Here is a 68,574-nt window from a genome sequence, read left to right as displayed (position 1 = left end):
ACCTTGTTTGTGAAGTGTGATAAAAAGAGCATTTTATAAGTTAAAACTGATAAAGTCCCTTAGAGATTTCCTCTCACAAGAAACTTTCTGAACGGCGGACAAGCCCTGGTATTCTCACAAATTGATTTTTGTAATAGTTTCCTGATGGGATTACCCAACATATATGTTCGGGCATTGCAACTGCTTCAAATTTTTCCTTCTAGTGTGCTGCTCAAAATTCCTGCTTTTGAGCATACGACGCCGGTTTTGGTCTCGCTGCACTGGTTACCAGTTAAATGGAGAGCACGCTTTAAACTATTAGTTATAATTCCTAAATTGTTGAATGGAGAAACACAGCGTGTTTTCCCAAATAATCTTATCCTTTAATGTTCCTAATAGAGCATTGTGCTCGGTAGGGAAAGGCTGGGCAGCAGTGCCTTCTGTGCGCATTGCAAGATTACAGTCAACTCGTGAGCGTATGTTTTCATATGCAGCCCCTAAATTATGGAACAGTTTGCCTGCAGATGTATGACAGGAAAGAGTTAAAGGCTATGTTTTTTAGAGAAGCATTTTTTATGAAATATGTTAATTTTGACTGTAATTTGTTTACATATGTATGTAATATATTTTTTAATTATGCATGCTTTAACATTGTAATCCGCTCTGAACAAAGTTTTGGAGATGTGGAAAATAATAAAAGCCTTGTATCAATAAATAAATAAATACTGGACATGGGAAATACAGGTGCACAGATACGCCCAGGTAAGACCAGGCCTGCTTCAGCCTAGCTCCTGTGATCCAGAGCTATGAGCACAACAAGGAAGCTACACTCACACTAGTCCCATTCACGCCTCAAGTTAAACTCATATGCCCCTCGCGTTAGAAAGCACGGAGGATTAGTATGCAAACTAGAATGGGTTTTTAATTTCTTCTCTGATTTCAAGCTGATAAAAAAAAAAACAAAAAAAAACAAGCCAATAAGCACTCTGGCATACATGCCTACTCTGTGCCCCCCCCCCCCCCCCAGCCGAACTCCATGTCACGGCCCCTGGGCACGATCCACAAACACCGTGTACTCTCTGCGACTTCCCGGTCGCTGCTTTTAGAGTTGGAGAGATCGTTCTGGCAGCCAGCCCATGTGCTTCTGAACTTTATGCTTCAGCCCTCATAAATAATTCTCTTTTGAGTTTCCTCAAGAGCCAAAACTACCTAGTCATTCCTAGAGCGGAAACTGGCACTGAAGCCTGGCGGGGATGATTCTTAGTGACCTGCCAAGCCAAGGCTACGAGAGGCAGCGAGATGCCCCTCCCAGTGCCAAGCAACCAGAATGTGCTGGGATACTGGAATGGTAGGACATCCCAACTCCCTGCCCCCGTGGCAGGCTTCCCAAGTACAGGAACCTGTGCTGGCTCGCCCGTCCCAGAATACAGTTACGACGCCGAGGGAGTATTCGCAAGCCACGGGCTGCGCTTATTTATTTAGATTCAGCTCACTCCTTTTTCATTGATACGCCGAAGGCGAGTTACATTCAGGCACTGTAGGTATTTCCTGTCCCCAGAGGGCTTACATTTAAGACCCTGATTTACAAAGGTTTTTCTCCCATTCTGTGCCTATGGGAAAAATGCTTAGTAAATGAGGCCCTGAGTTTGTAACTAAGGCAACGGAGGGTGAAGTGACTTCCCCAAGGCCGCAAGGAGCACCAGCGGGATTTGAACCATGGCTTCTCTGGTTCTCAGCCCACTTCTCTAACTGCTGGGCTACTCCTCCAGAAAGCACCAGAGACAAAGGGAGACAGAGCAGAAACCTGCAGTCCACAAAGGCTCTCTAATATAAATGCTAACCCAATGAATGCCAGAAGATAGGGATTATTTGGCCCACCACTCTGCCCAGTTACCTTTAACTACATTATTCTAGCACTGGTTGTCACCCTTCCATGCCCTCACCATTGCCCTCTATGTTAAAGGAGATCTCCTAGCAGTCATAAGAACATAAGAAATACCATACCAAGTCAGACTAAGGGTCCATCAAGCCCAGTATCCTGTTCCAACAGTGACCAATCCAAGTCACAAGTACCTGGCAAGTGCCAAACATTAGATAAATCACAAGCATCTATTGCTTATTAACTACCGTCAGAGCAGTTTATGGATTTAACCTCTAGGAACTTATCCAAACCTTTACACTAACTGCTGTAACCACATCCTCTGACAATGAATTCCAGAGCTTAGCTATGCGCTGAGTGAGAAAGAATTTTCTTTGATTTGTTTTAAATGAGCCCGAGGTCTTGCAGGAGGTCACTGCCTGGTCCTGTGCTAGCAGCTGGGGAGCACAGCCAGGTCATCCTGCTGCCCACACTAGGTAAACTTGCCACCTCCCCCAATTATACCTATGACCATGTGAAAGTCCTACCACCACTCCATGCTGGTCATGTCTTCCGGAGAGAATGCCGCAGGCTGACTGCTGCTCTGGGATCTCCCTTTCGGCTATCGTTCCAGTTAGACGAGCACATACTGAAATAATAAAGTGTTTCCATTATTAAGCCAAGACCCAAAGCCGTATCCCCATCCTTACAGCCAAGTCTGCTTAGATTCAGTCAGGATTCGGTTGCTGCTGCCCTCTGCTGGTGGCAATTCCCCAGGCACCTATCACCCTCTGAGCTTCCCTCCTTCCAACTTCATAGCATGACCTCTTGTATTGGAGTTTCTTTTTCTATAGGACACGCCACCTTCTTATACTTTATTGATGCCTGCTCATTATTTGAAGGTTTCTATCGTACGCCCTCTCTTCTTGCTCTCTTCCCGCCAGTACCTTTTGAGTTCCTTAGGCCTCTCTTCATGGGATTTGTCTTGCAGGGCCCTGACCCATTGTAGTAGCCCTTCTCTGACCTGCGTCCATCCTCTCAATGTACTTATGAGGGTGCAGCCTCCAGAACTAAACACAGTACTCATATATGCTAGTGACCCCTATACAAGGAAAATATCATCCCCTTATTCCTACTGATGATACCTCTGCCTATGCAGCAGAGTACACTGTTTGCTTTTCTTGTCATTTTAGTAATCTGACTCCTGCGCCCCTTCCTGTTTGGCAGTTGGCAGTTCTTCTGCCTCTGATAAGTGGTTAATGGATTTTTGTACCTCAGATGATCGATTTTACACTTTTTAGTACTGAAGAATAATTTCCAAACCCATGGTCATTCATTCGGATTTTCCACCCCCTTTTCAGTCTGCCTACCTCGTTACAAATTTTGTGCCATGTAGTAGTTTGTGGGACCTTTTACAGCACCCTTATAGCTGTAGTACCTGAGCTTTTGAGACCTTACTGGTCTCTTTTTTTCAGATGTACTATCTATCTACAAATAAGCATATTTTCCCCTCAAGTGCCTCTGCAACGTTGCTAATAAAGACAGTGCAGTCCTAGCACTGAATCCAGCATATTCCACTGGCCATCATTTCCTGGGTTCTGCCACTCAATGAGCTCTTCACACACTTAACAACTTTCTGGCTTACTCCCACACCATCCTGCTTGCTTGAGTCTTCTGTGCAAAACAGTGTCAGAAGCCTTCCTGAAGTCCAGGCAGGCAACATCTCCTGTCCCTCCCTGCGCCACCATTTTAGTTACCTCATTAAAGATCTGTCAGGTTGGCCTGACAAGATGTTCCCTCTGTGAATCCATGTTGTCTAGGGTCCTGTAATTTTTACTCCTTTAAAAGGTGCTGTGCTACAAACAAGCCAAGGCTGAGAATTTTTGACTGTGCTGAGGGGCTAAGGATGTCTGGGGGGAGATCCATGAGAAGTCACACGGTGAGACAATGCAGCCTTTATGCTTGGCAGCATCTCCTCTACAGTCTGTGTCCCAAAACAAATGTGCTATAACAGTGCAAGCAAGGACAAGAACCCTGAAAGTGTGTATGTGTGAGAAAGAGAGCTAGACAGACAGATCAAAACAGGCGGTGCAATTCAGTCTTATAAACCAGCACAGCCTGAGGCTGTCATTTGTTTTGGCCGCACCATTTCCTCCCACTCAAATCAGAGCTGGCCTCTCTATTGGGCTACACTGGAACCATGAGCCTTCATTCATAACTATCCAGGGATTTTCCCCCATCTCTTTTCTTACCCCTTCACAGTGTGCTTAGCCTGGTCATTGAAGCGGCAGTCCTCAGCTGGAGGTCACAGACTGTGGTCTGTAACCATAGGCACTAATTCTGAGCACTAGGTGTCGCTGTTGTGCAATGATGAGAGCTTCCCTGTCTCCCTTCCCCCTCCCTCCCACAAGGAGCCTCTGCAGCACCTCCAGCCTGGGCTGGCCCTGGGAGAGCGGGGGTGAAAGCAGAGTCCTAGCCTGGGAACCAAACTAGATCCTTCTGCATGACGCCTGACGCTGAGGCACCTGACCGACCCCCTCCCTTTTATTAATGTAATTCAGCAGGCACCCTCTTAACATGAGAGGTGGCTGGCATGGTCTGCAAGCACGGGCACGAGAGCTCTTCAATAAAAAAAAACAAAAACAAAAACAAGGGAGATCATCTTTTGGAACGACGGTATATAAAAAGCCTAGATAAATAAATAAATAAATTCTTAATTAATTTTTTTTTTAAAGCCCTTCACAGAGCACAAGTAAAATACCATGGAGAATAATATTTGAAAATTCTGCCATTTCTCACAGCTGCTGCTTCCCCCTGGGCAGCTGCGACATTGGTGAGCTGCATGCGTCAGCCTTTGACTGATCCAAGAGGTTTTGCCTCATCACCCAGTCAGTGTTGCAGAATGCACTTTCCACTATAAATTAGAAAAACAAGTCACCGGGGCCTGTGCACCATTCTGCCAACATTTACAAAATGCCCTAAACCAGGCAATTTGCAATAAATTAGAGATACAAGGAGAGAGACTCCACCCAAAGGAGCTAACACTGAGTGAATACCTGAGGGGGTGGGGGCGAGGGGGAGGGGAGTGACTCAGCCAAGTTCACATTGAGTAGCAGAAGTACACTTTGAATCCAGATCTCCTGGGCCCCAGTTAATATCTCTATGCGATAGGCAAGGGGCAGCCCTTTAATAATTTAAAAACAAAAAAAAAAAAATGGGTGACCACTTGGACATTTTTTTCCCCTCCCTTTGTGCCTGCCACTCCTTCCCTTTTCCATTCTTTCTCTGACCCAACATCCCCTCACACTTCATCCCTTTCTCCTTCCTCCTGTCATTCCTCCCCTTGCTGCCTTTTCTCATAACCACACTCCTCCTCCTCTCCACTTCCCTTCACTCTGACCTCTCCACTTGCACCTCTGACCCTTCCCCCTCCACTTGCTCTTTTCTCTCTCCCCTTGCCAGGATAGGATAGTAACATAGTAGATGAGTGCAGATCCCCTCTCTCTCTTTCTCCTTTCATTGACAGCTGACAGTGCAGCAGGGTTTTCCCCCAATTTGCTCCTCACGGTTTGGCACTATTCTGCCACATACCACCTGAATCCTCGAACAAACTATAGCGGAGACTGCAGAAAAATGTGGCGGTGGCCACTTTTGAGTCCGGCTGCATAAGGCCATTTGCTTCTCCCCATAGGTGAGAGTGGAGCCGGCGCAAGCTGGCCTTTCTGCTTTAGGTCAGAAGAGATTCCCTGTCCTGTCCTACTCTCCACAGGCAAATTCAAGAGCAGCCAGGCTGCCTGAGATATGAGCTGACTGTGCCACCTGGTGGCTCTTTGTGGCACTGACCAGAAAGGATAGGGTGGAGAGGATAAAAACAGGGGCAGAACACAAAGACGACCACAATTTACAAGGTGTACACAGCGCTGTACAAACACAGGACAGTGATTATTTATACAGTGTCCACAGCACTTTAGTCACAGAGCAGTAATTATGATTTATAATGTACCCTGAGTCTACACAGCACTGTACAGTCAAAGCAGTGATTTATGAAATACTATCAGTGTACACAATGCTGTACAGTTACAGAGCAGTAATTATTTACAAAGCTCCATCAGGATACACAGCACTGTACAGTCACAGAGCAGTGGTTATTATTTATAAAGTGCCAGCAGTGTACACATTGCCTACGGTTCAGTCACCAAGCAGTGATTATTGATAAAGCACTATTAGCATATACGGTTCGACTTCTTCCTGTGGATGGGTCTGTTGATTCTCATTTTGGGGTGCAGCTGGGGCCTGTACCTGAACCTGCTCCCCTCTTGTTGTGTCTGTTCCGAAAGGACTGAGCCCTGCCTACGGGGCGAGGTGCTTGGTAGTGTGTGTTCTTGTACGGTCTAAAGCATTCAGTTCCTCTGCCCTTGGTTCTTCGGGGGGAGGGGCACTGGTTTCTTTTGTTCCTGTCCTCCGGCAGACGAAGTACTGGAGATTCGCCCCATTTGTCGGCTAGCTTCTCTAATTCACTTCTGAACAAGAGAGATCCTTTGAAAGGCATCCTCGTGAGGTTCGCTTTGGATGTCATGTCGGCTGACCAGTTTCGGAGCCATAGATGTCTTCTGGCTGCCATTGCCGAAGCGACGTTCTTGGCTGAGGTGGGCACTAGGTCTGAGGTCACATCCATGAGGAAGGATACCGCAGGTTCCATCGTCTCAACAGGCGTGGTTGCGTCTCTGAAGAGGAGCAAGCAAGAACGTGCCACCAGGGCGCAGCAGGAAGCGATCTGGAGCATCATTGCTGCTACGTCGAAGGACTGTTTAAGGATGGATTCTAGTCGTCTGTCCTGGGCATCTTTTAGTGCCACTCCTCCCTCGACAGGAATGGTCGTGCGCTTGAAGGTCAGGCAGACCATGGTGTCCACCTTTGGGAACCGCAGGAGTTCCTTAGCCGTGGGTTCCAAGCGATATAGGACTTCTAGGGCCCATCCTCCTTTGAAGCTGGCCTCTGGGGCATTCCATTCCAGGTCAATCAATTGCCGTACAGCTTGCAACATTGGAAAATAACATGAGGCCTGACAGAGGGAGACCAAGATGGAGTTTATCTTTGGTTCCACTGTGGTGTCCGTGCCTGGAATGTCCAGCGTCTTCAGGGTCTGAGACACGAGAACTGGTAACTCATCTTTGAAGAAGAATCGCAGCATGGTTCGGTATAGTTCCATCCCTGGGGGGATTTCTCCTTCCTCCAGGTAGTCAGCCTCGTCCTCCGAGGTGTCTGTATCTCCGGTAGGGAGGCTCTTGCTTAGGAAGGGCACATCTCAAAGGGCCCGAGAGGTGCTTGGAAGGTCTTGCACTTCTGGTGGTGACTGGGACAGAGTTGCAGCCGGTACTGAGTGCGCTTGGACAAAGATCTGCAGCCCTTTGAAGAATTCCACCTAGGAAAAGGCCCCTGGGTCCATGTTGATTCATGGTGGCGCTATAATGGAGGTCCCGGAGGTGCCTTCCTGTGTAGGTGCCGAGTTGGAGATAGAGAGGTCCAGGGTACTATCATTAGTGGATCCAGATCCCTCTACTGGCTGTGAGGGACCTTGCTTTGGTTCCCCCGAGCCTCTTCGCACTGCTGGCATAGGAAGAAGGCCACTTCAGGTTGTGCAGCTCAGGTGGCAGGCTGGGCAGAGGCTTGTCCCTTGGCCTTCTTGGCAGGCAGTGCCATGGTTTGTGCTCTTGGGGAGCTTCAAAACTCGTCTGTGCGCGTAGGTGTGCACGCCGGCTTAGTTGTGCGCGTAGGGGTGCGCCGAAGATGTGCGTGTGGAATGCGTACAGATGTGCGCACAGGCTACTACTTATGCGCCTGGCTGAGATGTGCGCACAGCAATATTTGTGCGCTTGGCCGTTTAAGCAGGCCGCTATGTGCCCGGCACCGTTATGCGCATCGCTGTGCGCATGGCACAGATGTGCGTGCTGCTGTGCGCACAAGTCGGTTGTGCGCACGGCTGTTGAGTGGACAATATGGCGGTCAAGGGGGGAAATAGCGCAGACGACCACGCAGACAAGATGGCGACCCCCCGGAGGGTCTCCACATGTGTGGACCCTCGCACCGGATCGGAGTCTAGCACAGACGGGACTGCTCAACCCAATTTAACAGACGCTGGAAGGGACGATATGTGCAGCTATTCGAGTCTCGGAGCCCGGAGACTTAAGAGAGATTTCTACCTTACCTGGTCTCGGCGTTTCTCGGTCTCGTGCTGGGTGGTCTCTGGCTGTGGGGGGAGAGGGAATTACCTTCACTGCTGCGCTCGATTCTACACCAGCTGCCTCTCAGCCACCCTGGGGCTAGGTCCCCACCGGGAGCCGGCTACCGGACTGAGGCTTGCTTCTGAGGGATCTCGGAAATCACCTCAGGAATTCTCGACAGGGGGAGTAACCCTTAGGTATCACCGCAGGAGAGCGGGGTTCATCTTCTAGAGGTCAATTTTCTTTCTTCTTTAGTTTAAAATTGCTAAAACTATTCTAGTGTGTGTAGTGTCCCTATCTGCTTAGAGAAATCTGAAGAGCTGAGCTTCCTGCACAGGTATATGTAGTGCTGACGTCAGCTTTGAAATCTGACTCCATCTCCCATCTGCTATCAGGAATACACTATACCTATTGGTCCTGAGTCCATCTGGCTACACGCTAGAAAATTAATTTTGTATAAAGCAGGTTCACTGTAGAAAGAACAAGTCAAAACTGATTAATATTGTGATTTCTCTACCCAGTTAGGAAAATCTTTTGAGTCTATGAATGTGTGCACGACTGTGAATGTGTGACAGTTAGACTACAGCCAGCCTTTCGCTGCTGCACAGGTATGGTTTTAGCTCCGATATAGTACACCAAGTCTGAAAACAACAAATACCAGGCCATATCAGGCAGGACTGGCTCCAGGCTAACTGGCACCCCTTCCCCCCACCCCAGGTGGCAGCTTTGGTACAAGACTCCCTCCTTCAGCACAATATAGCCATCTCTCCCCTCCCTCCCCCCCTCTGTCCCGCACCTGCGTTTCCTCCGCCTTGCTCTCTAACCCTGCCCAGTGTCCAGAATTCCACTCTCACCCCCTGGCATTCTTTTCTCCCTCCTTTCCTGCCTAGACGCATCCTCCTCTTTTTCTCACTTCCCCTCCTCCTCCTTCCTGTAGGCTGATCCTTCACTTAGCAGCACAGATAGAAGCCTCCTTCCTGTCTGAATCTCCTGCTTGCAGAGATGATAAGGAAGGGTGCAGGAGAGAGGAGGCAGCAGCACCCCCACTGAGCATGTTGCCCTGTGCAGCCACACAGGCTGCACACCCCATAAGCCGGTCCTGACACCTGGACACATCATTACCATGGTTTAGACTTGTGGTTTGGGTTTAGGAGCACTCATTTGCATGTTGACCAGACAAGAAATGCAACTTCCAGAGATCTGCATCAGATTAAGATTTCATTTCTAGCCTCCTCCTCTCCTGAAATAACAGCAGGGATTAACAGTGCTATCATTAATTCTGCACCTACACTATGACGAATTACGCTCAGAGTTCCAGATCAGTGCCGCTCTATGGACTGATACCCCTGTCCCTACGTCACCTGCACTGTCCTCCTCTCAGACCTGATGCCTCTGCTCCCAGGTTAATGTCCCTTTCTAGACTAATCTCACTGTGCCTTGCTCAACTACACCATCCTCTGCTCACACCTGATGTTCCTGCTCTCAAGGACAGAAGCGTTGCCCTGGCCAGGTAATGGAGGGCAAGTGTGCCTGAGCAGGTAAGATACGATCAGCAACTATGGCTGGAAGCGCCCCTTTAGGATGGGGATTGAAATAAACAGTTTGAGTACGGGATGGAAACAGGGTGTTTATTTGTCTTGAAGATCAGGGGTGGAGAAAGGGGATTTTTCTGGACCAATACTTCAAACACACCAGCACAATCCAAGCTTCTTTTCCATCATGGTTACTCAGTGCTCCATGGAAGAGGCAATAACTTGGGCAAGACACAGCAAGTGGAATCGCCAAGAATGTTTCCACTGGACAGAAGGCAAATAAAAGCCAGGAGCTGGAAAACCAGCCTGATTTGAAGATCAAAGTGGCATCAATCATGTAAAGGTGACAGAAATTACAGACAGAGGTCCAGCTTCCCTCAGCGGATCTGTGAGACAGAGAAGTAGGAAGGAATAGTTAGAAATCTGCCTTAACAGTGGAATAACTAAGAAGCAGAGAACTGCTAACGCTGGGACATGAGTTAATGGTGACATCCTTTGAAAGCTCACCTTCCTTGCAGATGCGGAGGGACACTTACTAGTTTGAGCCGATCTGCGACAGTTATCAGGGATAAAGAAATGGAAGCATACTGGCACACGTTACCACCCTGTAAAATCAAAGAGAGCCCCAATATTCAATGCACATCCTTACCGTGTATTTGTCCCACTTCTTCTCTGGATCGTAAGGCTCCCAACGGCTGGCTGGGAAGATGTGCTTGTTTTTCTCATACCAGCTACGCAGGACTACTTTCCCAGCATGTGACTGAAACAAGAGAAAAAGGTGAGGGACAGGAAACCCAGTTCAGCGTTGGTATGTACCGGTGGGGTGCCACTCGTGTCCTGAAAGCAGTGCTGACCACTCCGTGACAGGCTTCCCCAGGCTTATAAAATGTGATGACATGCAGGTCACTCAGTCATGCTTGGGTCTGGCCAGGAACCATAATCTCTCTTGGGAAGAGATGCTGCAGCCATGCGCTTTCCACCATGCAGAAGCAGATCACTACTACAACTCCAGAGGCATATTGGGTGACAGATTCCCTATGGCCTCCCCCAAGACACTAGGGCTTGCAAACCAGCACTGTGTAAGCCCCACCACCCAAGAGGTGTGGTTCGGCACTGCGGCTTCTCTCACCTCATCCTTTTCCACGGTGGCATCACTCAGTAGCCGAACATCTTCGTGGACATCAAAGTTGAAAAGCGGTCCTGAAAGGGAACGGGGAGAGGAAGCATGAGAAGCTGGGGTGCTACCTGTTAAACTCACACAGCAGTCCTCTGTGGGCATGGCGATCGCAATCAGCCATTTCATGACCTCTACTTAAGAAACCTAATCTGGACATTGGAAATTACTGCAATTACAGAACTGGGGCTAACTTGCCATTCCTTGGAAAAACAACAGAAAAGGTAGTAGTGACTTAGTTGTTAGATTTTTTTTTTTTTAATTAAGGATTTGATCCCTATCTCCGACTATTCTCTTGGCCCTGGCTGATGACCTGTGCCTGGAGAGGTATAAAGGTAAGGACAGCATGTTGAGCCTTCTGGATCTTACATGTGCCTTTGATACAATCGAACACTCTGTTCTGCTTGCCCATTTAATTCCATTAGATGAAGCAGAGAAAGTCTTAGAAACTCTATTCTGTTGGATAGCAATGACATGAACCATTCTAACGATGAAACATTTCTGTTCACAATTTCTTCCCAAAGTCTCTGGTACTCTTCAAAGTTCAATTACGTTTCCATTCTTTCTCAATTTGTATTTATTACTGTTACCTCAGGTAATCAGAGAATTCCATATTCAATATTTATTGTATGCAGGTGACCTTCAACTTACCTTCCCCTGAGACATGACTGAGAATTTGAGTACAAGAATTAGAATGCTTAACTGCAATCTAAAGCTGGCCGAACAGGAATACGTACGGATTAACATGAATAATACTGAAATCCTACGGTTGGGTGAGGATGGCCCTCACCATAGAAGCCAGCTTTTGAAAATGGATTGGGGTGAACTCAACACAGATTACAGCTCCCCCAGTGAAAAACAGAACATAGTAGGTTGTGAGTGTGACGTCCAGAGAGGAGCAGGTAATATGGATGTGGGGAAGATCAATGTGGCCAAGACAAAACTAGGGAAGGCTCAAAGTCCCACCAGTCATTCTCCAGCTGATCCTCACCAGTCCCCTCCCAGCAGCCCATCCAAACCACCATCTCTTCCCCCACCCTCACCTGTCACCATCATTTTTCTAATCCCATTTTCTCTCATTCGCATCTCTTCTTCCTTCTCTCCCCATCTTTTCCATCTGCACTCTTAATAATTCTCATCCTGCTGCATGGGCCTACTTTGAATTTTATATTTGGGGGAAGGGGTTTAACACCTCTCTTCCAGCTCCCCATTTCCCGCAGACCTGTCCTCCTCTGTTCCCTGCTCCTGCAGCGCTTTCCCTGGCACTCAGATTCCAGGCCAGAGCCAGGCCCATGCCGTCAGAGTCCATGGCAGGCACGCACCACATGCATGTCCTGAGCCCTGGCAGATCAGCTGTTAGTTTCCCCAGCTCCATGTGGTGCTTCCAGCCCTCAATTTGGAAACTGCTGCCTGCTGGGAATTATCAAGGGAATGTTTTATTTATTTTTGTGAACAAGGGGAACAATGTTCACCTAAATCCCCCCTCCATTATAAGCCCTGACCACAGTCTCTCACAATACTGGAGCTGCCAGTTTTTAAGAGAGAGATTTTGAGCTTAGAACAACCTCCTCCTCCCTTCCCCATCCTTTCAGTAAAATACCTTATTTACCTTGGTGATTTACAGGGCTGGAAGAAAAGGGCAGATATTACCTGCCCCCCTCCCTTGTCCCTGCCCAGCTAGCGCAGAAATCACCAAGCTGTGAATAAACTATTTCCCAACCTTTGTGGATGTAGTTTAAATCTATCCTCTGAGCAAAACCAATCTAGGATCACCCCTCCTATTCCAATTTCGGTTAGGTGCTGTAACAATCAGAAGATGGTTTCAAAGTGGGTACTGGCTGGGAGAGAGAATACTGCTGTGAGGATCTGGGAGAGGAACTGAAAGAAGGAATTCTGGCTGGGAGAAGAGGAGGTAAGGAACTGTGAGGGGAAGAGGGTCTGGGGGAGCAGTAGACACAGGCTGTGAGGCCAGAGAGTGCTGAGAGGCCTGAGAGAAGGAGAACATTTATCTGCGAGAAGGGGATAGTAGCTGAGAGAAGGGAAAAAGAGGATACAAGCTGGAAGAGAGGACATGGGCTGTGATGAGAAGAGGAGCAGGGATGAGTGGTTGGGTGAAGGGACCTTAAGAAGAAGAGAGACTGGAGAAGGTGACTGGAAAAGGAGCTGTGTGGATAGAGAGGAGGGGGCTGATAGTGGAGGTAAATCAAGAGAGAGGTTGTAAGAAGAGAGGGGATCATGGTTGAGGGAAGAGGTGAGGAGAGAGATGGAAATGGCAGGAGAGGGGAGACTAGGGGGAGATGGGAGAAGATAATGAGCTGTGGAGAAACAACTGGGGGCTGATATTCAGCCACTGAATATATCCGGCTATCTTAAGTTAGCTGGATAGGTATATCCGGCTAACTTTAGACCTATCCTACAGCCAAGCCAGAGTTTACCTAACTGGCTAACTCTGCTCTTCCCCAAAATACTTTTACCCCCCACCCCAAATATGCTCCGACCTGTCCCTCTAAATTCTAGCCAGATAGTTATTTGGTTTGAATTTAGCCAGATAAATCATCTAAAATAGCGGCTAAGCCATTTAGATGGATACATTGTCAGTTATCTGTCTAAATAGCTTTTAAATATCAGCCCCCTAGTGGATAGAAAGAGAAATACACATGAAGGAAAAATAATATGATAAAGAAATGAAAGGAAGAGCAAAAACTAAGCTTTAAAAGAAAAAAGGAATGAAAAGGCAGAAAGGAAACTAAGAAAAATGTAAGAGGAGCCAATAGCTTCCTTAAGCCATCCGAAGAAGGGGTCTCAAGCTTCCAAAACTACCATTGCCAGATGGCTTAAGGAAGCTATTGGCTCCTCTTACATTCTCAAGGGTAAGCCAGTGCCGGAAGGCTTGAGGGCTCATGCTACCCAATCTCAGGCAACCTCTTGGGCAGAGGCTGACTTGGTATTGCCACAAGAGATTTGTAGAACCGCAACTTGGAAGTCTCTGCATACTTTTGCAAGGCATTATCGGCTGGATGTGGCGGATCGGGAGTCTCAGTCTTTTGGCGAAAGTGTGTTACGAGCGGGACTCTCCAGGTCCCACCCTGAATGGTAGTTTTGGAAGCTTGAGACCCCTTCTTCGGACCGCTCCACAAAACAAAAAGATGATCAGACCATCTAAAACCATTTGTGACTGTAAGACAGCAAAGTAAAGCTCTACGAACGTCCAATAGCTCACGAGCATTAGACTCAGAAACTGCTAAATCCGGAAAAGCCGGCAGCTCAACAGACTGATTAACGTGGAAGGAGGACACCACTTTCGGGAGAAAAGATAGTACCGTCCGTAAAGATAAACCCCCATCCGATATTTTAAGAAAAGGATCTCGACATGACAAAGCTTGTAACTCCGAAATTCTCCTCGCAGAGCAAATGACTACCAAGAAAACAACCTTTAAAGTTAAATCTTTAAGAGTAGCCCTGCGGACAGGTGCAAACAGAGCCTCACACAATCCCCAAAGTACCAGATTGAGGTTCCAAGGAGGACAAACTCTCCTCACCGGTGGACGTAAGTTCTTGATTCCTCGAATAAAATGGATCACATCAGGATGAGAGGACAAGCGGTAACCATCCAGCTTTCCCCTCAAACAAGCCAAAGTTGGTACGTGAACTCTAAGAGAGTTGAAAGCAAGGCCCTTGACCAGACCGTCGTGCAGGAAAAATAAAACGCGTGACACTGAAACTCGCAAAGTCTGAACCCCCTTAGCCACACACCAGGACTCAAATACTTTCCAGACTCGGACGTAAGACAACGAGGTGGACTTCCATCTAGATTGGAGGAGGGTAGTAACCACTGGTTCCAGGTATTCTCTCGACCTTAAATGCCTCCTCTCAAAAGCCAAGCCGCTAGACAAAAGCGATCTGCCTGGTCGGAAAATACAGGGCCCTGTTGCAGGAGGCAAGGGAGATGACTGAGTTGCAACAGGCCCTCGACCGCAAGGTTTATCAGATCGGCGAACCATGGATGGCGCGGCCACTCCGGGGCCACTAGCACCACCTCCCCTGGATGCCTCTCTTTCTGGCGCAAAATCTTTCCCACTAGTGGCCAAGGAGGGAAAACATATGGAAGAACTCCCCGCGGCCAGGGAAGGACCAGAGAATTTACGCCCTCCGCACCGTATTTCCTGCGTCTGCTGAAAAACCGAGGAGCCTTCGCATTGTGCGTCGCCATCAGATCAACTTGAGGGCAGCCCCATTTCACGCAAATGAGTTGCATCGCCCCGTCCGACAACTCCCATTCTCCTGGATTGAGTAGCATGGACTGAGATAATCTGCTTGTACATTCTAGACTCCGGCAATATGAGATGCTGATATTTGGACTAAGTGCTGTTCTGCCCAAAGGATCAACTCCTGAACTTCCAGAGACACCACACGGCTCTTGGTGCCTCCTTGTCTGTTGATGTAAGCTACCGCCGTCGCATTGTCTGAGAGAACTCGCACCGAACGCCCCTGAACTAAAGGCTGAAAGGCAAGCAAAGCCAAACGCACTTCCTTGGCTTCCAAGCGATTGATAGACCAAGATGCCTCTACGGTTGACTAGGTGCCCTGAGTCGCTTGACTCTGACAAACTGCCCTCCAGCCAGAGACTTGCATCCGTAGTCAGAATCACCCAATCCGGAACCTCCATGGCTACCCCCCACATGAGGTTGGGTGTGTGCAGCCACCAAGACAAACTGTTCCTGGTCGAAGGGGGAGAGGAATAGGCTGGTGATACTTCTCAGACAATGGACTCCACTGGGCCAGAAGAGCCCTCTGAAGGGGACGCATATGAGCAAAGGCCCACGGCACCAGATCCAATGTGGAAGTCATGGAACTAAGGACCTGCAACACATCCCAAGCTCTGGGGACTCGCAACTGCACCAAGCGCTGAATCTGAGATTGTAGCTTACGCACTCTCTCGTCCGTTAGAAAGACTCTGCCTTGGCTTATGTCGAAAAACACTCCCAGATACTCCAGAGTTTGGGACGGAACTAGGTGGCTCTTGGCCAAATTCACCACCCAGCCTAATGACCACAAAGTCCGAAGTACCGCTTGCACTGCTGTACAACAACTGGTCTCAGACTTCGCCCGAATGAGCCAATCGTCTAGATAAGGATGGACGAGGACACCCTGCTGCCATAACGCCGCTGCAACAACCACCATAGCCTTAGTAAAGGTACGAGGCTCCGTCGCCAATCCGAACGGGAGCACTTGAAACTGGAAATGCTGCCCCAAGACCATAAACCTCACTTCAAATCGAGAATGGGGCGAAAGGCTCCTCCCTTCTTCGGAACCACAAAGTAAATCGAATACCGACCTGTTTAAAGTTCGTCCGGAGGCACCAGAACCACGGCCCCCAAGTGCTGCAACCTGTGCAAAGTCTCCCGCACCGCCCTGCATTTCTGTAGCAAGCCGCAGGGGGAGATTAGGAACAGGTTGCAGATGGGCCAAGCAAATTCTAAAGTGTAACCATCCCTTATCACACTGAGTACCCACTGATCCTGGGTGATTTTGGTCTATTCCTCGTAAAACCACGCCAGCCGACCTCCTATAAAAGGAATGGTGGAGTGGGCTGGCCTCCCTTCATTGTGCCGATTTTGGACTGGAGGAGCCGGTATTGCTGGGGACTCTGAAGGGCCGACGTCCTCCTCAAAAGGACTGCCCCTAGGACTGACCTCGAGACGAAAAGGACTGTGTCGCCGACGCGCTGTGCAGTTGCCGAACCTCCGAGTGTCCCGAAAACACAGCCGTGGGGGAAAACTCCGTTGGCCCCGAGGCTTGTCCTCCAGTAAGCGAAGCACCTTAGTGTCTCCTAATTGCTTCACGAACTTATCCAACTCCTTGCCAAATAAGAGCCAACCCTTGAACGGTAAAGACGCCAGCTGGGCCTTAGATGAAACGTCTGCGGACCAGTTACGAAGAAAGAAGAGACGCCTTGTGGAAACCGCAGCCCCCCTAATGCGGGAAGATGTCCGCACCACATCATACAATGCATCTGCCACAAACGCAATGGCTGCTTCCAACCGGTCTGCCTGAGCCCCTTGCGAACCCCCAAGCATCGAACCCTCCTGGGAACGCTGTACCCAGCGTAAGCATGCCCGCTGCATGAGGCTAGAACAAATAGCCGCACGGAGACTCAAAGCCGAGACCTCAAAAATCCTTTTGAGATGAATCTCCAGCTTGCGATCCTGAACATCCTTCAGAGCTGTCGCCCCCACAACCGGAATGATAGTCTTCTTTGTGACGGCAGATACTGTGGCGTCCACCTTAGGGAATGCAAATAATTCCAGGGCCTGCTCCGGCAAGGTATAAAGCTTGGCCACGGCCCTACCGACTTTCAAGCCCACGTCCTGATTATGCCCCTTCTTATCCACCAAACTTTTAATGGACTCATGATATGGGAACCCGGAAGGGGGGCACCGCGTGCCCTCCAAAACTGGATCCGCACCGTCCTTGCAAAGGTCATCAGGTGGAGGCTGGAGACCCAGCTCCTCCAGAACTTGGGGAATGAGAGGCGCCAATTCCTCCCTGCGGAACAACCGTAGGATTTTGGGGTCATCCCCCTCCACCGCAGGCCCAGGATCGAGATCATCACTTTGTCTGGTGGCCGCCGCATCCGGATCTGCCGTCCGATTACCGGAAAGCGATGCCCCTAGGCTGGAAGCATTTTCCTGTGGCACCGCAGTATGCAAGCGCAGTACTCTAGCGGTCGCAGTAGCTACTTGCGAGGCCCCCTGCCTGCCCTGACCTGAGCCAGAGTCAGGCAGCGACCTGCCCGGAGATACACCAGCCTCCGGGAGCAAAGAAGGGGAGTGCTGCCCCCCCCCCCCCCCCCCGGGGTACAACACCCTCATGCTGTGCCAAAAAAGCCTTGTGCATAAGAAGCACAAATTCTGGTGAGAATGGAGCCGGGGCCTGCACACTGTCGCATTCGCTGAAAAGGGGCCCTCCGGGAGCCTGCTGAGTCCCCCTGTCCCCCAATCAGACCTGGATGAACAGGGGAAAGAACCGGAGGAAATCCCCCTCAGACCCCAAAAATGTGAGCCCAACCACCGGGGGATCCAAAATGTCCGCCGTTCCCGCGGTTCCCATGCCGGGCAGTTGCACGCGGACTGAACCGCTCAAAGCTGCAGGAGGAGAGAAAACAACTTTCCTCAGTTTGGCAGGCATAGGGAGCTCCGAGGGACCCTCCCTCTCCCCCCCCTCCCGAAACGAAGGCTGAACACAGACTGCGACGATTCAGCTGTGCGGGAGTCGCTCCACACGCACGGCAAGCCACCCCCCTCACCATCTTGTCGGCGATGGCCCGATCAAGCAGGGAAAGCAAAAAATAGAAACTTAAAAAAAAAATGACGAAAAGACCTCTGAAACCGTGCACGGGGGTGGGGGGTGCCGACCTAGGTTGTCGTTCCTACCTGCTCCTGCCGGGTTTTTTTTTTTTGTTTGTTTTTTTTTAACTTTACTGCTCTAAAAGCAGCCTCACTGCAAATTCCTACTCCTAGCACTGAAAAGAGCTGTCCAGCTCAATTCAAGCAGTGAATTAAAATTAGAGAGGAAAGCGAGGAAACAAAATAAGGAGCCAACACGGGAAAGGGAGGGACCTGGACCACCAGATGTGCACCTCACGGTTACCTGAGGAGCGGGCATACAAAAGGGTCACCGACCCCTAGCCCGTCCGCCTCAACCAAACAGGGTAGGGGTCCCTCACGAGAAACCCCGACCCCTGGGAGGAAGGCTCACAGCAAAATCAAAAAGAAAAATACTGGAACAAACTGCAGGTTTATGCATCAGTCACCAACTGCGGGAGACACAGAAATACTGAGGAACTGCAGTTGGCATCAGTGTATATAAAGCAGTGTCAGTTTTACTTTCTCTGTCTCCACCTGCTGGCACGGATGAATAAACCCAGGAGTCTGGACTGATCCGAGTACGTACAGGGAACCTATTTCCTCCGGGGTTCCTCAAGGGTCCTGTCTCTGCAGCATTATTTAATATCTACATGTGTCCTCTATGTATAATGTTACAAGAGATGAGGGGTTTCCTTCAAAATGTACGCCGATATATGGCTATTATTTCCAGTTTCAGAATGCATATCAGACACTTATTAGCTGATATATTGATCTTTGGAAAGTATTAAACTATGGATGAGGAATAATTGTTTTTGTTAAACATAGGCTAACAGAAGCTGTATCGACCTCTCCAGCAAGAACCGATGCTCTGGACCTTCAATTAACAATGGATGGGATTTCAATACCACTTCTGGCTACGGCACATAACCTGGGGTTTTTATTTGATATTTCCTTGAAATTTCAATCCCAATTGCAGGTAGTAGTCAAGAGGTTATTTTTTTAAGCTAAGGAAACTACAGTCCCTATATGTCCCAGTGAATTCACTTTAAAGCAGCTGTTTTAATTTATAAGGCATTACAAGAAGAAGGCCCCTCTTATTTATCTAAGAGTCTTATCAAATATAGACCATCCAGAGTTCTGGATTCCATGTCTCAATCTTTGTCGAAAGTCCCTTCCCATAAAAACGTTTGATTGCAGTCTACCTGTTCACTGTCTTTATAGTCGCCAAGTGAACAGTATGGATCAATTTACCTCTCAACCATCGTTCTGTCACGAATTATAAGCAATTTCGTATAAAACTGAAGGCTTATTTTATGATGCTTTTGAATAAGTTGTATGGTTTTTTTAAACTGTAAAATGTGTTTTAATATTATGTGCATGTTTATCGTGCACTACTTAGAATGCCTGTTCATATAGGCGGTTAAAAAAAATGTAAATAAATAAATGTATCCTGGAATGTAAAGATTTTACATCCATTGTCTAAGCATTTGTTTTATCAGTACTTGACTACTGCAAAGCTCTTTACTTAGGTCTCCCTAAGTGTCATTTGGCTGCTTTACAACTGTTACAGTATGCTGCAGCACGATTAGTTTTTGGCTACTCTACATGGGATCCCATTAAGCCTATTTTGAAATCCCTACACTGGCTCCCCATAGAGCACAGGAAAAAGTTGAAGATCCTTCTCTTAACGCCCAACATACTTACCAGAGCCAGTGAAATGGTATTCTCCACCCAGAGCACTGCAGTCGGAGAATTCTTGCTTACTGCTGAACCCAGCATAAAGTCTGTACGACTAAAGGAGACGTGCAGATGGGCTTTCTCATTTGCCTTAGCCTCTGCAACAGCCTCCCTTTATCCATCCACAAGGTAGAGGATTATAAGACTTTTTGGAAGCTCTTAAAAACCCATTTATGTCAGGGGGCTTTTGCGCGATGTGAATGAGATTACCACGAGTAAGTGATTCTTTGTTTTTCACATAGTTTCAAGAAAATGTTAAATGATGACTCCTTGATTTATTTTATGACCCATGGTTTATACACTTATTTTGTTGCATTTTACATACTTTATTGTATTTGAATCCGGCTCCAACAGGTCCTAGCAATAGGCAAAATATAAATTATTGTAAATCAAAAAATGATAAATAAATACTCAGTTACCTGTGTGCGTACTGAGTTGGCAGGGCCGGCCTTACAGGTCTCCCTTAGTCATCCTTACTAGAAGCTCACCTTACTAGATCTTGTGAAAGTATTTTCAGCTGCACTGGCCCAGGGATTGCAAAAATTATCTAGCCTTCTGTAAACTTGTAAAACAGGGCAGAGTTTTAGTGAACAGGAGAAAGTTCTTTAATCATGTAATTTTAAGGTAGGGGCTGATTGTGGCATATATTTGGATAATTTAGCTATAGTAGGTTGTCATGCTTTTCCTATGTTGATTAAGCTGCACTGATTTCTATGATATCTTTTATCATGGCCTAGATACTGGGTTGCTTTTGTATTTATTGCTATGATTGTATCATTGGGGGTTTAAATGTATTGCTTTTAACTGTAGAATGTTTATATTAAATGCACAATGTTATTTTTTCTCTGTTATGTAGGTTTACAACTTATGTGGCAACCAAAAAGAACAAGATCGGTATATAAAAGACCTTTATTCTGACAGTATTCAAGCCCAACTTTGGCCGAGTTTTGTTCTATATGAAGAGTTGCCTCAGGGGCTACTATATCAATAACAAAACAATAAACTGGTTTGAGTCATACTTAAACAATAGATTTTTCCAAGTACAAATCAAAAACACACTATCAAAGTTAAACTACAAACAGGAGTCCCACAGGGATCAGCCCTGTCCGCAACACTCTTGAACATTTACCTCCTCCCAGTATGTCACCTACTCGCAGGACTTGGAATAATACACTATATATACGCAGATGACATACAACTACTGTTACCCATCGTAAACACAATTGAAGAAACAATGAAACTGGCCAATATATATCTTGAAATAATCAAAAAACTCCTAAATCAAATGGAACTGGTAATAAACATTGATAAAACAGAATTCTTACACCTAGAATGAAAAAATATACACCCTACACAAACTACAATCACTATCAAAAATAATCAAACTGTAGAGTTAGCAATAAAATTATGGAATCTAGGGGTAATAATTGACCCTGAGCTTAACATGAAACAACACATTTCACAGAAATTAAAAGAAGGTTACGCCAGACTAATGATCCTTAGAAGACTGAAACCCCTGCTAACGCTGAATAATTTTTGCACAGTCTTACAGGCAATGATATTCACGAGCACAGACTACTGTAACTCTCTGCTATTAGGGCTACCTCAAGCTACCATTAGACTACTCCAAATATTGCAAAATTCCGCTGCTAGAATTTTGACAGGCGAAAAGAAAAAAGACCACATCACAGGTACACTTGCTGAGCTACACTGGCTTCCAATTGAACAAAGAATACAATACAAAGCATTGTGTATAATTCATAAACTAATCCATGATGAAAAGGCCGACTGGCTTAACACAGCACTGCGCGTACATGTTCCACACAGAAACCTGAGATCTGCTAATAAAGCTCTACTAACTATTCCTTCTGTTAAATCAGCACGTCTCACTCAGGTAAGGGAGAGAGCACTGTTGCTGGCTGGACCTGTTCTATGGAACACTATGCCACTCGAAATAAGGCTGCAGAGAAATTTGAAACTATTTAAAACTAGTCTGAAAACCTGGCTTTTTAAACAAGCTTTTTATAAAGACAAAGAGAAGGAGGAAAACAGTTGAAAGATAAGGACGCACCAAGTAATCAGTTTTTTTTTTCTTTAATATCTCCAATTGCATATTAATGCTAGATTTGAACCGCTTGACAGTTTCTCAACCGGCATATAAGCCTTAATTAAACACATAGTTTCTCTTATTAAAATATGTTACCGTTTTATGTTGGTACATGTATAATTTGTAATCTATACCAATTATAGTTTTTCCTTATTATGCCTTTCTGTAAACCGTTGTGATGGTGAATTAACTTAACGATGGTATAGAAGAGTTTTTAAATAAATAAATAAATAAATAAATAAATAAATATAGAAGAACTTATTTTCATTGGATGCGAATGTGATCATGTAGATCAAATATCAGTAGTGGTATGTATTCATATCATTAAACATTTGTGTGTGCAACAGCAGATATACAGGCCGATACAGTATGGACGCGTAAAAAAAAAAAGTGCGGCAGCGCCGGGCGCCCGCGCGTTTGACGCGCGCACATTTTGGTTCACAAGCCGCTCGATTCAGTATTCAAATTAGACGCAAATCCAAGCGGCGGCAAACGAGCGTCCAAAGCGCACCTATGAAGCGGTAGGCGTTCGCAATCCATTTTACTGTATAGAGCGGTATACAGCGCCTATACAGTATCCATGGTGCGCTGGCGCCATACCTGTCATTTCAAATGTCATTCCACCAGGTAAGTGGATGATTCTTTTCTACAGACCCCACATAGACACCGGGGCCGCTGCCCTGAGCATCTGGGCATCCTCTTGTTCGGAGGCCACCCCCAACCTTCCACGTCCGGGCACCCGGCCGGATGTCCAAGGTCGCGGCTTCCATTCATGGACGTTCCCGCCTCTATCCAGGTGTCCATGATTGGAGGCCCCGCTGCCTTCCAACGTCCATGGCTGCTGCCTTGAGCGCCTGGCTGGACGTCCAAGGTCGCGGCTTCCGTTCCTGGATGTTCCTGCCTCTTTCCGGACGTCCATGACTGAAAGGCCCCGCTGCCTGTACGGACGTCTGTAAGCGCTGCATGTGCTTCTGTCTGGTAGATTTTCCCTTTGTATTCCATGTGCTCCTCTTCTGTTTGGTTGATTTTCCCTTTGTATTCCATGTGCTCCTCGTCTGTCTGGTAGATTTTCCCTTTGTATTCCATGTGCTCCTCGTCTGTCTGGTAGATTTTCCCTTTGTATTCCATGTGCTCCTCGTCTGTCTGGTTGGTTTTCCCTTTGTATTCCATGTGCTCTTCTTCTGTTTGTATTCCATGTGCTCCTCTTCTGTTTGGTTGGTTTTCCCTTTGTATTCCATGTGCTCCTTGCCGAGCATTTCTCATTCTGCTTCTCAACCGAATGAAAAAGATTGCCAGAGCCAATATATGCATGCTGTCCATGACGCTGTCCGGTCCGAAGCTGACTGAACACCACACTAACACTAGGGTCAGGGTAGGCAGTAAATATAGAGGTTAAAGACGCGGTAAATAAGCTGGTTAAAAACACGATAATTTGGGCGCGCGTTACTGTATCGGGGGGAATAGCTAATCCGATCATTAACATATCATATACATGCGGCGGGCAGAAATGGATACGCGTCTTTTTTGGCAAGCACTAAGGACGCGTAAAAGCCGATACTGAATCGCGCGTCCGTCTTACGTACTCAAAACGTGCGTCCAAGGCGGGTTAAAAAACGGGCAACTGCAGCGGTGCTTTACTGTATCGGCCCGATAATAAGGTATTGCTCCCATTCTGTCTATGGAGATGTCCAGATAGAGTCTTTCAAGTGTGGTTGAAGCCTCAGTGGCACATCTACTTGTATTCTCTAGATCAATCCGATGAATCTATTTGAGGTTAACCATCGGGCACATCATCCTCACTTATATGAATTGAGTTTCCTGCTATTGTACTACCTGCTGGACTGCGGCATAAATTCCCAAAGTGTGCCTACGCTCTTACCCATATTTATTACTTATGACTGAAGGGTCATGTTATTATGATATTTTTATATATGCGTTGGATATTGGATACTATTGTTGAGATTACTTACCTGATAATCTCCTTTTTCTTAGTGTAGACAGATGGACTCAGCATCCCGTTTGTTCTGAGTCCATCTGGCTACACGCCAGGAAATGTTGAGATTACTTACCTGATAATCTCCTTTTCCCTAGTGTAGACAAATGGACTCAGAACAAACGGGATTCTGAGTCCATCTGGCTACACGCCAGGAAAGTTATTTTATTATGCATTATCTGTCTGTTTTTTGTTTTTTTTTTTAATTTGCTGCTAGGAGTGTTAAATAATAATCCAGCAGATTAAAAGGCGAACTAATAAACAAATTCCCCAATGGAATAACCAAGAGTGCAGGATCAGAGAACAAAATGGAAAAGTGGGGCAGTGGTGCTATCTAAAAGATGTCGAATCGTGCACCCTACCCACCTAGGCCATGCTACTTGCAAATCCTGGTCATGTGTCGTGTGGAGCTGGGGCTGAGCTGGGAGATACAGCAGAGCAGAAGGAACTAGGTACTCACCGCTTTTGCCTCTGGCTTTGGTCACGATGAAATCATAAAAGCTGTGATGCTGTAAGACAGAAGCAAACGGAGATTAGTAACAATCTGCAGGCATGCAGGACAAGTCGCGTAGATAAAAGCGGTGAAAATCAGGGGAGAAGAGAGGAACAGATATAGAAAGGATCCTCACATGAGGGATTATCAGGTCCTCCTTAATGTACATCAGCTGCTCCACCCCAGCAGATCTAGACAAGAAAAAACCAAAGACGTTTAGAGCCACGTTTGCAAGAGCTGAAGCACTTCATCTAAACCCAGCCTAAGAAGCCCCGATTTCTCCAAATGCAGGCAGGACAAAAACCCCCACCAGCAGCGCTGACTATACCGCTGGGGGCTGCCATGACCAAATCTTTCCTTGGCCCAGGCTTGCTCTTGGCCCCAGCTCTGGCAGGGCCTAAGGGGACCAGGGTAATAGACGCATGCTCCTTTTCCCTGAAAGGAGGCGGGGGGGGGATCCCCTCCAATCAGCTTTAGATTCACCGGAGTTCACTGAAGTCCTTGCGCAGGATTTCCAGGGCTTTCTGCAGGAACTGCTGCATCGTGTTGCCTTTCTTCATCTGAAAGGAAGTGCACAGAGTGCAGGTCGGTCTAGGTTTAGAGCTAGGACGGGTGTGGGGTGGGGGGGGGGGGAGATCATTAATGCTTGGGAACAGGAAAAGGCCTTACCTTAACAGTCCGGCGATGCCCTGAGCCATCCCAGTAACTGAACGTGATCTCGATCTCTTCGCCTGCAGGAAGAAAGAGAAGAAAGTCAGCCCAGAGTGCAAGTACCACCTCCATGAGCAGAACGCCTGGAATATGACTGCTTCGGTGCCATCCAGGCAAACGGCGCTGGGCAGCACAAAAGCTCAGATGTCACAACCTCCCCATCCTGAAGGTCTCACGGTCTTAGATGTTTTTCCCCCCAAAAGGTGGGCATACTTTTTATTTTTTCTTGCTTTGCTTCCCACTCCTGCCGCAGCTCTTCTCGCAAGCGATTCTCCTCCTCCTAGGGTTAGGGAAGAAAAGAAAGTAATACAAATTGGTTCTTACCTGCTAATTTTCGTTCCTGGAATACCACAGCTCAGTCCAGACAAGTGGGTTTTGCATCCCTACGAGTAGATGAAGGCAGAGAATAAAAACTTTTCAGGCACTGCTGCTTAACTGAGAGTGCTACCTGCAGTCCCTCAGTACTGACCTGTACCCAAGCCAAGACGTCTACTCTCAAAACCCAAATGATTACCATCTGGGGGTGAGCAGAGACTCCAAGTTGGATCACCCTATAAAAACTGGGCCCCAACCTCCAGGGTAATGAACAACGTTTCAACCCTAACAGCTTAACTTGTATATGTTATTCACAAATATCTTCATTTTACAAACATCCAGAAGTGGGAAAGGTCTTTTACAAAATTAAGGGGACGGGATTCTGGACTGATCTTTGGTATTCCAGGAATGAAAATTACCAAGTAAGAATCAATTTTCCTTTTCTGTTCATACCCCAGATCAGTCCAGACAAATGGGATGTACCCAAGCACCCTTCACTCTAGGCGGGAATGCAAAAGACCTGCGCGTAACACACTTTCCCCAAATGTTGTTTCATCTGGTGCCCGAACATCCAGGTGGTAATGCTTAGTAAAAGTGTGCAAGGAAGACTGCGTCACCGCTCGACAAATCTCTTGTGGAGATATCAGCTGGCACTCCGCCCAGAAGCTTGTCTGTGCCCTAGTAGAATGCGCCTGCAGCCCCCTAGGAACCGAACGACCATTACAAAGATAGGCTGAAAAAATTGCCTCCTTCAACCATCACACAATCATACTCTTAGCCACCTTACATCTCTTCTTTGCTCCACTAATAACACAAAGAGATGATCCGACCTCCGAAATTCATTAGTGACCTTAAGATATCGCAACAGGGATCGACGGACATCCAATAAATGAAGTTCTCTCGCATGCGGCATATCTGCCGTCAGATGAGGAAAGGCTGGTAATTCTACTGTCTGATTGAGATGAAATGAAGAAACAACCTTGGGCAAAAAGGAACTGTATGCAGTGACACCCCGTCGTCTGAAATCTGAAGAAATGGATCTCTGCACGACAAAGCTTGAAGCTCCGAAATCCGTCTGGCCAAACAAATCACCACCAAGAAAAAAGTCTTCAAGACGAGATCCCTTCAAGGACGCCCTTCTCAACAGTTCAAAAGAAGGGCCACAAAGCGCTCGAAGAACTATATTAAGGTCCTACGAGAAGCACATCTGATGCACCGGCGGATACAAAGGTTTTGCTCCTTTTAGAAAACGCACAATGTCTGGATGAGATGCCAACGGCTTCCCCTGAAGCTTTCCTCATAAACAGCCTAAGGCTGCCACCTGAACTCAGAACGAATTATAGACTAACCCCTTCACTAAGTCATCCTGCAAGAACGCAAACACCTGGGAAATGTCGACCTTCAAAGGATTCAGGGCAAGTTCTCCACACCAAGATTCAACACTCTCCCACACCCAGACATATGCCAGCGAAGTGGAAGGTCTCCTCAACTGCAACGTAGTAATCACTGGCTCTGAATACCCTTCAAGTGAAAATGTCACCTCTCAAAAGCCAGACCGCTAAACAAAAGTGATTCGCCTGCTCCAAAACGTTGGGTCCTTGACATAGCAACCCCTGCATGTGTGCCAGTTGAACGGAGCTGTCCATCATTAGTAGCACTAGATCCGCAAACCACGGATGACGCAGCCACTCCAGTGCCACCAGAACTACTTTTCCTGGATGTTGCTCAATGTGACGCAGCATTCGGCCCATGAGCAGCCACAGAGAATCACATACAGCAGAAACCTCATCGGCCAAAGCTGAACTAGAGTGTTGATTCCTTCAGAGTCAACTTCCCTCCTGCGGCTGAAGAACCTGTCCACCTTGGCATTTTCTCGAGTTGCCATAAGATCAAACTGTGGCCCGTCCCACCTGTTCCGAATGAAGGCAAAGGCCTCTGCCAACAACTCCCATTCTCCGGGATCCAGCTGCTGTCTGCTGAGATAATCCGCCTGCACATTGTCCACTCCGGCACGTGAGAAGCTGCTATCACTGCCAGGTGTTTCTCCTCCCACACATATAGTTTCTGAGCCACAGGACGACTCTTTGTGCTGCCCTGGCAATTGATGTACAACACCCTTGGTGCATTGTAGGAAAATTTGGTTCTTACCTGCTAATTTTCCTGTAGTACCATGGATCAATCCAGACTCCTGGGTTTATTCATCCATGCTAGCAGATGGAGACAGGGAAAGTAAAACTGACACTGCTTTAAGTATCCTGATGCCACCTGCAGTTCCTCAGTATTCATCTGTACCCAAGCTAAATGCAAAAACTGTAAAAAAAAAAGTAAAAAACATTTCAATATAAAACTTCTGATATCTGTAATCTACAACAGTTGAGCGGACAACTCTCCACCCTTCTCAATGTTTGGGCGGGTTCTGAACTGATCCATGGTACTACAGGAGGAAAATTAGCAGGGAAGAACCAAATTTTCCTTTCCCTGTATGTACCCGGATCAGTCCAGACTCCTGGAATGTACCAAAGCTTCTCCCTAAACAGGGTGGGACCTGGAGAGTCCAACTCGTAAAACGCCTTTGCCAAAGGACCGAGACTCCCGATCCCCCACATCCAGCCGATAATGCCTCACACAAAGGTATGCAGAGACTTCCACGTTGCCACTCTAAAAATTTCCTGTGGTGACACCAAGTGAGCCTCTGTCCAAGAGGTCGCCTGTGATCAAGCGGAATGGGCCCTCAAGCCTTCCGGAACTGGCTTACCCTTAAGGATGTAAGTGGAGCCAATAGCTTCCTTAAGCCATCTCGCAATGGTAGTCTTGGAAACTTGAAACCCTTTCTTCGGACCACTCTACAAAGTGAAAAGATGATTAGACCTTGTAAAATCATTTGTGACTTTAAGATAGCGAAACAACACTCTACAGACGTCCAGCAGTCTAAGCTCTCGAGCATTAGACTCAGAAGCTCCAAAATCCGGAAAGGCCGGCAACTCTACAGACTGATTAATATGGAAGGCGGATACCACTTTCGGGAGAAAGGATGGCACTGTCCGCAAAGACACACCTATGTCCGATATGTGAAGAAATGGATCTCGACATGACAGAGCTTGCAATTCCGAAATTCTCCTCGCAGAGCAAGGTTGTTAGATTTATTTATTTTTTTAAACAAACAAATAAATAAATTGAAAATCAAAACCTCACACGGACTTCCTGCTCCAAACACTGAAGAGCGCTGTCCAACTTAATTTACCAAGTTAATGAAAGGAAAAGAAAGTGAGGAAAAACAGAGCCAATAAAAAAAACCAAAACCTCCAGTCACTTAATTGACCTCATGAAGGGGAGGGATCTGGACAACTAGATTTATACCCCACGGTAATCCCTGGATTCGGCATACAAAAGGGTCGCCAACCCCCAGCCCGTTCGCCTCAACCAAACCTGGTAGGGATCCCTCACAAACAACCCCGACCCCTGGGAGGAAGGCTCAGTAACAACAAAAAAAAGGAAAAAATACTGGACCAAACTACAGGTTTTTTCATCAGCCACCATCTGCTGGAGACAGAGAAATACTGAGGAACTGCAGGTGGCATCAATGTATATAAAGCAGTGTCAGTTTTACTTTCTCTGTCTCCATCTGCTGGTTACGGATGAATAAACCCAGGAGTCTGGACTGATCCGGGTACGTACAGGGAACTGAGAATACTCTAACCGCATGCCCCCGAATCCATGGAAGAAAGGCTGTTAAAGCCCTGCAAACCGCCCTTGTCTCCAATCGGTTGATCGACCAGTATGCTTCCACTGATGATCTCCGACCCTGAGCCATGTGTCCCTGACACATCGCTCCCCAACCACTGAGGCTGGTATCTATGGTCACTACCACCCATTCCAGGTCCTCCAGGTCCACTCCTTTCTCCAAACTGGGCCACAATAGCCACCACGAGAGATTGGATCTGGATCCCTCGGAAGCGGCTAAGGAAATAAACTCCTCCAACAACGGATTCCAATGGGACAAAAGAGCCCGCTGGAGAGGCTGTATTGTGAGCAAACGCCCATGGGACTAACTCCAGCACAGATGCCAAAGATCCCAGAACCTGTAATTAATCCCACAGCAGATGAAGCACTTGAGCCTGCAACTTGACCACCCTCTTCAAAGTAAGGAACACCTTTCCTAAACTGGTGTCAAACTGCGCCCCCAGATATTCCAACGACTGGGCCATTTCCACAAGGCTCTTTGCTAGGTTTATCACCGAACCCAGGGACCTCAAGCACTCCATGACGTTTTGAACCAAGCAGCTACACTTCATCGCTGATTTCACCCAGATGAGCCAATTCTCCAAGGAAGGATGTACTAGAATCCCTTCCTTTCTGAGGGCTGCCACCACCACCACAACCTTCGTGAAAGTCCTTAGTGCTATCCCCAATCCAAAGTGCTTGAAACTGAAAATGCTCTCCGAGCACCATGAATCGCAGAAATCTCCAATGGTCCTGTCTTATTGGAATATGCAGGTATGCCTCCATTATGTCCAATGAAGCAAGGAACTTTTCCTTGCACACCGCTGCTATCACCGTCCATGGTGTCTCCATACAGAAATGCGACACCCGCAGCGCTGCAATGACCTGTTGCAGATCGAGAATGGACCAAAAGATACCCTCCTTCTGGGGAACTACGAAGTAAACTGAATATATTCCTAGTTTCTGCTCCCCTGGAGGAACCAGAACGATGGCCTCCAGCAGCAACGTGTCTTGTACCACTGCCCGCTTGGCGAGAGATGCGCAACGGGACACCACAAAGGCCTCCCTGATCGGGTGCAAAAATTCTAAGGTGAAACCCATCTCTTATTGCTTTCAAGATCCATTGATTGGATGTAATCTTGGTCCACTCCTCGTAAAAGAAGATTAACCTCCCTCCAACAGCTTCCAGGAATAGTGGACCAGCCCCCCCTTCATTGGGAGGTTTTACTTTCTCTGGCCCCCTGGCCAGTATCTCTGGAGGGTCTTCGAGAGCCCCGAAAGGACTGCTGCTTTTCAGCCCCTAGTTTCTTCATCGAGGTGGAAGAATTCCTGTTGGAACGAAACTCTCTCAGCTCTCAAAAGCACGACTGTGGCAGAAAGCTCTTCTTGATGAGATTCTTATCCTTGGGTAACTTATTCCCCTTTGACTCTTCTAACTGCTTCATCAACTGTTCCCAATCATCTCCAAACAACAGATTCCCTTTAAAGGGGAGATTACATGGTTGCGCTTTTGACCACACGTCCGCCGCCCAATTATGCAGCCACAGGAGTCTCCGAGCTGCTACCACAGACACCATATTTCTGGCCAATGTTTGGACCATATCATCAAGGCATCCCCCACATAAGCCACTCCTGCCTCCAACTGACTGCTTGGATCAGCAGGAGTCTCTGATGTCTGTTCCTGCGTCTTCTGGACCCAGCACAAACACCCTCTACATTAGACTAGCACAGTGGCCTGAAGGCTCAACGCTGAGACCTCAAACAACCTCTTCAGTAGGATTTTCAGCTTCCGATCCTGGAGATTCTTCAGGGCCAATCCTGCCACGGGAATGGTCATCTTCTTGGATATAGCAGAGACCGCTGCATCCACCTTTGGCAGTTTTCAAAGGTCCAAGGTCTCTTCCAGCAGGGGATACAATTTAGCCATAGCCCTGGCCACCTTCAGCCCTGCCTCAGGAAACTCCTACTCCAGGTCCACCAACGTCTTCATCTTTTTCAGCAAAGGAAAGGCCTTTGGTGGTCCACGAAGACCGTCTAACACCAGATGGACCCCTTCATTGTTGGAATCCTCCTGCACGACCTTGATCCCCAGTTCCTCCAAAATGTGGGGAAAGAGGGGCCGAAGTTCCTCCTTGCAGAATATTCTCACAACCTTCGGGTCATCTCCTTCCGCAACCAAAACCTCCCCCACATCCGGATCACTACCCGCCGAAACACTTCCAGGATCCACCCCTGGATCATCTCACGGGTCCACCTGAAGATCCTGACCCTCCGAGTCTTCAGAGGTCTCTCCATCTTCCCCCAATGAACACCGGAGACCCAGGAGGCAAAGAATCCCCCCAGACTTGGGCTGCGCACTTGAAATAGGCTTCTTAGGCAAACGCTGGGACTTCTGGGAGGCTGGACGCTTACTCACTGCCTCCCTTTTTGCCAGATAGGCCTTACGGAGTAGTAAAACAAAATCTGTGGAAAATTCACCAGACCAACTGGATCCCTGTTCCATCGCATCCTCCTCTGGCTCTCCTGTGCCTTCTGAAACTCCTCTAGTGCCTGATACTAGATACTGGCGAGAAAGGGGGAGGGGAGTCCCTAAACTCCCTAGTAATAGCATGCTTCCTGCCACGTAAAAGCAAGCTAGCCACTGTCTCCTCCGACCCCCCGGGGTCTCCAGACCGCATGCGACAACTGCATGAAACCTCTGAGGAGGTTCCTGCTTTCTCAGAGGTACAGGCAGTGCACAAAGAAGCACCATCGGGCCACAATTTTCTCCTCCCACAGGCCTGACAAAGTTTCTTTTGTTCTGCAGGAGGAACCATGCCTCTGCCACGGCCTGCAGCAAAATAATCACCAGAGTGCAGCAAACGCTGCTGCCGACGCTGTCCCGAGTCCCGGGTGCTAAAGGCAAAATGTGCGCATCCTCTCTCACCCTCGGCAACGACCTCACCGTCAATCCTCAGCTGGCAACGGACCTCCCTGTCAATAAGCAGCTGACCGCCCAGCTCTGAGCTCTTTCCTTCAATCGCTTTTCTTTTTCCCTTAAAGAAACAGCAACTAAGCAGTCCCCAGAAAAAAGAAAGGTATACTTTCCTGCTTCTGGCTGCTCCGGGATGCTTCAGGCTGATGGAGGAGGGTGAGAAGGCCTCAGAGGGAATGAGGGAACCAGGACCCCTGGTTTCTCTCCCTCTAGAAGATGAGGGCCAAGCTAGAACAGGGATTACTAACTCCTTTGCTCACCCTACTCAACTCAAGGAATGGACCACGAAGGAACCTAACACCTCAGGGAGCACCAGACTTCATCAACTTCTTGAAATTCTCTCCTTTATTTATTTTTTGGGGGGAGAATTTCCAGATTACAGGTTTGCACCTCTACCATTTGCCGGAGATAGAGAAATACTGAGAGACTGCAGGTGGAACTCTTGGTTAAATAGCAGTGACTGAAAAATTTTTATTCTCTGCCTCCATCTGCTGGTAGGGATGCAAAACCCACTTGTCTGGACTGATCTGGGGTATGAACAGGAAATACTTATTTTCATAGCACTACTAGACATATACAGCACTAATCAATGGTGGTATGTTTACAGGTATAATATGTCCTGTTCCCAAAGAGCTTACAATCTAAGTGGGTACCCGAGGCAATAAGAAATAAAGTGCCTTGCCCAAGGTCACAAGGAGTTTCAACGGGGAAACTGGGATTTGAACCTTGGTTTCCCTGGTTCTCAGTCCGCTGTTCTAACTGCTAGGGCCATTCCTCCTCCCAGGATGAAGGGGGAGCCCCCCATGCTGACAGGTGGGCAGCCTCATTTCTAGCATGAAACACACATGGATTCCACAGCTTGCGCCTGATCTTGCTGCTCATGCTGCGATGGAATAAGTAATGGAGACTCACTAACAGAGGGGAGTATGTGGCAGCATACCTCACGGTCCCGATCTGGAAGGAAGCTGGTGTCCACATCTGGGTTTTTCCCCAGCTGTTTCTTCTTCTTTTTTGTGGGGATCTCTAGAAAGCAAGTGTGATAGTGTTAACTGTGGAGGAGGGAGAAGGAGAAACTGCCCCACCATGGCTTGTGGGAGCAGCTGGAGCTCTCCTGCTGCCTGCACGATTTATTTTCAATTTATAAACAGCCTTCCCTGTGGCTCAGGGTGAGTACAGAATAATTAACATAAAACTTAAGAACATAAAAACCACGATAAACAAGCAGGATACATGGATGCACAAAACATAATACACAAAAAATAAATAGCAGCATAAAAACAGAAAGAATATGAGTAATACCAAACCAATTAAATGAATACTAATATCCACTAAACATAATACAAATTTAATATTAAATACAATCAATGGGAATCACCCTATTGTTGACCTCCCCCAACATCTACAGCACTCCAGCCATGGGCCAGATGTAATAAGGAGCACTCAGCAGAGCACTCCATCTTCCCTGCAGTTATTTGCACACAAAAGCTGTGAGTAAATGTTACTATTGATGCAGCAAGGAGTTTTGTGCACATAAGATGTGCATGCAAAACTGTGCACTCTGCTTAGCGCCCTCACATGGAAATCCCATGCCAAGAAAGGCATTAACTTTATCCCCAAATGCCGGCATTAACTTTATCCCCAAATGCCAAGAGGTGTGCTGGGAATTACACTCCTGGTCAGAGGTGGAGTAAAGTTTTCTGTGCTAGTGTCAGTCTATGGGCAGAAGCAAGAGTTCCAGTGGTGGGACCTGGAAAGGAAAATTGGTTCTTACCTGCTAATTTTCATTCCTGTAGGACCACAGATCAGTCCAGACTCCTAGGTTCTGCCTCCCCTCCAGCAGATGGAGACAGAAAGTTTTACTGACACTGGCATATAACCTAGTGTGCACCCTGCAGTCCCTCAGTACTGACATATCAAAGCCAAGATAGTAGAACAACAAAGAATAATCAATATTCCCTGAATGAGCAGTGGGAAGTGGAAACTTAGAACAGAGAAAGACTGGTCCTATAACAAAATGTGAAGGACTAAACAAAACCTGTGTCATTCTTCAGATTAATCACAAGAACATGTTGAGCAGACTCTCCTGAATTCCCCATATCCACTGGGTGGGACTCTGGACTTATCTGTGCTACTACAGGAATGAAAATTAGCAGGTAAGAACCAATTTTCCTTTCCCTGTACGTACCCGGATCAGTCCAGACTCCTGGGATGTACCAAAGCCTCCCTAACTAGGGTGGGACCAAGAGAGTCTCGCTCAAATCACACTCTCCCTAAAACCCTTGGCTTCTGGGGCCTGAACATTCAAACGATAATGTCTGGGGAAAGTGTGTAAAGTATTCCAAGTAGCTGCCCTACAAATCTCTTATGGTGACACTTGCTGACATTCGGCCCAGGAGGTCATCTGGGAACGAGCAGAATGAGCCCTTAAGCCCACCGGGACCTGACACCCCTGACAGATATATGCCGAGCCAATGGCCTCCTACACAGCACAAAAAGGTGATCCGACAAGCGAAAGCTGTTTGCATCTTTCAGATATCGCAATAAAGTGCACTTGATATCCAAAAGCCGCAACTCCCTCCCATGAGATGCTGAACCCTCCAAAATTGTAAAAGCCGGGAGCCCCACAGTCTGATTTACGTAAAAAGATGACACCACGTTCGGCAAAAGGCTGGAACCATCTGCAAAGAAATCCCTGAATCCGTAACTCACAAGAAAGGATCTCAACATGATAAAGCTTAAAGCTTCGAATCCTCCTAGCTGAACAAATCGCCACCAAGAAAATGACCTTCGATGTAAGATCCTTTATGGTAGCCACACACATGCCTTTCAGAACTAAGTTAAGGCTCCAGGAGGGGCACAGTTTCTGAACCGAAGGCTGAAAATGCTTCGCCCCACGGAGAAAAGGCACCACATCCAGATGCGCAGCCAAAGTTGTCCCTGCACCTTGCCCCGGAGACAACTCAAGGCTGCCACCTGAACCCTAAGGAATTAAAGGACAAACCCTTCACCAAACCTCTGTGCAAAAAAGTAAGGATATCCACTACAGAAGCTCACATAGAAACAACACCTGGCTCCGTGCGCCAATCGTCAAACACCTTCCAGATCCTCACATAGGCTAAGGAAGTGGAGGACTTCCTAGCTTGCAAAAGAGTAGAAATAACATCCTCCAAATAACCTCTGTCCCTTAAGCTCTTCCTCTCAAAAATCAAGCCACGAGACAGAAGCCAGACACCTGATCCAAAAATATAGGACCTTGACGCAGAAGGTTCGGAAGATGAGAGAGCCTCAATGGGCATTCTATCGCTAGATTGACCAGATCGGCAAACCAAGGTCTTCAAGGCCACTCTGGCGCTACCAGAATTTCATCTCCCGGGTGGACTTCCATGCACCACATCATCTTGCCTACTAGCAGCTACAGTGGAAACACATATAGCAGAACGTCCCTTGGCAAAGGAAGAACCAAGGCGTTGACTCCCTCTGCTCCGCGCTCTCTTCTGTGACTAAAAAAAAAGAGGACCACCTTGGCATTTCGCTGAGTTGCCATTATGTCCATGAGGGGCTTGCCCCATCTGGCACTAATGAGAGCCACTGCCTCCTCTGACAGCTCCTACTCCCAGGATCCAATTTCTGATGGCTGAGGAAATCCGCCTGCACATTGTCGGCCCCAGCTATGTGAGAAGCCACTAACACCACCAAATGTCGCTCTGTCATTTCCCAAGCTTCCTGAGCCACTGCCCAACTCTTGGTGGTTGATATAAGCCACCGTCAACGCATTGTCAGACAAGATTCTGACCGGACAGCTGCGCACGAGGAGGAGAAAAGCCCTCAGCGCCAAATGCACTGCTCTCATCTCTAGGTAACTGATAGACCATTTCGCCTCCTTCGCCAACCACTGGCCTTGCTCCGACCAATTTTGACAGACCGTTCCCCAAACGGAGAGATTGGTGTCTGTGGTGACCACCGTCCACTCTGGGATCTCCAAGTCCACCCCTTGACACAACTGATGCCAACCAAGCCACCACGAAAGACTGGACCTGGCTACTTGCTTAAGTGGCAGAAGAAGCTGAAATTGCTCTGATAACAGATCTCACTGGGAAAGCAACGCCACCTGCAGAGGTCTCATATGGGCAAATGCCCAAGGCACAAGCTCCAACATGGACGCCATGGAGTCAAGAACCTTAAGGTAATTCTAGACCATGGGCACAAGGTTCTCTAATAATCTGCAAACTTGCAACAGCAACTTGACTATGTGTGCCTCCGTCAGGAAAACCTTACCTAGTTTGGCATTGAAGCATGCTTCCAGGAACTCAACTCCTGAGACGGGATGAGATAACTCTTGGTCCAATTCACTATCCAGCCGAGGGACTACAAGTGCTGCAGCACCAAACCCACCACTTGCCTGCATTGGGTCTCCGACTTCGCCCGAATAAGCCAGTCATCTATATATGGATGTACTAGCACTCCCTCCTTCCTGAAGGCTGCCTCCACCACCACTTTGGTGAAAGTCTTTAGGGCCGTCGCCAGCCGAATGGCAGGGCACAAAATTGAAAAAGCATGCTGAGGATGTTGAACCTCAGAAACCTCTAATGGGCAGGTCAAATGCCTATGTGCAAGTAGGCCTCGGACAGAACCCGGGATGCCAAGAACTTCACCTTGCGTATCACTGCAATGACAGAGCGGAGAGTCTCCAAGCAAAAGCAAGGGACCTTGACAGCCACATTTACTTTCTTCAAATCCAGAATGGAACGAAAAGTCCCTTCCTTCTTTGGAACCACGAAGTAAATGGAGTAATATCCCTTCCCACATTCTTCCACGGGTACCGGGACAATGGCTCCCAGGCTCCAAAGCTGGTCCAGAGTCAGCTGAACGACCCGTCTCTTTCCACAGAGGCGCAAGGGGAGACTATGAATAGATCTCGATGCGGACGAGCAAATTCTAAAGCATAACCTTGTTTTATCATACTTAAGACCCATTGGCCCAATGTAATTGCGGTCCACTCCTCATAAAACAGTCAACTGACCCCCTATAAGCGGGACGGAGGAGTGGACCGGCCTTGCTTCATTGGGCTGACTTGGCTTCAGAGCTACCCTGGTGGGAGCCATCCCTGTTGGGCTTTCGCCCACGAAAGGACTGGTTCCAGGACTGCTGCCTCCCCAAGGCCTGTCTCTGAACACCTGCTGAGGACCATCCTAGATGAAAATGCCTGTTCCCTCAGAAGCGAACACGCCCAGAAGAAGAATTCCTCACTCCTCTAGGCTTATCTTCAGGCAACTTGTGAACCTTATTGTCCCCAAGATGTTTTATCAGCTCCTCCAAATCTTCTCCAAAAGGCAGCTTCCCCTTGAAAGGCAGCACTCCTAGTTGAGACTTGGACGAGGCATCAGCCAATCAGTACCTTAACCACAGCAGTCTCCTTGCCAAGACTGCCAACATCATAGTCCTGGAGGACGTCCTGATAAGGTCATACAGCACATCCACGCCATAGAGCAACCACAGCCTCCAGTTGCTCAGCCTGTTTTGCCTCCTGAGAGGATATGGACCTGTCAGACTGCAGCTGTTGTATTCAACGCAGCCCCGCTCGAAGCATGAAACTGCTGTACACCACAGCCTGACTGCCGAGTACTGACATCTCAAAGTTCTTTTTCAAATGGACTTCAAACTTCCTGTACTGAAGATCCTTCAAAGCAGCTGCACCAGCTACCAGAATCATCTTCACGGCTACATGGATGCATCCACCTTCGGAACCCGCAAGAGCTCCAGGGAGTCCTTGGGCAAAGGATATAATTTATCCATTGCCTAGCCCATCTTCAGGCCAGACTGCGGAGTATCCCACTCCATGACCACCAACATCTTGATGGACTTGTGAAAAGGAAAAGCCTTTGCTGGGCCCCGTAAGCCAGGCATGACCAGGTCCACATTCTCCTGATTGGACTCTTCCTCCAGAAGCTTTATTCCTAGTTCCTCCAAAACATGGGGGAACAGGGGCCCCAACTCCTCTTTGCGGAACAGATGCACCACTTTCAGATCATCGCCATCCACAGGCAGGCCTTCCCCCTGCCCCTCTTCAGAATCCTTCCCCCACCCCCGCCCTCCCAGGGAAGGATCTGTCTGAGGAGGACCAGAATCCGCCTGAACACCAATATCAGAATCCTCTGAAAGATCGACCCTCACGGCATGCAGCATGAGCTTCTCAAGGGCCCACTGAACCCTGGTAGCCCTGCGGTTCTAGATCTCTTTCTGGGCCAGATAAGCCTTGTGCATTAAAAGCACAAAATCCGTTGAAGGAGAGGCAGAACTAAGTCCTCCCCCAGGAGATCTTCTGCCGTCCCCACCTGGCAGGTTTTTTTTTGTTGTTTTTTCAATTCACCAGAGAGATATCAGTTCTCTGGGATCAAGGGGGAGGGACCAGACCACCGGTACTCACCTCAGCCAGGCCGTGTCACTCTGGGTCCATGAGCTACTGGGTCACCAACCCCTAGCTCAGCCTGCAACCAGGGGGGATGGTCCCCCTAGGACCTGCCTACCCCCTGGGAGGCACCGCACTCCAAAAATTCCTTCCTTCCTTCCCCCCCCCCCCTTTTTTTTTTTTAACTTGCTTGATCAAACCTGATGAAAAGTAGGGGAAAAAAACCGCTCTGATCTATTTATTTTATTCTATGCTATTATTATTATTTTTTTAAATATCATATCAGGACTGCAGGTTCTGCCACCTTCATCTGCTGGAGACAAAGAAATACTGAAGGGACTTCCATCTAATGGAAGGGATGCAAAACCCAGCAGTCTGGACTGATCTGGGTACGTACAGGGAACATGCACTTTGCACACAAAGCATGTTTCCTGTGCATAAATATGATTTATGTGCACAAAATGTTTTCTGCACTGAAAGCATTTTTGTGCACATAAATCCTGTCCAAGAAACTCCCCCCCCCCCCCCCCGCCATCTGAGTTAAAACATGGGATCAGCTTGTCCTGAGCCCACATTTTAATTTGGGTTTGTGTGCACATTTTTAACTCCCGCTGCATTAGCATATCATTTGTTTACTACATCGGGAGTTACATCTTTTCTAACATTTGCGTTAAGAAATTGGAAACTGAATTTCAGTACACAGTTGTAACGCAGAGCTTATTACATTGGCTCCCACATTAGCAAAACAAGTGGTCCATGGGTGACTCAGCCTTTTTCAGCTTTTTCTGCCTCTGAACATCTGAAACCTGAGGGGGCTTAAGCCTGGAGAAAGGGAGATTCTTACCCTCCAGCTCCAGCTCCAGCTCCTCTTCCTCCTCCTCCTCCTCCTCATCCCCCTCCTCTGCTTCGTCCTCATCCAAGGTGAAGGACAGACTGGCAATCTTTCGTTTCTGCTCTTTCTTCCGCTCCTTCTCCCGCTGTTTCTCCAGTTTACTATAAAAATAATGAGATAGGCACAATCTGAATTCGAGCCACAAGTGAAATAGCTGAATTCAGGCTGTGGGAAGAATGGGTGACGGGTGTGGAGTGTGACACAGCCAGCTGGTTGCAATGGTTCATGGGGTGTTAGCAGGGCAAGGTGCCACATCCCAACTCAAGCGAAAGAATGGTCAGTGCATGTCTGCTAGGGCTGTCCACTGTGTGCTACAACAGGCCGATGCAATACCGGGCGCCTAGGCCAGCGCACTGGTTAACCTGTGGGTGGACGCACAAGGTTAACCAGTGCGCGTTAGTGTACCTCCAACCCTTACCACCATCGTATAGTGCTGCATACGTCTAGTAGTGCTAGGAAAATAAGTATTTCCTGTTCATACCCCAGATCAGTCCAGGCAAGTCGGTTTTGCATCCCTACCAGCAGGTGCAGGCAGAGAATACTACTGCTTTTCTGTTGTTCCTCCGACTTAATATCGTCACAATATTAAGTCGGAGGAACCGAAAAAAGGAGTAAGGTAAAAAAAAAAAAGTCTTGCTGGCGGTCAGGTTAGGAAAACGGACACTAAATTAACAAGTTTCCATTTTCCTAACCCGTGGCTTTACAGAGGTTAGGAAAACGGACGCTCCTAAAATTGAGCGTCCATTTTCCTAACCCGCGCACAGCCACCTCTCCTGGGCGCCCGCTGCCAAAGAGGAGCCAGGAGAAACTGTGTGCCCCTAGCACTTCCTTTTCGATGCAGCGGCTCGTTTGCCTACCGCATCGCGCGCCCGGGAGCGGTGGAAGGGCCCGCGTTAGGAAAGCGGGCGCTCAAACACGAATGCCCGTTTTTTGCTCGCCGATACTGCATCGGCCTGCTAGAGAGGGAACAAGCAGGTAAATTAGGAGCTGATGGGGGGGGGGGGGGGGATGGGGGCAGAAACTGACTTTTCCATTGCCAGTTTGCAACTCACAGCTGCAGGTCCTTATACTGTTCCTTCTTGGCTAGCTGCTTCTCCCTCTCCTTCACCAGAGCCTCCTGCTTGGCCTTCATGTCATTGAGGGTCACCAGACCTGGGACGTGAGACAGAGAGACAGAATAGCTCCAGAAAGTAGAACAGCAAACAACTCAAAGCATGCTACAAACGCTTCAGACAATTTCCTGGGCTCCCTGTCTTAAAGGAAGAAGACCAGACTAGATACACCTCCTCCTCCCCCATGCTAAGCGAATACAGGTTAAGGAAGCCCACAGGCACGCCCGTTCACCTCCACACTCACTGTTTATCACACTTGTACTCAACGGCACAAAGGTTTTCTGTGCAACAGCGGAGGGCAACGTGCCGGCCAAAGGCAGAAGCTCCCCCCGAGGGTAAGCTTGGAGCAAAATAAGGTACCAACCAAAAAATACACACCTCAAAAATATAATTCCCCTCTTCTTGAACAAACAACAAACAAAATACGGGGAACATGCAAATTCTTATGAGTAGACTTTTAATGCCCGGTATCTTTAAGGGTAACTCCCAAAAGGGAGTACCTCGATGTTAGGATATACCGTTTTTGCTTTAAATTTTTAAGTGACCTTTAGTACTCGTGTTTGTGCAGCATTCTGTGTTCTATATTTTGTGATAATATACATTTTATCTTATTTGCAAACTCTCCTTAATAACCACACTCCTTAAGAGAAGCTCTGAAAGGTAATTATTACACAAAAAATAAATGAAGCTGCCCATACTCGCGCAGCTATCATCGTGAGCTAAACTGCTTTTCACTGCATTGGTAATGAATACCTTAACCGCGTTGTAACCAATTTCTCTTAAGGTCCTGTGAAGCCGCCAGCTTTAGCACTTACCCACCGTGCTGGATTTCAGCTCTGCCTCCACAGCATCATAGTGCGCCGAAAACTTCTTGTTGATGTTTGATTTCACAACATTCTCCTGCAAGGTAGAAACAGAGGTGGCAGACAATTCCACTTTCCATGCACTGGCCCTCTCAAGAGCCACAATCAGGTCCTGAAGTTTCACGAACACCAAAACAGGCCATGCTCTCTCAAATTCCCCTGACAGAGCTCTTAAAGTACATGCAAATGCGAGTCATGAATTTGATACAGTTCCTCATAGGAGGGGCCATCAATAAAATGAGCAACCTGGGAGGGGCTCCTTAGGTAGTGGAATGAATTAGAAATTGACTGACTGATAAGACAACAAAAGGTACTCGTAAAAAGAACTCACTTGAAAGACAGGCCTATTTTTTTTTCTTATTATACAGTCTTGATTTTATGCATGTTACATTCTACTCCGCCTCAGATGTTTCAGATTTATTTTTTATTTATTATTTCTTATTTTTAATATACCGACGTTCGATCTGAGATATCACATTGGTTTACATTCAGGTACTGTAGGTATTGTGAGCAGGCTATTAATTTAATTAAACAGAAGGGTGATGATACTTACCTGCTATCACTAAAGATCAGGAGGGGGGAGTGAACTTCGTGTGCAATGAACTGCAGCTATTAGATATGTGGCGGGTCCTATACCCAGGCGAACTCGACTTTACGTTTTACTCTAACCCGCACTAAGTGTTTTCAAGGCTGGATTACTTGCTTGTATCTGATAAATGGTTTGCTAGAGTGGAGGAGGCTAACATTTGTGTTCGCACTCTTTCTGATCACTCCCCGGTTACTGTCCAGCTTCGGTGTGATCTGGGAGTCCAACTCCCATTTTCTTGGCACATGCGGCCCGATCTATTTAGGGAAGAAGTATTCTGTGCTTACCTACAGGCTTGTTGGAAGGAGTATATGTTACACAATTCTACTCCTGCCATTTCCTCGGCGACCCTATGGGAAGCAGGGAAAGCGGTAATGCGCGGGGAATCATCGCGTATGTGGCTAAGACCAATCGTCAAAGAAATGCCGAGATTTTGCAGCTTACTCAGGTCCTCAAAATCGCGCAGTAGCGTCATGTGGTTGATATGACCCCGGATGCTAAGGGTCAAGTTGATCAAGTTAGGGAAACGTTAAATTGCTTGCTTCATCAGAGGGCCTCCAAATCTCTTAAGTATTATCAGTATCAACTCTATAAATATGGGAATCGGGCTAGCAAGCTCTTAGCCCATTTGGTGCGCCCTCGAGGTCAGAAGACAGATATAGTGGGCATTAAGGATCGAACCGGGGTCCATCAGATCATCCAGGCGGCTATATCCGCCCGGTTCCTTGACTACTACCAGAAATTCTATGAGACAAAACATAGGGATCCAGTTGCTACAGAGGCCCTGTTTCAGTCAATTATCTGGCCCCGCCTGACCCCTGATCAGATCGGGACCCTTAACAAGCCTATCACAGAGCAGGAGATTTACGCTGTGATACAAAAACTTAAGCTGGGGAAGGCGGTGGGCCAAGACGGTTTGGGGTCCGAGTTCTATAAGATCTTGAAATTCCTCCTGCTGAACCCCTTCAGACATTTTATAATGATCTGATTGGCTCAAATGCCCTTTCGGCGGCCCTGAACCATTCGGTTATAGTTGTGCTGCCAAAGCCAGGTAAGGACCCAACGGAAGTAGGCTCCTATCGACCTATTTCCTTACTTAATGTCGATATCAAGTTGTTGGCTGCTATCCTGGCCGCGCGACTTAGTGTCAATCTCCCCTCCTTAGTTCATAGTGACCAGACGGGGTTTGTCCGCCACTTAATTGCCTCCCTTAGCCACTCTGCTAGAGTGGATGCGATGATTTTGAGTCTAGATGCCGAGAAGGCCTTTGACTCATTGCCGTGGGACTTCCTCTTTTGGGCATTGCGGCGGTATGGGCTGGACGGGGATTTTTTCGGTGGGTGGAGATTTTTTACAATAATCCCAGTGCCAGTATTTTGATTAACGGGGAGCCCACCCCCCTTTTTGACTTGTATTGTAGAGTTCGCCAGGGCTGTCCACTCTCCCCACTGCTTTTCGTGTTGGCCTTGGAGCCCTTATCTATTCGGTTGCAGGAAGACCCCCAAATTTGGGGGATGCGGGTGGGCCACCAGTCTTTATGGACTGCACTGTTTGTGGATGATGTTTTACTTTTCGTGGGTAAACCTCGCACCAGTATTCCGGTGATAATTGATCTTTTCACACAATTTCAAGAGGTGGCGGGTCTGAGGATTAATTTTGGAAAATCTGAAGCTCTGGCTTTGGATCCCCAGCTGCAAACTAATTGGATAGGCTCCTTTCCCTTTAAATGGGCACCAGATAAAGTAAAATACTTGGGAATTTGGGTACCTAGGGATCTGCGGCGATTGTATGAGCTCAATGTTACTAGCATATTGGAGAAGATAGGGGCTCAGCTGGAGGCGTGGGGCCCTCTACCCTTCTCCCTTTTTGGCAGATGCGCTCTTATTAAAATGATCATAGCTCCTAAGATTCTTTATGTTCTCCACATGGTTCCATATTGGCTTCGGGAGGCTGATCTCAAGCGCCTGTCTGCTACCTTACAACAGTTTTTGTGGAGGGGGAAGCGGGCACGTCTCAGCTATGCGACCATGACACATGCTCGGGAAAAGGGAGGGTATGGCCTGCCAGACTTTCGCCTTTATAACGCAGCATGCCAAATGAGGTTTGTGGGAGAATGGATTACGGGGGAGTATAAATATTGTGTGCCTGAGCTGATGAGTGGGATGGCTACCCCTTGGTCCCCCCCTAAGCCTTATACAAGCGAGTGTGAATGAGCGCCATAAGTTGCACTACCCTAGGGCAGCGGTTCTCAACCGGTGTGTCGCGACACACTAGTGTGTCGCCAAGTACCGGCTGCTGTGTCGCGTGTCCCGGTCTCTCCCGCTGCTCTTTCTTCCCTGCTGCCGTTGCCGCCGGGCTATCAACACGTTCAAGCCCAGTGGGAACGGCAGCAGTGCTAAAAAAAAGCTGTGGCACTTGTGGCTGGCCTTTTCTTCTTTTCGTGCCTGCCGCCCCCCGTGACCCGGAACAGGAAGTGATACGCGGTGCGCGGGAAGGAGAAAGAGCCGGCCCGTGCCGCGTGATAAAGTAGCAGCGGCGGCTGCACCATCGGCCCCCGAGCAATAGAAGCAGCTGGTAATCAGGAAAGGTGAGAGCAGCACGAGCCTCCCGCGGCCGATTGGATTCTACTTTCTTGGCTTGCGGGGGCTGGAGGAGGAGGCTGCTGCAGCTAACATTTGTGCTTGGGGAGGGGTGGGGAAGAGGAAGTGATTGAGAGAAAGAAGCAGCCAGCCTGCGTGTGATTGAGAGCATGTGTGTGAGTGAGAGAAACTGGTCAGAGAGCTGATGTGTGTGTATATGTGAGAGACAATGAAAGTGACTGCTCAAGGAGATGACTGATGTGTATGTGAGAGTGTGAGACATTAGTCAGGGAGGTGACTGATGTGTGTGTGTGTGTGTGAGTGTGTGAGAGAGAGAGAAAAAGCACTGAAGTGAGAAATCTGGGTATGTGAGAAAGCATGGGCGTAAGAAGCCTGCTGTTGTGGGGGGGGGGGGGTGGATGTGTGTGAAAGAAAGCATGGGAGTGAGAAGCCTGATTATGTGAGAGAGCATTGGAGTGGGAAGTCTGTGTGTGTGTGCATGCATGAGAGAGAGAGACTGGTTGGTAAGGTGACAGTGTGTGTGTGTGAGAGAAAGAGACTGGTGTGTGTGAATGTAAGAGAAAGAATGTGATTCAGGGAATGAGAAGCCTGTGCACGTGGAGAGCGAGCATGGAAATGAGAGAGAGACTGGTGTGTGTGTAACAGAGAGAAAGTGATTATGGGAATGAGAAGCCTGTGCACGTGGAGAGCGAGCATGGAAATGAGAGAGAGACTGGTGTGTGTGTATATGTATGTGTGTGTAACAGAGAAAGTGATTATGGGAATGAGAAGCCTGTGCATGTGAAGAGAGTGAGCATGGGAGTGAGAAATCTGGGTGTGTGTGAGACACAGCATGGGAGGGAGAAGCCTGATTATGTGAGAGAGAGAGCATGGGAGTGGGAAGCCTGTGTGTGTGTGCATGCGAGCGAGAGACTGGTTGGTAAGGTGACGGTGTGTATGAGAGAAAGAGACTGGTGTGTGTGAATATGAGAGAAAGAATGTGATTCAAGAAATGAGAAGCCTGTGTAGTGGAGAGCGAGCATGGAAATGAGAGAGAAACTGGTGTGTGTGTGTATGTATGTGTGTGTAACAGAGAGAAAGTGATTATGGGAATGAGAAGCCTGTGCATGTGAAGAGAGTGAGCATGGGAGTGAGAAATCTGGGTGTGTGTGAGACACAGCATGGGAGGGAGAAGCCTGATTATGTGAGAGAGAGAGCATGGGAGTGGGAAGCCTGTGTATGTGTGTGCATGCATGAGAGCGAGAGACTGGTTGGTAAGGTGACGGTGTGTATGAGAGAAAGAGACTGGTGTGTGTGAATATGAGAGAAAGAAAGTGATTCAAGAAATGAGAAGCCTGTGTAGTGGAGAGCGAGCATGGAAATGAGAGAGAAACTGGGGTGTGTGTGTATGTATGTGTGTGTAACAGAGAGAAAGTGATTATGGGAATGAGAAGCCTGTGCATGTGAAGAGAGTGAGCATGGGAGTGAGAAACCTGGGTGTGTGTGAGACACAGCATGTGAGGGAGAAGTCTGTATATGTAAGACAGAACATGGAAGTGGGAAGCCTGTGTGTGTATGCATGAGAGAGATCAGGTGACTGGTGTGTGTGTGTGTGAGAAAGAAAGTGATTATGGGAATGAGAAACCTGTGCATGTGAAGAGTGAGCATGGGAGTGAGAAACATGGGTGTGTGTGAGACACAGCATGGGAGTGAGAAGCCTGTATATCTGAAAGAACATGGGAGTGGGAAGCCTGTGTGTGTGTATGCATGAGAGAGATCAGGTGACTGGTGTGTGTGTGTGTGTGTGTGAGAGAAAGAAAGTGATTATGGGAATGAGAAGCCTGTGCATGTGGAGAGAACAAGCATGGGAGTGAGAGACTGGTGAGTGTGTGTGAGACAGAGAAAGTGATTATGAGAGTGAGAAGCCCGTATATGTAAGTAGAACACGGGAGTGGGAAGCCTGTGTGTGTGTATGGCATGAGAGAAACTATTCAGGAAGGTGACTGGTGTGTGTGTCAAAGACTGTTTGGGAGATGATTGGTGTGTGAGAGACAGAAACTGGTCATGGGGGCATGACTGGTATGGTGTGTGTGTGTGAGAGACATGGGCATTAAGGAAGAGGACCATGAGTATAGAGCTTAGCCTCTACTGCTGCTTCTGCTGTGTGCTACGGCCTGCATGGAAGAGGAGTAGGAGAGCTGCTGGAGGGGGGTAAGTAAAGGTGGCTTTTAAAGTTTATTTTTCTTGATTGACTGCCATTTTAATTATTTAATATTATGTGATGTGTCTGCTTTTTTTGAAATATTTTATTGGTGTTTGGAGAATTTTTAATAGTTTTTATGAGTTTTTAATTGTTGGATGTTATTCTGTTCATAGCTGTTTAGAAACATTTATTCTGCTTATTAGTATAGTTTTACAATTATTTCTGTGTGTGGATCTATAGCTGCTTGCTAGTTCTGTTTTCCTAATAAGAGGTGTATTGGTTTTTAGGGCCTGATTTAATATTTATAGTGTTGCCTTTTCATAGATAGGGTTGCTCCTGTGTCTGTTACCGAGATGAGATATTTTACTAGCATGTAAGAGTTTTATCAGACTTATTTGTTGTGTTTTCTCAAGAGGATATGCATTGGTGGTAAACTGCTGTCTTTTCATAAGTAGGGCTATTGAGCCTGGAAGTAGAAGGAGTTTGAGTTGCTGTTACTGAGATGACACCAGAACATCTTTTTTGTAGGGTGAATTGTATGGGGAATGTCATAATTCTGCTTTACATCCATTATTGTGGGTCAGGGGGGTTCCTGTGGATGCAAACTGTACTTTTACATCTAACCCACCTGACGATCATGGGTCAGTGTGTCACGCATGTGAGAACCATCTGTCAGGTGTGTCCCGACAGAAAAAAGGTTGAGAATCACTGCCCTAGGGTATTGATGGCAGCTTGTATGTCTGCTTGGCGGTGGCTCTGCCGGCGAGGGGTTATGGTGGGGCTCCTTCCACTGTTGGTGCCCTTAACAGGGAATGTAGGCTTTGTACCGGGTAGGGACTGTGGGGCACTGTTTCATCTGTGGGCACATAAAGGGGCTATGTATGCCTTTCACTTTTATGATCATGTTAACTATGTATTGCTAGATTATGCAACTCTAGTTAGAAATTATCATCTGCCAACTAACCAATTTTTCGCGTACCTTACAAACACGCCACTACTTGTTATCTTTCAAATGGACGCCCGAGCGGGTGGGGCTGGAATTGGCCTTTGCTACTCAAGTTTTTGACACAGCCAACTTTGACAATACTGTGACTGGTTGGGCCACACTTGGCCGGATGATGCAAAAGGATAGTCGCTCGGATTGTTTGGTCACAAAATGGACTACTACTCTTGGTGAGTCGATTACAGTCCTGCAGCTCTCCCGGTATTTTGAAGCAGTGCACCGGCAAATCCCTGATATTGGGCACTGAGAAGTACAATTTAAAATCCTACATCGTATCTACTGCGATGATGTTCGTCGGTTTAAGATGGGACGCATGGATTCTCCCCTGTGCATCAAATGTGCGCGAGATGAGGGCACGTTGGTACACCGGCTGTATCAATGTCAGACTCTGCAACCTTTTTGGTCCACGGTGTTCAACATTATCTTCCAATGTACGGGTGTACCGCTTCCCTCCTCCAGGAAGTTTCTTTTGTCCAGCCCGCAAGCTTGTTCTACAGATCCTGATCGGTCTAAAGACAAATTTAGTAGGTTGGCAGTACTGCTGGCATGCCGTACTGTCTTATCGGAATGGGCGGACCCACATACATCTCCCTCTACGATGGCATGGTATCAACGTATGGCGTCCCTTCTGCAAATGGAGCGCCTGGACTTTCTAAAAGGACATCGGAAGCCTGACAAACTGTATGGTGCTTGCTGGACTATCTGTCGTCGCTATTGCCAGCCAGTGTTCAAGTGGGGCTTCAGGAGAGTGGATATACTTCTGACTGGATAGATTCTGAGGACTCTGGGGGTGGGGGGGTTGGCAGGGGGGTACAGGGAGTCTGGGGAAGGGTTGTTGAATGGTGAGAATGTGGTATGAATGCCGGTTGGATGTTAGGATCCATAGGGTTGGGTTGAGAACTGTTTAACTGGTAAAAAGAAATGGGATGGAGATACTACAACTTTCATGCAGCATATATCTGGATGTCATGGTTTTATCTTACACTGTTCTACGGTTATTCATTGTTGTTCTGTGATGACTTTTATTTTTTGGGCCCATGGTGGCCTGGTTGTGTTTCCTTGCCAATAAAAAACTATTTTGGAAAAAAAAAACAGAAGGGTAATAAGTGGAATGCTTCAAGGCTCGTTCCTGGGGCTGGTTCTGTTCAATATTTTTATGAGTGATACTGCAGAGGGATAGAAGAAAAAAAGTTTGCCCTTTTGCAGTTGACGCTCAGATTTGCCAGAGTGATGACAAGCTATTTAAGAAAGCTTGAGTGCTCAAAGGTTTAGCAGCTAAGATTCGACGCCAAGAAATGCAGTCATGCATTTGGACTGCAGAAATCCAAACCAGCTGTACTTGATGGGGGCGAGAGACTGATGTGCATGGACAGGAAGAGAGTCCTCAGGGTGATGGCTTTGCTAATTAGAAACTATGTGACAAGACGGTAACAAATCCTGAGGGCCAGAGAGATGCTGGGCTGCATAAAGAGAGAGGCATACCAGAAAGAAAAAGGAGGCATTCCTGCTCGTAGCCCAGATCAGTCCAGACAAGTGGATTCTGCATCCCTACCAGCAGATGGAGGCAGAGAACCAAAGAGTTTGAGACACAGCTACATAAGAACATAAAAAATTGCCATGCTGGGTCAGACCAAGGGTCCATCAAGCCCAGCATCCTGTTTCCATCAGTGGCCAAACCAGGCCACAAGAACCTGGCAAATTCCCAAACACCAAGAAGATCCCATGCTACTGATACAATTAATAGCAGTGACTATTCCCTAAGTAAACTTGATTAATAGCAGTTAATGGACTTCTCCAAGAACTTATCCAATCCTTTTTTAAACACAGCTACACTAACTGCACTAACCACATCCTCTGGCAACAAATTCCAGAGCTTAATTGTGCGTTGAGTGAAAAAGAATTTTCTCCGCAAGCCCAGCACGACCGGGTGTGCATATTGTGCATTTGCATGGAACAGCACACCTGGGAGAGACGGCAAGCTGGCTGCAGCAAGAGACACCATGGGGCCACCATCAGCCGAAGATGAGAGGCTGTAATCCACCACCGGCCAGGCCAGGCCAGGCCAGTCTTCTGGTTGAGTGCGCGCGTGCTTGTGCCTGCGTGCACACAGCTTCCGCTCTCCCCCCACCAAACAAGAAGGCCTGCAGGGCCAGCCCGAAGACATCAGGAGGTCATGTGTGTATGTGTGTGAGTGTCTGAGAGCCTGTATGCCTGTGCATGTGTCTGTGAGAGAGCCTGTGTGTATGTTTGTGTGCCTGTGAGAGCCCATGTGTCACATATAGGCTCTCACAGGCGCACACACACACACAGACACACAATGTATCTGTGAGGGAAAGGGAGCCTATGTATGTTAGAGAGAGGGCATGTGTGAGAGAATGAATGTGTTATTGTGCCTGTGTGTGAGAGAGAAGATAAAATTTGGGCATCCCTGTCTTCCCCAATGCCCAACAATCTCAGGGTGACTGGAAATCAGAAGGTCACAGATTTGGAGAGGTTTCTTTTAATCCTTATTAGTTTTAATTATTGGGTATAATCTGATAACTCTGCTCTTCTGAAATATTTAATTTTTTTTTGGGGGGGGGGAATAGAACATTTTTTAATTATTGGATTTTTTATTAATTAAATATTTTGAAATATTTTCTTGGTGTTTGGGAAATTTTGTATATTCTATTCATTAACTGAAATATTTTTATGAATATGATTTTCTATTATGATTGTTTTATATTTCTTAATTATTATTTAATGTTTTTATGAAGAATGGTACTGACTCTGTTTTTCCATTGTTGTTGTGACTATAGAGGCTTGTTGTGGGTTCCAGTTCAGGTCTTCTCAGCATGTTTCTGTTTATACTTTCTGATCTCTTTATTCTGTATTTGGGCAGGGTCTCTCTGTGCTCTGCATATGTGACCAAGGTGAAGTACTTTGCTGGCATGTAATTTCTGTGTAGGGATCTAGAACAGCCTGGTTACCTAATAAGAGTTTTATTGGTGTTCTAGGGCCTGGTGTAATATGTGCAGTGTTGCCTTTTCATAGATAAGGTTGTTAGGGTTGTTTTGGTATGGGAGATCTACTTTATTGTAATGATGATTCTGTTTATTCATGGCTTTCTGTGGGCCAAGCCCACACCCCACACACATTATAAAAAGTCTAATTCCATAGGAGTTTCAAGTGTCTTTTTTGCAGAGTTTTCTGGTTGGTAACACAGGAGTGATTGTAAATATAATATGCATGTTGCAAATGTTATTTTTGCCTCAGCAGTCTGTACTTTTGAAAGCTTTTTCATGTAAAATATTATAAATACATAATTTGTGTGCGTCTGTAAAGGATGTGGGAGTGTTTGGGGTGGCGTGTGTGCAAAGCTGTAATGTTTGCCCAGGGTACCTAACACCCTTCCCTGTCCATGGGTTCTGAGGGGGGAGGCGTGTCAGTTTTTAAAAATATAGATGGGCCCGGGCCAAACACTGAATATTTGATGGGCCCGGGACAAACACTGAATGAATTGGGGGGGAGGGAGGGAGACAGCACAGTAATTTTTGCACCTGCCCTGCATAACCTAGAGTGCAGCTGCAGTCCCTCAGTATTTCTCTGTCTCCAGCAGATGGTAGAGATGCAAACATGCAGTCTGGAGTAAAATCTTTTTTTTTTTTTTTTTTTTGGGAAAGGTTAGAGAAGACGAGATGCTCTCTGAGATGTTAGGTTCCTCTGTGGGCCATCCCTCAGGTTGAGCCGGGCAAGCGGGAGGTTGGAAATCCCTGAGCAGCTTGACCCGCAGCGGTTCCAGGGAGCTGACAACCAGGGGTCCTGGTTCCCTCTGCTTCCCTGAAGGCTTCTTCCCAGATTCCAGCAGCTGAAAATTATTCTTAGGGGGCTTTTTGGTCTTTCCGCTGTGGTTTTTTCTTAGTGGCTGGGCTGCTCCTGCCTCTTTAAGAGGTTTATGAAAAAAAAAAACAAAAAAGGAGGCAGAGCAGCAGCGTTCAGCTGTTTCCTGGCAAGTCAGGGCAGGCCGGCTCTGGAGAAGCAAATTCGCGGGGACCACGATTTGCAGCGATCGGCTCAGGGAGTCAAGGTTGAGCTGTGCGGCTGTTTTCCCTAGCTTGCCCGTCTGTTTAGTTTTCCTGCATGCCGCAACCGCAAAGTAAAGTGCAGGCCCGACCGAATGTGTCTATTTATGGCGCCGCCAGCTGAATCGCAGCATGGGAAAAGCTGCCGCTCATGTGGACAGCCCCAGGGACAGCTTCTTTTAGCGGCTTTATGCCAATCAAGGGCCTGTGACTGACTTGGCAGGGGGTCTGGAGGGTCTTGCAGTTAAGGGAAAGCAAAGGCCAGAAGGAGAACTGACTCAGGGCATGAAGATTCCCCTCCCCCATTGTCGCCACTTTTTACTTCAGAGTAGGAGTGGGGTGGAGGTGGGGGATAGGATCAGGCCAGTCCTGGGTCTGATGAGGTGGAGGACGTGGATTTCTCCACAGAATTTGTTCTCCTTATGCACAAGGCATTCCTGGCCAGGAAGAATGTAGGGGCTAAACAATCTGTGGACCCTAAGGTTTGTACCATTCCGAAGGCGCCATGGACTTCCTCAACTAGGGGATCTGGAGACCTTCTCCACCACCTGGGACTGGATCATCTGGAAGATCATGGTGGTTCAGGGGACTCGGACCTGGATGATCCGGAATTTGATCCCAGGGTTGTGCCTATGGATCCTGATCAGGGGGTAGATAAGGACATGGCAGATCCAGAGGAGATTTTGATAGCAGAAGGGGATAATCCCTGTGTAGTGCAGCTGTTCCGTAAGGAGGAACTAAAGCCGCTTAGTCCCCATGTTCTGCAGGAGCTGGGGATTAAACTGGTCCAAGAGGAATCGGACAATGAGGAGTTGGATCCGGTATTGGATGGTCTCCGGGGTCCTCAGACAGCTTTTCCACTGCTGAAGAAGATCAGGAAACTGGTAAGCCATGAGTGGGATCTCCCGGAGTCGGGCCTGAAGGTGGCCAGGGCTATGGCAAAGTTGTATCCTCTGTCTGAGGAAATGCTTCAGCTGTTGGAGTTGCCCAATGTGGATGCTTCAGTGTCAGTGGTCACCAAGAAGATGATCCTGGTGGCGGGGTGGGCGACCTTAAAGGATGCACAGGATTGTAAGCTGGAGATTCATCTGAAGCGGATGTTCGAGGTCTCAACTTTGAGTCTGTGAACTGCGATCTTTAGTAGCCTCATGCAATGGATGTGTTTGCGCGGAGTCCAGAAGGCACAAGGGAAGTCTTCAGCTGCAACTGACGCTAACAGTCAAGCAGCCCAGGTAGAAGCCGGGATTGTGTATGTGGCGGATGCTCTTTATGATTTGATCCAGACTTCGGCCAGGAGTATGGTCGCATTGGTCTCAGCCAGACACATGTTATGGCTGTGAAATTGGTCAGCTGACTTATGGTCCAAGTCAGCTCTGTAATCTTCCCTTTAAGGGAAAATTGCTGTTTGGGAAGGATTTGGAGCAGTTGATCAAGGTGCTGGGAGAATCCAAGGGCCATAAGCTGCCGAAGGACAGGAAAGCGGCTCACAAAACCTTTCTGCCTTGTTCCCGTTTTCCGGAAGGTCGCCATTTTCGTTCCTTGAAGAATTCTGCCCTGGGTGGGCGGCAGAGGCAAAGGTTCCAGGTGGCAGCTGTCCTTTCAAGGAGCCTGTAAGAATCCCAGAGAGGGCTTTGCCAAATGGCTGGGGCCAGCAAGTTCTCTCAATGAGGCCTACGGGGTCCCCTCTCTCGACATAATGGTGGGAAGCCGTCTATCGCTTTTCTACGAGAAGTGGACCAGGATTACTTCGGATCAATGAGTCTTAGAGGAAATGAAAGACAGCTACGTTTTAGAATTTTCTCGGCCCATCAGGGAGGCATTTGTGATCTCTTGCTTTGGAGCGCCTTCAGGGCCTGAGTGCGATAGTCCCAGTGTCAGTGGCAGAACAAGGCTGTGGACAATACTCGGTTTATTTTATCATACCAAAGAAAGTGGGGTCCTTTCGTCCTATTCTCGATTTGCAGAAGGTGAATGTATTGCTGCGAGTTCCCCGTTTTCGGATGGAAACATTGCAGACAGTGATAGCGGCGGTTCGTCAAGGAGAATTTCTAGCATTGTTAGATTTGACGGAGGCCTATTTTCACATTCCCATCCAGGCAAAGCATCAGCGATTCCCGAATTTTGTGGTTCTGGGACAGCATTTCCAGATTCGGGCCCTCCGGTTTGGTCTGGCAACAGCACGTTCACGAAGGAAATGGCAGTGGTAGCGGTGACCCTCCATAGAGAGGGGATCTTATTTCATCCTTACCTGGACGACTGGTTGATCTGAGGGAAGTCCGAAGAAGACTGCCAACAGTCAGCAGTAAGGGTGCTAGATCGGTTGCAGTACTTGGGCTGGGTGGTCAATTAGGCAAAAAAACACTTGTGCCCCACCCAAATGTTGGAGTACCTGGAAGCGAGATTCAATACCCGTCTTGGGAAGGTTTTTCTCACATCTGAGAGGATTCTGACGTTAGAGGCTCAGGTGCGATGATTACTGAGAATGGTGGTCCCCAGGACTTGGGATTATATTTAGATCCTGGGATCGATGGCATCTACCCTGGATTTGGTGTCTTGGGCTTTTGCTCACATGCGGCCGCTTCAGGGGGCGCTGCTCTCGCGGTGGAATCCATTATCAAAGGAGTTTCATCGACGGTTGCCACTTCTGGAAACCTCTAGGTCCAATCTCTCGTGATGGCTGTGTCAGCCAAAATTGGAAAAGGGGATAGATCTGGAGATCCCGAGCTGGGTGGTGGTGACCATGGATGCCAGCTTCAAGGGTTGGGGAACAATCTGCAAGGGGGCAGTCAGCGCAAGTTCTGTGGTCATCAACGGAAGTGGCATGGTCAATCAACCGGTTGGAGACGAGAATGGTGCGCAGAGTTTTGGTGGAGTTCTTCCTGCTGATCCAAGGTCAGATGGTCAAAGTGTTTTCAGACAATGCCACTACTGTGGCATATATCGGCAGGGAGGAAAGAGGAATCGCGCAGTGGCCCAAGAGGCTCAGGAGATGTTTGGGCGGAAATACATTTGAAGGGGCTAGCCACTTCTCATGTGTCGGGAGTAGACAATGTGCAGATGGACTATCTCAGCCGACGACAGTTGGATTTGTGAGAACGGCAGCTGTCAGTAGAAACCTTCAATCTTATCTGGGCTGGTGGGGCAGTCCAGGTCTGGATCTAATGGCTTTCAGGAGCAATGCCAAGGTGACAAGATTCTTCAGTCGCAGGTAGGAGGTTGAAGCTGAGAGCATATATGCTCTGGTTCTTCCGTGGCCCACTGTGGCCTCTCACAGGCCAGGTATTATGATGCATCGAGAAGCATCTGGGTCGAGTGATGCTGGTCATGCCAGAGTGACTGCGTTGTCTGTAATTCACAGATCTGGTTCAGCTTGCAGTGGATGGGCCCCTGAGATTAGCTCATCTGCAGGGGATATTAAGACAAGGTCCTATTTTCTCGGATCGAGTGGATCACTTGTGTCTCGTGGCTTGGCTTTGAAGAGGAGACGTCTGCAGTTGAAAGGTTACTTGGAACCAGTGTAACCACATTGATTCAGGCTAAGCGGAAGGCCACGTCTATAGCATATGACCAGGTGTGGAGAATTTTTGACAATAGGTGTTGTCCTTTCTGCAGCACAGCCTTTCCAAGAGTTCGGCTTACAATTATCTGCAGGTTCAGGTGGAAGCCTTGAATTGTCTCAGGCAAGTTTTGAGGGAGGTTGTTGGCCTCGCATCTGGATGTGATGAGGTTCCTCAAGGGAGTTAAGCATCTGCGCCGCCGGTGCATAGGTTATGCCTAGCATAAAGTTTGAACTTGGTACTGCAGGTTCTTTGTGGTCCTCCTTTTCACCCATTGAAGAAGGCCTCGTTGAAGACACTAGTAAAAATTTGTAACCTATCATTAAAATCATCCGATGTACCTGAAGATTGGAAGATGGCCAATGCAACCCCTATATTTAAAAAGGGATCCAGGGGTGATCCGGGAAACTATAGACCTGTGAGCCTGACTTCAGTGCCGGGAAAAATCATGGAAACTGTTACAAAGAATAAAATCACAAAAACATTTAGATAGACATGGTTTGTGACACAGCCAGCATGGATTTACCCAAGGGAAGTCTTGCCTCATAAATCTACTTTTTTTTTTTTGAAGGGGTGAATAAACATGTGGACAAAAGTGAATCGGTAGATGTGCTATATTTGGATTTCCAGAAAGCATTCGGCAAATTCCCGCATGAGAGGCTTCTAAGAAAACTAAAAAGTCATGGGATAGGAGGCAATGTCATTTTGTGGATTGCAAGTTAGTTAAAAGACAGGAAACAGAGTAGAATTAAATGGTCTGTTTTCACAGTGGAAAAAGGTAAACAGTGAAGTACCTCAGGGATCTGTACTTGGACCAGTGCTTTTTAATATATTTATAAATGATCTGGAAAGGGGTATGACGAGTGAGGTGATCAAATTTGCGACTGACACAAAATTATGCAGAGTAGTTAAATTTCAAGCAGATTGTGATGAATTGCAGGAGGACCTTGCGAGACTGGAAGACTGGGCTTCCAAATGGCAGATAAAATTTAACGTGGACAAGTGCAAAGTGATGCATATAGGGAAAAATAATCCTTGCTGTAGATACACAGTTAGGTTCTATCTTAGAAGTTACCACCCAGGAAAGAGATCTAGGCATCATAGTGGATAATACATTGAAAACATCGGCCCAGTGTGCTGTGTCGATCAAAAATGCAAACAGAAGGTTAGAAATTATTAAGAAGGGAATGGAAAATAAATCATAATGCCTCTGTATCGCTCCATGGTGGGACCGCACCTTGAATACTGTGTGCAATTCTGGTGACCGCATCTCAAAAAGAATACTGCTGCACTGGAGAAAGTGCAGAGAAGGGCAACCAAAATGATAAGGGGCATAGAATGGCTGCCTTATGACGAAAGGCTAAAGAAGTTAGGGCCGCTCAGTTTGGCAAAGAGACGACTGAGGTAGGATGTGACAGAAGTCTACAAAATCATGAAAGGACTTGATCAAGTTAATGTAAATCAGTTATTTACCCTCTCAGATAATAGAAGGACCAGGGAGCCTTCCATGAAGTTAGCAAGTAGCTCATTTAAAACAAATTGAAGAAAATTATTTTTCACTCAGCACATAGTTAAGCTCTGGAATTAATTGTCAGAGGATGTGGTTACAGCAGTTTGTATACCTGGGTTTACAAAAGGTTTGGATAAGTTCCTAGAGGATAAACAGTCATAAACTGTTATGACGGTAATTAATAAGCAATAGGAGTTTGTGATCTATCTAATGTTTGGGTACTTGCCAGGTACTTGTGATTTGGATTGGCCACTGTTGGAAACAGGATACCTGGCTTGATGGACCCTTGATCTGACCCAGTATGGCATATCTTATGTCTTACGAAGGACTTCACTCTGAAAGTTGTTTTTCTGATGGCCATTTGTTCAGCTCGAAGAATTTTGGAACTGCAGGCTTTGTCCTATAGGCAGCTTTTTCTGAAAATCTCAAATGAGGGGTTTTGTTGTGTACGGTTCCCTCCTTTTAACTTAAGGTGGTTTCTGCCTTCCATCTGAATCAGACAGTAGAGCTGCCTGCTTTCCCGAATTGGTCAGATGAATTGGAGTCCAAGGAGCTCCATCTTTTGGATGTTAATCGGGTCCTGTTGAGTTACTTAAAGGTCACCAACAATTTTCAGTGGTCGGATCATTTGTTTCTGATTTCTGAAGGGGCAAGAAAGGGTTGCAAGGCCTCCATATGCACGATAGCATGTTGGCTGAAAGAAACCAGTCTACATTTGCAAGTGAAAGAGGATTCCGGCTGGATTGTGTGTACACACTACTAGGGCGCAGGCGGCTTTCTGGCTGCGTGTCAGTTGGTTTCGCCGCAGGAAATTTGTAGAGAAGCAACGTGGACATCTTTGCATACTTTTTCTCACCATTACTGTTTGGATGTTCAAGCGTCCTTTGGCGAGAGTGTGTTGCTTGGGGGTCTTTCGCGAACCTGCCCAGAAAAGGGTTGCTCTGTTACATCCCACTTGTCTGGACTGATCTGGGGTACGAACAGGAAAGGAAAACTGTTTCTTACCTGCTAATTTTCACTCCTGAAGTACCAACAGGTCAGTCCAGAGACCCATCCCTGGGTAATTTTTGCTCAAGACCATTGGGGCAAGTCCGCCTTATGTCACTCTTTCTGGGAAGAACTGTCAGGTTGTACATATTCAGAGCCTTCAGAAGATGGCCTGGTTGTTTTGTTCTCCCTTGGGCGGCCAGTAGTTATGCTATGATCAGGGGGTGCCTACTATGAGAGTTAAGTGTTTCCCCTTATTCACACATTAGTAGGGGTGGTTATTCTTTAATCTGGCTTGGATACAGATCAGTACTGAGGCACTGCAGGTGGCACTCTCGGTTATGTAGCAGTGCCTCAAACTCTTTGGTTCTCTGCCTCCATCTGCTGGCAGGGAGGCAAAACCCACTTGTCTGGACTGATCTGTGGTACTTCAGAAAGGAAAATTAGCAGGTAAGAACCAATTTTCCTTTATTGTTTATGTGCTTATTAATATTTTTTTTCATTAACATCAGGGGTAGACAGAAAACTAGATCCTTATTATACTGGACCAAGTTTTAAAGATATTCATAAATGAATATTAATAAGTTCCTTTTGGATATAAGGACTAGTTATAGTTATTACCATGGCCTTCCTTCCTTACCCATAGATCTAACTTTTGGAGTAACAGAAATATGCAAATCAATCTGGCTTTTAGATCAGGTGTATGCAAATGCAATTGTGTTCATAAGTTTACATACCCCTGGTGGAATTTGTAAGATGTGTAGCATTTTAAGAAAACATGAGTAATCAGACAAAACATGTGTTATTTTTAGTGTGTTCAAAATTAAACTATTAAGCATCACAGAATAGCACAATCATTAAACAAACCATAGCAATAAAGGAAATAATAAGATGGTCCTGTTCATACCCGTGATTGTTTTGGTTAATAATATACACTCACGCTGACACACAGGTTGAGATGGCAGTGAAGGGTAGGTATCCACACCTGTGTCTTGTTTGATTATAATTAGTATCTGTGTATAAATAGTCAATGAGTTTCTTAGCTCTTGAGAAATCCTTGAGCATTTCATCCAGGGCTGCACAGGCTTTGGTGTTTACTGAAGCACGAGGAAAGCAAAAGAACTGTCACAGGATCTGTGAGCAAATGTAGTTCAACTTTATAAATCAGGAAAAGGATATAACAAGATATCCAAAGATTAGAAAATGCGAATCAGTACTGTTCAAACTCTGATCAAGAAGTGGAAAATTATGGGCTCTGTTAATACCAAGCCATGGTCAGGCAGACCAAGAAAGATTTCAAATACAACTGCCAGGAAAATTTGTCAGGATGCAAAGAAAAACCCACAAGCAACTTCTACTGAAAAACGAGTTTCTCTGAAACAAAGTAGTGTGGGTGTTTCAGCATGAACAATAAGGAGATACTTGAACAAAAATGGGCTGCATGGTAGAGTTGCCAGGAAAAAAGTCATTGCTGCACCAATGCCACAAAACAGCCCACTTACAATATGCCAAACAGCACCTAGAGAAGCCGCAAAGCTTCTGGAACAAAATAATTTGGAGTGATGAGACCAAAATTGAACTTTATAGTCACAACCATAAATGCTATGAAGAGAAGCACACCATCTCTACTGTGAAGCATGAGGGTGGATCTCTGATGTTTTGGGAGTGTGAGCTACAGTAGCACAAGGAATTTAGTCAAAATTGAAGACAGGTTGAATGCAGCACCTTATCAGAAAATATTGGAGGAGAATTTGCATTCATCAGCCGGGAAGCACTTGGACTTTCCAAAATGACAGTGATCTGAAACATAAGGTCAAGTCAACCCTTCAGTGGCTGCAGCAGAAGAAAGTGAAAGTTCTGGAGTGGCCATCACAGTCTCCTGACCTCAACATCATTGAGCCACTCTGGGGAAAACTCAAACATGCAGTTCATGCTAGACAACCAAAGAATTTACAGGATCTGGAGGCTTTTTGCCAAGAGGAATGGGCAGATTTACCACATGAGAAAATAAAGGGCTTCATTCACAACTACTACAAAAGACTGCAAGCCATCATTGAAGCAAAAGAGGCAATACACTATATTAAGAACTAAGGGTATGCAAACTTTTGAACATGATCTTTTTATTATATTGCTATGCTTTGTTTAACGATTATGCTATTCTGTTGCACATAAATAATTTGTCACAGACATGTTTTGTCTGATCACTCATGTTTTCTTAAAATGCTACACTTCTTACAAATTCTGCTAGGGGTATGTAAACTTATCAGAACGACTATAGATCTCATGAATATTCACTGCAAATAAATTGAAAATTAACTTGCTTGAGAATAAATAATATAATAGTATAGTGGCAGATAAAGACCAAAATGGTCTATGCAGTCTGCCCAGCAGTTTGTTCGGGTAATAATTGCCGCTCCATGCAAGTCACCCCCATGCTTTTTGTTTAGGGTAGTAACTGCAGTTCCATGAGTGTTACCTCCATGCAAAAATGTTACACCAAAATTTCCACCTGTTACCTTGCTTCTTTTTTGCCTCTCTCTAGCCATTAGGTATCCTCTGTGTTTATCCCACGCTCTTTTGAATTCCACTCCTGTTCTTGTTTTCACTACCTCTTCCGGGAAGACATTCCCTACATCTATCACTTTTTCCGTGAAGAAATATTTCCTGACATTGGTCCTGAGTCTATCCCCTTGGAGCCTCATATTATGTCTCCTAGTTCCACAGCTTTCTTTCCATCGGAAAAGGTTTGATTCTTGTGCATCGTTAATATCCTTCAGGTATTTAAAAATCTATATCATATCTCCCCTGTCCTTCTCCTCTAGAGAATACATATTTAGGTCCTCAAGTTTCATCTCATAGATTTTTTGGTGAAGACCTCAAACCATTTTGGTTGCATTTCTTTGGACTGCTTCTTTCTATCCTTTTTGAGATCTGGCCTCCAGAACTGAAGACGGAATTCTAGATGAGGCCTCACCAATGACCTGAACAGGGCCATTATTGTCATGTTTGTGATTGCTAAGCAGACAATCATAAATATTGGAGTTCAGTGACAATAATTATGTGGAAGTATTAAAAGGTACAAAACAAGGTCATGAATATTAAAATTACATTTGTGCATATCAAGCAGAGGTTCTGCATATCCATGATGTCAGGAACATGTCATCAAACCATTTATTAATAAAGCACAAATATTAAAGAATCATGAATATTAAGTCACAAACATTACAGCAGTATTTATAAACATCGAACTAGGTGATAATGAGATAATAATAATGTGATCATTATATGAATTTATATAGTAACATAATAAATGTATGCAGAAAAGGATCCCAAGTGTCAATCCAGCCTGTCCAGCAAGCTTTATTTGTTTTTCCTTTATTCTTAAGGTTATTGTTGCTCTGTGCAGGTTACCCTAGTCAACACAGGTTACCCTTTTCTTCTCCATCATTTACCCACTATCCCATGCCCTAAACACAAACCTAATTTATAAATATTAATGAGATGTTTGTGATTCCTAAGCAATGGTATATATATATATATATATATATATATATATATATATATATATATATATATATTAATGAGATACCTGATTCCTAGACAATGTTATGAATATTAATGAGATGCCTGTGACTCCTAGGCAGTGTTATGAATATTAATAGCATAGATCAGAAGCTGAGCATTTGTCCACCCAGCCTGTCAGACAGATTTCACAGGCTGTAAACACAAGGACGTGTGTTACCTCGGCGATCCTCTGCCGCAGTTGCTCCATCTCCTCCCTTTGCCGCTCTCGCTTTTTCATCAGCTGCATGGCCCTGCCGGCCTCGCTCGCCGCTCCCTTGTACTGCGCCATAGTGGCAGTGCGCCTGGATCGAGACACGGGCCGCTACCACACACACAAAACAACCCAACGGCTAGGAGCGCTGCCTCACGACCACAACAACCGCCACTACGAACAGCCACCAACTCCTCCTCCTCTGCCACTTCCGCCCCCGGCACACTCCGCCCCTCCTCTTCCGCCCCGCTGTAACGTCACTGGGTGCAGGGCGCCCTTCCTCTTCCACATCCGGTCTCTCTCTCTCCCTCCCTCCCTCCTAAACTCCAGTCCGCACTGTCAAAGTGATCCAGTTCCAGACTCTATTCTAGGGATAATCAGGCAACCTTCTGGTTAATGAAGAGGGGATCGGTGAGCCAGGTTGAGATCCTGCTTCTGACGCACAGGATAATCAGGGCGAATACGGGACCCCTGCCCTAGCCCGTACACCACCATAGTAGCCCATTCCCAACACTGTAAACTTGAGGGTGGAGCCATGCACGGTAGAGTTCAAAGGCCCTGCATTCTTCTGCCCATCAGCATTAGATGTCATCCTAGTCATTTCATTCCCATTGCCTCAGATTCCTATCAAGCTGGTAGTCGTTCTTGGGTAATACTATATAATTTGTTGCACAGAAATAAAAGTTAACACATGTTCATGTGCTCTTTGTTGCCTAACTTTTGAATAAACTAAAAAAAAAGTTAACAAAAGAAAAAAAGTATAAGCTTTTGAGAGTTAATAAATAAATAAAAGTACCTTCGTCAGGTCAGAATTTAAATGAGCAAGACATGACATTTACCAGGAAGCAATAAAGTAATATGACTACCATAAGTGAATCATAAAAGGCATTAAATTGACAGGGGCAAGGGGTGAGGGGTGAGGGAGGGTTGATGGGTGATCATGCAGGCAGTATAATTTTTATTGTTCATAATGTGTTATAAAAAAATAATAATTATATTGAGAATGTCGGTATATAAAAATCCTAAATAAATAAATGAATGAATGGTTTTCTAAGACAAAAGGCACAATAACGACATCTTACAGATGAAATAAGCATGCCCAAACATAGAGAAACATCAGTCCAAATACTTCAACATAAAGCATTCAGCAAGTACTCAAAAACAATTATGCTGACCAGGGGCTAGTCTACCCCCTATAGTTACCCAAGCTAAAATGAAAAGGTAGCCTTCTGCCAACCCCACGGTCAACAAAGTTCATCATTATTCTCTTTCAAGTTATGTGATTCATTCCATGGATGCAATCTCTGTTCACGTGTTTTTCCAATGATCCAGACAATGTGCAGACCAGGCACGTGGTTTGCAATACATGAGAAACAATAGTACACATTCTGGCTGCAATTCTGATCTGCTCCCATCTGTTCAGCAAACATAACGTTGTTGAAAACTGTAATTAGGAATTCATTTATATTCATTTATTGCAACCACCATCCTTTATATTTTTTGGTAAAATGCCATCTGTTGCTCTGACCTGAAGAGAATATTACCTCTCAAGAGCTAGTCAAGAAATGTATTGTTAATCCAATAACTAGGTATCACCATGTAGATTTCTTTTCTTCTTTTTATTTGTTAACCTGTGTTTCTGTGCAATCACATGGACTATAATGGCAGCCAAAATAATATACATTTGCTTGCAAAAGTATTAGATCCCCTAAAAACTCAGCAGATTTGTGTGGATTACAAACAGGCCCAACGCCACCGGGTGCGCAAACCGTACAATCGCACAGGGCGGCACAGCCGGTGGGGCGGTATTAGAGCAGGGCGAGGCCCATGCTGCCACCAATGGACCCAATCCCACCGATGGCAAAAGGAGGTCATCTGTGGTAGCACCGGTGTTCCTGATCCCACCAATTGCAGAAGAGGCCCATGGTGCCGCCGGTGGACCCGATCCGACTGGCAGTGGAATAAGAGCGTCCGTGGTGCCCACCGGCAGCGAAAGAAAGAGATTCATGCTGCCAGAAAAAGCAGCACGGCCCCGCCAAAATCGATGGCGTGCTCAGCGCTGCTTTAGTAAGGGGAGAAGCAACATGGCCCCACCAGCTTTGCCAGCAGGGCTGCACTGCTTTTCCACTAAGGCAGTGCTGACCACGCCGTTGATTGCGGCAGAGCTGTGCTGCTGTGGAGGAAGAGGAGCGATCTTTTATTCATCAGTTTTTAAATAATATTATTAGTATTTTTTAGTGTTATGATTAGATTATGATCCTCCTGGACCTCTCAGCTGCCTTTGATACGGTTAACCATTCCACCCTACTAATTCAATTAGCAAACATCGGAATAACAGGAACAGCACTATCGTGGTTCCAATCGTTCTTAGGGAACAGGAAATACAAAGTCAAAATTCACAACAAAGAATCTCAACACTACTCTTCATCTACGGGAGTTCCACAGGGCTCCTCCCTTTCACCAACACTCTTTAATATCTACCTGCTCCCTCTTTGCCAACTGCTACCTAATTTAAACCTTAAACACTTTCTTTATGCAGATGACGTCCAGATAGTCATCCCCGTCAAAGAATCCTACACCAAAACTCTAGAATTCTGGGAAACCTGTCTTAAAAAAATTGATGGACTCCTCTCCAACCTTAATCTAATACTAAACTCTTCAAAAAGCAAACTCCTCCTAATTTCATCTGAAAACAGTAACATCGACACAAATCCTCCACTCAATTTACAAAATCCACAAGTAAGAAACCTGGGAGCTATCATTGATAACAGGTTAAACCTAAAAGCATTCATAAATCAAACTACTAAGGACTGCTTCTATAAACTCCAAGTCTTAAAAAGAATAAGACCACTCTTCCACTTTCATGACTACAGAACTATTCTGCAATCATTAATATTCGCTAAACTAGATTACTGCAACTCTTTACTATTAGGTCTTCCTTCATCTCACACTAAACCCCTTCAGATGGTTCAAAACACGGCTGCGAGAATATTAACTAACACAGAGAAGAGACCACATATCACCAATCCTCAAAGACCTGCACTGGCTGCCAATTCACTACAGAATCATATATGTCCATAACCACCATTTTCAAAGCTATACATCAACACTCTCAGCTCAACCTTCAAATTCCTCTCAAAACATTTACGTCCAACAGACCTATCAGAGAGTCCTATAGAGAAACCCTACAAGTACCACACTCCAAATTCATGAGGCACATAACCACCAGAGACAGGGCTTTCTCCACTGCAGGACCAACACTGTGGAATTCCATCCCACCAGATTTGCGACAGGAACCCTGCCTTCCCACTTTTAGGAAGAGACTCAAAACCTGGCTATTCATGAAAGCCTTTCCTGAACTAAACTGAACTTATTCCATTTTTAACTAATCGCTCAGACTTTGCCTTAATCATGGTAATTAATATCCCTACCTCATAAGGGCAACTCATTAATGCTTTCAGCACATTGCTCTTGGCATATATGTTCTATTTAATCCCCTGCTTCTTTTCTATGCTCCAAGTTGCATTACTCCCTTGTTTTATTGTAACTGCATTCCTTAGCCTTCTCTTGTTTAATGTTTTTATTACTACTATTATTATTAGGATCAATGTTATTTTTTACCGTTTTGTTCCCTATCCACTTGTTAATTGTAAACCGACATGATGCAATTTTTATTGTGAATGCGGGTATAGAAAAACTTAAAATAAAAAATAAATAAATGTATTTATTTTATTTATTGATTTTATTGTTTGTGTTGCGTCCGGTCGCAGATGGCTGCAACCGCTCTGCCTTCTCCACTCCTTCCCGTGTGTCCACACTGTTGCAGACACCGGTCCCAACACCGATCCTTGCGGCACTCTGCTTAACACCGCTCTCTCTTCAGAGAGAGTTTCGTTTACCATCACACATTGTCTTCTGTCCGTCAACCAGTTTGCAATCCAGGCCACCACCTTGGCACTCACTCCCAAGCTTCTCATTTTACTCACCAGCCTCCTGTGCGGGACCGTATCAAAAGCTTTGCTGAAATCCACGTAGATGACATCAAGCGCTCTTCCTCGATCTAATTCCCTAGTCACCCAATCAAAAAAGTCAATCAGATTTGTCTGACAGGACCTTCCCCTGGTGAATCCATGCTGCCTCTGGTCCAGCAATTCTTCCGACTGTAGATAGTTCACTATTCTTTCTTTCAGCAGCGACTCCATTACGTTTCCCAGCACCCAAGAGGGGAGGTACTGTTGCGCTCCTGGCCACGGCCCTTACCTCTTGATTCCCGGACCTGCTCCTGCCTCCAGAGTCCTGTTTGGCGGTGTCCCCGCTGGGGCAGCACCGCCTTGAAGGTTCCGGTGGACGCCCTGTTCCTAGGCACGCGCGCCACTTGGGCGCCTTTGTAGCCCTGTTTCCCACCGGTACTGACTCCGCCCAATTCCTGATGTCAGACGCCACGGCCTTGATAAGCCGGCCGCGGCCACCTAGCCATTGCCTTGCAACGGGTTAGCATTCTGGTTTCCGGTTGCGTTGCGCCCCGGAGTGACCTGCTTGGCTACATCTGCTACAGTACCTGCTTGGTTCCTGCCTGGTTCCAGTACCCGCGTCTTGCTACAGTTCCTGCCTGGTTCCAGTACCCGAGCCTGCTACAGTTCCTGCCTGGTTCCAGTACCTGTACCCAGTTACAGTATCACTACTGCCTAGTCTGGTTCCAGTTACCTGTCCTGATCCACTACCCGCCTAAGTCCCAGCGGCCGGGCCCCTACGGGCTCCTCCCGGGGGGGCTTCGGCTTCCAAGGGTGAAGCCACCTAAGTCCCAGTGGTTGGGCTCCTACGGGCTCCTCCCGGGGGAGCACCAGCTTCCAGGGTGAAGAGCATCTACGTCCCACCTGAACATCTGCCTCCTGGCCCACTGTTCATCAGAGACATTGTCCAACTTTTCCTAGTCTCCAGCAGGTCTGCCTAAGGATCCACTAAACAGACTCCCACAACAGATTGCAAGGCCATGGACTTGGCGGATGCACCTGCTCCCTCGGATCTGTCCGGGATGGCCTGGCAGATGCTACAGCACCAGAGCTGCATTGATAATTTGGCAGCCACGGTGGAACGGCTATCCGAGCGCCTGGAGTCCTTGCCTTCCGCTGGCAGGGCCCCCGAGGGTCATGGCTCTTCTGTGACTCAGTTACTAGCACCTTCCCGCTACGCTGGTGATTTAAGGACCTGCCGCGGCTTCCTGAACCAATGTTTTGTACGGTTCTCCTTGTTGTTTCGGCAGTTTCCCTCTGATGCGGTGAAAGTGGCATACATCCTGTCCTTGCTCGATGGGAAAGCCTTGATATGGGCTTCTCCCCTTTGGGAAAACAATGATTCTTCACCAACGGATTTACAATTGTTCATCATGAACTTCCGCCAGGCCTTTGATGAGCCCGCCCGAGTAGCTACATCTATGTCTGATCTGCTGCAACTTCGTCAGGGGGCTCGCTCCTTGGCAGACTATGCAATGGAGTTTCGGACTTTAGCCCAGGAAGTAGGTTGGCAGGATGGTAGTCTTAAGGCCATCTTAACTCATTAACCAATTACCAACGCAGACTTATGATTTCTTCTCCATCCCTAGACAAAAAAAAAAGAGGAGGGGGTATCTTCCTAGCTGCAAAAAAATCCTTAAGGTTCTCATACCACCCCATCAGTACAGTAACTAAACTAGAACTAGGATTGTTCAAATCAGAACAACTCCAAATCCTGCTAGTCTACGCCCCTCCAGGCTTACTAGAGTCAGACTCCTCTCCTATCATCGAAACCATAACTCTGCATCTCAATCTTGACTCCCCTGCTATAATCCTGGGTGACTTCAATTTACATGTTGACAAAGTTCCCCTCTCTACAAACTGTGAAGCCCTCCTCACCGCACTGTCAGCGATGGGATTCAGACAACAAATCAATAAACCCACCCACAAAGCAGGCCACACGCTGGATCTACTCTTTACAAACACTGGTATTTCTCTTACAAAACAACCAAATTGCAAAAAAGTCCCATGGTCAGATCATTCTCTAATCTCCACCAGCTTTTCCTTACCTCGATCAGACTCCAAACTCAACTCAAGACCCTCTTTCCTATACAGAAAACCTTGCAACTCGGAACATCTAAGTAAAGCTCTAACCTCGGATCTACCACTCATTGAAGTATCTACCCCTAACGCTGCCCTCCAATCCTGGTCCAAAATAACAAAATCTATAGCAAACACTCTCTGCCCACTGACAACCAAAACAAGGTCTGCTAATACATCCAAACGTCAACCCTGGTATAATGATGAACTACGAAAACTCAAACAATTACTTCGGCAAAAAGAAAGAAAATGGCGCAAAGCCCCTTCACCAGCCTCACTCTCTGATTACAAACGATCACTCCATCTTTACAAAAGTACCACGTTGAAAATCAAAAGAGACTACTATGCCCGAAAGGTTCATCATCTCAGCTTTGACTCAAAAGCTCTATTCGCCTTCGTTTCCAGCCTCACTAAACCTATCACTCCAGATATACCACCCGAACAAGCCCAGACTAAAGCAGACGAATTGGCTCTTCATTTTAACAAAAAAATATCGGATCTCCTTAATCAGCTGATTCCAAACACTACGTCTCCAGATAACACATATCTTCCCCAAAATAAAGACATCCAGCTTAATGCCTTTGAACCCATCACAATCACAGAGATACAAAATGTATTAAAAAGAATGAAACCGTCATCACACCCATTTGATCAAATCCCTACCAAAATGCTTCTTCTTATCCCGGACACAATAGCAAAAACCCTAGCAGATATCATAAACTGCTCCTTATCACATGGCATCTACCCAGATGACCTAAAAACTGCCTCAA

At 46.8% G+C, this 68,574-nt stretch overlaps 1 protein-coding gene across 1 annotated transcript; it reads right to left on the bottom strand.

The window, feature by feature from the left end:
* Positions 1–9,665: 9,665 nt before the first annotated feature.
* On the bottom strand, positions 9,666–61,931 carry FAM50A (family with sequence similarity 50 member A). The gene is made up of 13 exons (XM_029610308.1): positions 61,683–61,931; positions 41,407–41,491; positions 40,532–40,631; positions 39,432–39,580; positions 33,122–33,204; positions 25,386–25,452; positions 25,131–25,192; positions 24,945–25,021; positions 24,598–24,652; positions 24,429–24,477; positions 10,720–10,790; positions 10,240–10,350; positions 9,666–9,976 (listed from the first exon to the last, which is right to left on the bottom strand). Exons 1-13 carry the CDS (start codon positions 61,791–61,793, stop codon positions 9,968–9,970), a joined length of 1,029 nt encoding a protein of 342 aa, XP_029466168.1. The 5' UTR covers positions 61,794–61,931; the 3' UTR covers positions 9,666–9,967.
* Between the last annotated feature and the right edge of the window lie 6,643 nt (positions 61,932–68,574).

This window comes from Rhinatrema bivittatum, chromosome 1, assembly GCF_901001135.1.
Source record: "Rhinatrema bivittatum chromosome 1, aRhiBiv1.1, whole genome shotgun sequence".
Lineage (NCBI taxonomy): Eukaryota > Metazoa > Chordata > Amphibia > Gymnophiona > Rhinatrematidae > Rhinatrema > Rhinatrema bivittatum.
The sequence above is the reverse complement of the archived record's forward strand: the minus strand, read 5'-3'. Positions and strand labels throughout refer to the sequence as shown.

Bases quoted from the DNA above. Each gene is read 5' to 3' on its own strand.
- FAM50A (XM_029610308.1), bottom strand. From the start codon at position 61,793: ATGGCGCAGTACAAGGGAGCGGCGAGCGAGGCCGGCAGGGCCATGCAG. The intron at 25,022-25,130 runs GTAAGGCCTTTT...ACTTCCTTTCAG, and splicing joins GGCATCGCCGGACTGTTAAG to ATGAAGAAAGGCAACACGAT. The intron at 24,653-24,944 runs GTGAATCTAAAG...TTTCTTGTCTAG, and splicing joins AAGGACTTCAGTGAACTCCG to ATCTGCTGGGGTGGAGCAGC.